General features: G+C 31.4%; 2 protein-coding genes across 3 annotated transcripts; one reads left to right on the forward strand and one right to left on the reverse strand.

Annotated features, from left to right (window-relative positions):
- Nucleotides 1-50,487: 50,487 nt before the first annotated feature.
- On the reverse strand, nucleotides 50,488-55,128 carry LOC112286022 (12-oxophytodienoate reductase 2). 2 transcript variants are annotated; one of them, XM_073535926.2, is made up of 7 exons: nucleotides 54,991-55,128; nucleotides 53,160-53,745; nucleotides 52,408-52,548; nucleotides 52,022-52,152; nucleotides 51,735-51,797; nucleotides 51,468-51,579; nucleotides 50,488-51,310 (listed from the first exon to the last, which is right to left on the reverse strand). In XM_073535926.2, the coding sequence occupies exons 2-7, from the start codon at nucleotides 53,288-53,290 to the stop codon at nucleotides 50,830-50,832; spliced, it is 1,059 nt and encodes a 352-aa protein (XP_073392027.1). In that variant the 5' UTR covers nucleotides 53,291-53,745; nucleotides 54,991-55,128; the 3' UTR covers nucleotides 50,488-50,829. The 2 variants fall into 2 exon arrangements, with proteins under 2 accessions (XP_073392027.1, XP_024383289.1); XM_024527521.3 differs by lacking the exon at nucleotides 54,991-55,128 and adding an exon at nucleotides 54,051-54,190.
- Nucleotides 55,116-57,192, forward strand: LOC112286016 (uncharacterized). Its single transcript, XM_024527508.3, has 4 exons — nucleotides 55,116-55,784; nucleotides 55,891-56,082; nucleotides 56,196-56,416; nucleotides 56,566-57,192. Exons 1-4 carry the CDS (start codon nucleotides 55,116-55,118, stop codon nucleotides 56,810-56,812), a joined length of 1,329 nt encoding a protein of 442 aa, XP_024383276.1. The 3' UTR covers nucleotides 56,813-57,192.
- Nucleotides 57,193-72,089: the final 14,897 nt, after the last annotated feature.

Consider the following 72,089-nt stretch of genomic DNA (forward strand, 5'->3'; position numbering starts at 1 on the left):
TAGTTGCATATCATTTACATCTACCAGAGTCAATGAAAATCCATCTTGTATTCCACATATCTCTTCTTGAACCATACAAGATAGTGGACATATGAAGAAGACGATAAGTTCTACCTCCTCTTATAGAAGTGGATAATAATAAAGAATTTGAAGTAGAAGAAGTCTTAGATTCAAGGCGGCACCAAAATAAATTATAATATCTTGTCCATTGGCACGGATATGATATTAGTGAACGCACATGGGAGCCAATAAAGAATCTTGCAATTACAGCAAAGGTGGTGGAGGCTTTTCATCGACGACATCCATCAAAATTAAGATGAAAATCTTCTTTATAAAAGAAACAACATCTAGGCCAGATAACATTCTACTTTCAATTCTTGTTTGTAGCTTCTTTGTAGTTTTGACGCTTAAGAGATGGAGAACCAACAATCAGCAGATTCGACTCAATACCCTTCATTTGCTGAGCTGTTGGACGATACATTATGATTGTCATAACCTTCAAGATGACGCAAACGAGATGAAGATCTTTAAGAACGACATGTTCTTCCTCGAATAGATGGCAAGATACAACGCGTTTGGTATCAGGATTTGGGAAGGGACTCCCGATGTTTGGTGATTTTACTAGAGGTAGGAACAACTCCTGATGGTGTTCCAAATGTTCTATTCAAAGGAAGTTACGAAGGCCTCAACAATGATAAAATAAGTAGGTGGTCTTCCTGCCTTAGTATGGGACACTATCGATGGTTGAGAGGTCCTATCAATCATCTTCGAAGAGAACAAAGATCACCTTATGTGGCTAATAAAATTCATCGCATCATAGATTTTTTCAACATATGATGACTGCTTCTCATGGAACTCGTCCTTAGAAGGAGGGATAATATCATGGACATATTCATATAAGCTAGTAATTACATATACAAATAGGTGGAAGTAAATAAAAGTAGGTAAAAGTAAATTAATTCTATAGTATTTAATATGGAAGCTTTTTAGAAGCTTCATAGACGTTGCTTTGACTTCATAGGTGTCTTTAATTGACTTTTTGGATTAGAAACGTGGTCAACAAGTTGGCCATGTGCCACACATGTTGTTAGCTTGAAGATCAAGCTAACTATGTAGCCCACACATAGAAAAACTTGCCTTGTAAGTCAAGGCATGTGTCCTACAAAGTCAACACATATTGGAGGTCCTATAGAACATTGCCATATAGCCCTTAGTTAGATAGTATATATAGAGACAAGAGTGAAGCCTTCTTCACTCTTGTCAACTCCTTCTTTGCTTCCAGTCTAGTTTCAAGGGTCTCTAGTTTTCTTTTCTTTTGGCAATAGCCATTCTAGTTTCTCTTTAAATATACATATTTATTTATTTATATTTTGTTACCTTTCTTTGAGTGAAGGCTCACTTGTTTGAATAGCTTTTTCATCGAGTTCTTGTCCTTGACATAAGGTCTCAAAAAGATTACTATCAAGAATATATATCCTCTATTTTTGATTTCAAAACTTCTTGACTAACTCAATCAAGCAAAGATTTATACTATAATAGATCTACTAGGAGCATATAATTTGATACTCATTAAAAAAATAAATAAATAAAAAATTACATTTCAAATCAAGTATGGATATTTTAAATATAATGTTGTGCAGTTTGGACTCATGAATGTACCAATTACTTTTCAATATCTTATGAATGATATCTTTTTTGAGTTTCTTGATGGCTTTATTGTATATTATTTAGACAATAACTTAATTTAGTCTAAGAACATTAAAAAAATAAACTTTATGTTTCTTGTATGTTACAAAAATTAAAAGATGTAGGATTATATGCCAAGATAGAAAAGTGTATATTTTATACTATTCAAATTGACTTCTTAAGATATATTATTTTAAATAATGGCCTTATAATAGATCCTAAGAAAATTCAAACTATCATGAATTGAAAGATCTCAAAAATAGTTAAAAATATGAAATATTTTTTAGAAATTACCAACTATTACTAGATGTCAAAGACATGAATTTCAAAGAACTAAAATATCAATACATTCTTATATCACTTAAAAACACTAGAAAGTGAGTCAAAGATGATATAGTATTAAACTAAAATAGCTATTGCCAAAGTCAAGAAGACTAGAAAGACTTGAAATAAGGCTAGGGACTAGAAAGACGTTGATGTGCACCTTAAATTCACCATTCATTAAATTGATGCCACACAACAGGTTTATGGAATAGAATGGAAGAACTCACAATTGTAAAATTATTGAATAAATTTAAATGTGGATGTTTGTAATTTAACTCAAATTAATACATTTCAAATTTATTATGGAAATATAATAAAAATAATTAATTAAGTTTTTAATAAATTTTTATTCTTACAATCAATTTATTAATAAAAATTTAAGTTTGAATTAAAAATTAAAATTGAAATTTAACTTAAAAATTAAAGTTGAAGGTTAAGTTAAAAAGTTAAAGTTAAAAGTTAAATTTAAAAAGTTAGATTAAAAGTTAAAATTAAAATATTAAGTGAAAATTTAAAATTAAAAGGTTAAGTTAAAATTTAAAATTAAAGATTAAGTTTAAGAATTAAAATTAAAAGTTAAGTTTAAAAGTTAAAGTTGAAACTTAAGTTAAAAGTTAAAGTGAGAATATTAAAGGTTAAAAGTTAAAACTTAAAATTTATTAGCCAAAAGGTGAAATGTGGAGATTACAGGTCATTGTGAAGATAATAGTAAAAATAAAATAAGAGAGGTGAAAGCGAAGGTACCTTGACAACTTGCAAGGATTAAAAACAGCAACCTCCTTCTACTCCAAAATTTGCCAAATTTTTTAATTAGCTTTAATTTGAATGATTCTTAGCTTATTGTAAGGCTAACTAAAAGATACTCCTGATCCAAAAAATCTCGTTGCAATCTAATGATCCAATTATGAGAATTGCTCTTTTGAAGTTGAATAATTCAAACTGCCATGGCGACCAATCTTCTTCACTTAGACATTCACTAAAAATTCAGATTGTCTTCAAATCCAACAAAACTTATTCCTTCTAGAGCTTAACTTATAAAGCTTGATGCCTCCAAAATTTCAAATGAAGCCAATCATCAAGCACTAAGAAATGCCTTTCCAAACTCGATTGATCCAAACTGCAAAGGCAGTCAACTCCCTCATACTCAAAAATTCACCAAAAATTCCTTCTTATTCCAAATCAAGCCAATCTTATCTTGTCTAAAAGCTAACAACAAAATCTATAATTTTTTGGAGTTTTATAATAAAACAAAAGAAACTAAGTAATTGATTGAGAAAAATCCGAGGCCCTTGAAACCCTTGGGATATTTGGGAGGCCGAGGGAGCTATCTATCTCAATGAAGCATATTTCAAAAATTAATGACCATCCTTCACAATTCAAAATCCCTACACATACAATCACAAGGTTCACAATGAGATTTAAAATCTAAATAAAATTAAGATTAGGATTTTGGCCAAATTTTGGCATGACTTTGCCTTTCACCCTATGATTGCTCGTTTTACTCATTCCATATTAATCTAATGGGATTAAATCCATATAGGGGGATTCAAACATGGAAAATGATTAGTTGCTTAAGCGTTCATATTAGAGTTACACAATCAATTACTTCCTGAATGTATCGTCTCTATTTCCAATATCTGAAAACATAAGAAAACTATAATCTCCTCCTTCATCTTATTAGTCTCTTCCTTACAATAATTCAGTCATACCAATAACTACTATTTCCACCAATATATTCACCCTCATAATCTCCAACTGTAATATTACGCCCTCAGAGCTTTCACCACACAATTATCCTCATTCCAATCACTGGAATTCTTCACATAGAACTGCCATTCACATTACGGTGTTTCACACAAATAAAGACTCGTTCTCTCTACTGAACTACAATCAGATTTTAGCATTCAATCTTTCTTCTTCTCAAATAATACCAATCACATTTCCATTCCATAATTCACTTCACAATATTCAGAAACTCTCAATCATCTTATTCAAAGAAAATAACAAACAAAAGAAAAGAAGTAGCATCAAGCTTATCCCGGCTCACAACTATCACAGTGATGGCATTTTCTTCCCCTCTTCCATCCTCCTTATACTACCTTGAGATACCAACTCCTATACTACAGATGATAACTACTTTTCTTGACTATTCATCTATTCTACCTATTGAACCACCTTTTCAGTAGTTATCTATTCCTGTTTACACTATATACTAGGTATCTTCATTATGTAAAATAACTACTTATTCTACATAGCCCCACTCCTAACTATGCAGCGTCTTGGCAAACACTGTATTGATAAACAGAAACCTTTTTTTTTTTTTTTTTTTTTTTTAACTAGATTGTTCAATCTCTTCGATTCTTGGCGCTGGCTCCATTTGGTCTTGTTCCAATACTATATCTTCTTCCTTCGACTTGTCTTGAATCTTTGTCCTTAATTGAGCTGTTAAATCTTCATTATACGCTCCCAATTTTTGAACTTGAGCTTTCAATTGGAGGATTCTCACATCTTTAGCTTCCAATTGTTCTTGCTGTTGTTGCAATTTTTCCTCCAATTTTCCAATTCTTACTCCCGTTGATGTAGATGTCTGTGACTGACCAATACTGACTAAATCACTCTCCAATTTTGTTACTGTTTCCTTCAAAACTATAATTTCTACTTGTAGCTCATCCGTTTTGATTCAATATTGGTCACCCAATTGTTTCTTTTTAAGCTCCAATGCCTCCTTCTTCTCTTGTTCCATCTTCAACTCCGCGTTCATCTTCTCCTGTTCCAATCTACACAATTTGTGAGTTTGTAGTAATTCTTGACTTTGATTTTCCAAGATATGCTGAATCCTCTGTTTCTCCTTTTGACCAGTTTTTCACTCTCTCATCTAATTCACGCTTCACTTGCATCTTGGATTTCGATTCTACCTTGATGTCTTATTTCTGTTCCTTGATTTTGTAATTTTGCTCCAATATTGTTTTCTTGCTCGCTTCCACTTACCTTTTTAAGCCACCCTCATCTTCAAGCTTACTCATCGTAAGTTGCAGCTGGAAAATTTGACCCAATATAACTTTCTTAAGATTCCATCCTTCCGTTACACCCCGTTGAAATCCTAATTAGTTGCTTTCCCTTGGAACTGGTATTGGTATCATCATCTCTATTGTCGGTCAAACTAGAACTCGCTTTGGTGTAGATATTGATCTTGCTTCCCGTTGTCGTACTGTAAATGCTTACAGTATGTAAAAATTACCTAAAACATATTATATGTTGATAAATCTAGATGTATGTTATAGTGGCTAGTAGATTAAATTAAAAGGAGTTGATATAAGAAACTTTACTTTGTTTCTTTATTTCTTTTGATTTTGACAATAATATATATATATATATATATATATATAGGACCTAAATGTTTAGTATGAAACCTTGGGAAAAGGTGGAAACCTAAGGATGAAAATCTAAACTAGTAGGAAGCTAATTGGGAGGGATGAAAGCAAGGCATGGTCGGATGAAGGCAAGGAATGGGGAACTTCATCCCTATTGGTCGAATACCATGCCTAATGGGCTTTGAGGAGGCTGTCCGCGACCTTAAGAAGGGTTTCGGCGACTTCAAAGGAGGCATTCCGAGATTAGAATCTGGGGTTGTAAAGTTTAGGGTTTGGAGAATAATTTGTGTACAAAAATTAGAGGATTTGGAGTTAGGGTGAAAAAGTTATAACCGTTTGAAGTTAAGGTATTTATTTAAGACATACTGTTACTCTTTTGAAAGTACGAAGAGTATTATAGCAGCTTTTGAAGATCGGAAGGTGCCACTGGAAGAGCGATTTCAAGGCCTACATCTTTCACGAAAGAATTATTGCTTTTGGAGTTCATATGAAGGAGTTGTAAGGAGTTGAAGGCGACGCTTCCAAATCAAAAGCAGTAAGTAAGCGGGTTTGTTTGTAGTAATGGTTGAAGCCATAACTTGAGTTTTCGGACGAATTTTTGGCTCAAACTTTTTGGAGAATGTAACATTTTGTGTTAAGAAGCTATACATACAAATTTCGTGGCATTTGAGCTTATATTTTGTGAGATATCAAGAAAATTGCACTCCAATGTATAAAGACAAGGGTTTGAAGTGGTTATTAGGAATTTCAAGATATCTCAAGTTTTGCAACGAATTTTCGGTTGAAATTTGTTACAAAAGTTAATAAGAATACATCAATACTTCATGTAAAATTTGAGTTTTTTTGAATGGTCGGATTAAGAGATATGAAGTATTGAAGTTCGGAAAAATCTTCACATAAGAATAAATAAGGATTTAGAAGATTTTATCATATTTTGGAAGTTGAGGGTTACTTGAAGATTGTGTATTTGGTGTAATTACTCAAAAAGAGAAAAATTATATATAAACTTAGGGCTTCCCTTATTTTCAAGCTTGATTGAATAATTAGTGACAGCCAAAAGCCCAGCGTTTTCTTGAGGCAAATTCTTTCTACCCCGACATCATTCTGCTACTCTGTTAGATTCTCCCACTTCATACACCATTACCCCTGGACTAACTATTCTTGTTTGTAAATTTGGAACTATTGGTTGAAATTCATGTTTCAATGTATACTCAATCACTGAGTTTACATAATTGGAACATAATAGTGAAGCAAACTTCCCCGTCTTTCGCTTAGCTCCCATTTCTGCATGTATCCTTGTGGCCACATAAGTTGTCCAATTGAATACCATGCCTTCCAGTATTCCTATCGTGGAAAATAGTAATCGCTTCGCTATGTAGGTGATATGCCGATTCAATGCTAACTACTTCTGAATGAATCGCATCCATTCCATAAGTTTGGACGTAAGTGCCTCTTGTACCTTCCATCCTTGATTTTGCTCAAGAGACGACATCCTTCCTTTGAAGTAGCTTCTTGACCTGAAATCATTTGACGCATCTCCTCCCACCTCAAGCTTTCCGATTGGTAGATACAAGACCTTGTGTAAGATATTCTCATCTATCTCAATTAAGACTCCTCTTACCACACTCAAACCATCCTTTGGATCATAATTTTTTATATATTCTGCCACTCGTTTTATATCAATTGGTGGTAGTTTATCCGATCCTCGTAAAAACGTAAATAATTGTGCATTTCTAAAATCTTTTTGCCTTTTCAATGACCAACAGATATCTAACTTCATCGGTTTCATGTTGGTGATAACTACAAGAGACGGCGATCCCAGATCGTACTTAGGTCTTACATTGCGGTGCCTTTCTGATCGTTTCGGTGCTCTCTTCGCTCTTTCCATTGACATTGTGAAAATCAAACTCTCAATACTTCCTCGTGCTAATACTATTACTGATTACTATCGTAAAGCTTATAGTTCAAAGCACAATGTCTGAAATTTGTAACAATGAAACCTTCTATGAGTGCCCCACTCCTAATTGCTTACTCGGGGTCTAAATCAAGAACATCTATTCCAGTGTACCTTATTCTCACGTCTAATCAAGAATGTCTAATTTCTTGACTAGTCAATTTTAGTATCCAAAACTAACCATCAATTATTTTCTAACTATCACCTTTCTGATCCTATCGGTAATCATTATTACGAAGACTCCCTCCCTCTATTGAATAAACCCGTCCCGGATTTACGTATAATACAGACATAACCGATTCCTATTAACGTACGTTGTGAATTGGATTCCCAAAAAATCTTCCAATTGAACGGAACCATTAGGAAAACCTTCTACCACTCGATATGGCCCATGCCATTGTACTTAAAATTTACTGAAAAAGTTGTTAAAGTGGCTATCATAAAGTAGCACTAGATCATTGGATATAAAATATTTCAGCCATAACTTACTGTCATCATAACTCTTTCTATGGTGCTAAATAGCTTCCATGATTAAGAGAGTCGTAGCCCTAGCTTCATCCAATTTCTCCAATTGGTTTAATCTATATTGAAGAGATTCTCTGACTCCCAAACATTCATCCAACACAATGCGCAAACTTTGAACTTCCAATTCAATTGATAATATTGTTTCTTGCCCGTACACCAATTGAAATGGTGTGGAATTAGTAGTCACTTTATATGTAGTACGATATGCCCACAATGTTGCAAACAATTTAGTATCCCAATCCATTCCCGCACCCAAAATTATTTTGGTTATAATCTTACATAGAATACCATTGGTCTTTTCTATCTGCCCATTGGCTCGTGGATAATAAGGTGTAGTTTTGTGGTGCTTGATCTCATACTTTGCTATTAATTCTTCAATTGTGGCATTAAGAAAATGTGTACTGCGATCACTAACCAATTCTTTCAGACAACCAAAACGAGTGATAATGTTCTCATATAAAAATATTGCTACGGTATCGGCATTATTAGTTTTTGTTGCCATGGCCTCCGCCCATTTGGTGACATAATCAGTGGCTACTAGAATATAATGTTTATGTCTATTTTGAGAGGTAGGTGCAATTGGTCCAACAAAGTCAATACCTCATTTTTTGAATAGTGCCTGTGCCAAAATTGGTACCAATGGCATTGCTGAAGTTCCAGTAAGGCGACCAATTTGTTGACAAGGATCACAATGACGAACATATTGGTGTGCATCTGAAAACATTGTTGGCTACCAATATCCAGCCATTAAAGCCTTACATGCAGTGCTATTACCTGCAAAATGTCTTCCACAACTGTCCAAATGACATCCTTCCAAAATTATACAAACTTCACTTTGAAAGATGCAACGGCATAAAATTCCATTCCGCCCTTGTTTGTACAAGGTATTTCCAATCATGATATATGACATATTTTTTAAAATTAGACGCTTCTTTAATTGTTCATTATAAGAAATGGAAAAAATCTGAAACGTTAGATATTGGATCAATTCACCATATTCGGGTGTAATGACATCCACAACGAATAATTGTACATCCAAAAGAGCATCGTTTATCGGCTCATTATCCAGTATATTAGATAAATGGGATAAGTGATCTGCATTGGCATGTTTCGTGCCAAGTCGAACATTAACTGTAAAGTTGAATTCCTGGAGAAGTAACACCAATGGAGCAATTCGTCCACTGAATTGAGGTTTATTTATCATGTACTTAAGCGCATCATGATCAACGTAGAACACAAATGGATATCTAAGTAAATAGTGGCAAAAATTTTGTACAGAGTAGATCATGTCGAGGACTTCTCGCTCGGTAGTATTATAATTTTATTTTGCAGCAACGAATTATCGGCTCACATAATATATGGGATGATCTAATCTTTTTTCATCCTTTTGATTGAAAATGGATCCAATAGCAATATTGGACGCGTCTACATAGACATGAAACGATTTTGTCCAACAAGGTGATACAAAAATTAGGGCAGATACCAATTTCCGTTTCAATTTGTCGAATGAATAAATATAGTCTTCAGTCCATATTGGACTAGATCCATCTGACGGGGGTTTCTTTAACAAGTGAGTTAACAGTTGACAGATAATTACAAAGAATTCAATAAAATGCCAATAGTAGCTGATATGGCCGATGAAACTGTGTACGCCCGACACCGTATCTGGCTTTGATAAACCCAATATACGAGTAACTTTATCGGGGTTTATAGCAATACCTTCAACAGAGACAATGTATCCCAATAGCTTTCCCAATGGTACACCAAATTGATACTTCTCTGAATTTAGAGATATCCCATACTTGTCGCATTGATTCAAACAGTTATCCAGGCATGCTAGATATTCAGCCATTGTGCTAAAGGTGCAAAAATCGTCCAAAAATATCTCTATTGATAAACGTAGGTAATCTTCAAACGCTTGTGTCATTACCTGTTGAAAAATAGCCGGGGCATTACATAACCCAAATGGCATTACTTTATAGGCAAATGTGCCCCAATCTATCGTAAACGTAGTCTTCAACTGGTCTTCTTTGATAATTTTAATTTGATTATATTCCAAAAATCCGTCCAAAAATGAGTAACATTCATGTCCGGCCACTGGGTCGAAAATACTATCTATAAATGGTAACGAAAAATAGTCCTTCTTAGTAGCCACATTTAACTTTTAGAAATCTTGACATATCTTGATTTTCTCATTCTTCTTCGGTACCATCACGATTGGCGACACCCATGTACTATGTGGAACAGGATAAATAAAATCCACGTCGAGAAGTTTATCCAATTCCTCTTTCTCTAAAAGGAAATATTTTGGGTTAAGTCGATGTTGTCTTTGACAAACTAGCATAACACCTTCTTCTAAAATAATCTGGTGTTTATACACGTCAATTGGAATCCCTTTTCATATCCACATACAACCACGCAAAGGTAGATTTGTGATGGACAAAAAATTATTTTCAAGCATCCAATTCTGTATCGATAATTTTGGCATATATTTTAATTAGCTGTGGCATTTCGTTGGTGCCCAGGTTAATAGATTGACATACATGGTCTTCAACAACCTTTGATTTAATTGTCTTCTCATGATCTGAATATCTTATATTATTCGACAGATGGAAACCATCCAAATTTGGTTCGAATGTGTTGATTATATTGACTGCGGGATTATTCATCTATTCGGCAATAGCATGATCCGAGTTAGTCGCATCCTCTTGATGCAGTAAATATTCATCGAGACTTCCACATTAGTAGACTCCTGTCTTTGCTATTGAAGTGTTTTATCCTACCCCAACATGTGGTAGACCTATAGCATCGTCATCTGCCGCAATCGATTGACTTTCATTGTCTGATGTAAATTCTGATTCTGGCAATTGAGATTCTCCATGATATTGTATCGGATACATCTGTAAAATAATTTGATCACGGCCTTTTTCAATTGTCAATGTGCCTCGGCCCTAATCGTTCTTAGCTTTGGCTTGATAAAACCAAGGTCTGCCCAATAAAATGGGATACGATAATATAGAACTCTATAATCAAAATATAATATAATCGATTTTGTATGTCAATCCCACGATTACAGTAGTAATATTTTGTAAGATTTCCATTGGCTTTATCCGACTATGATCTGTCATTTGCAAGACCAATGTCGTAGGTAGCAATTGCTTTAGATCTAAGTCCTCCATTGTATCTGCGATCGTTAAATTTACACTGGAGTCACTATCGACTTGTACCCCTGGAATTAAAATGCCATCGATTGATACATCAATTGTTGGTGCTCCCGGATTTGGATTTAAGCTAACTTCATGAATTTCTTTAGTGCAAGATCTTTGTCATATTAGCGCTGAATTCAATGTAGATCGACATTTCGGTGCTACAGCCAAAAGTTGCTTCATTATAATTGAAGGCTGAATAACATCCAAATCCTTCAGAATGTCATAGGATTCCATATTGAGAATAATTTTCAATGCTCTTTTACGTTTCATTGGTTTCAATTTTATTCCATTCGATAGCAATTCTTTCCTGGCGATTGGGATTGTCGCTGGTAATTTTGTGAACTTTTCTACCACTAAAGGTTCTTTTAATGCGTAACATCTTTTATTGGGCTATACAGATATTGGTAGTTGGTCAGTTGCGATCATTCTTGATGGTATGTGGAATCGAATTGGGTTCCTCAGTCTGTTGCGGTCTCAATATTCGGATACATCCCAATACTGATATTGGTTCATTTAGCCCCATGAACTGCGCTACTTGCTTTCCTGCGATTGGTTCATTCAGGTCCTGAATTGGATTCTTGTCTTTTTGTTGGCCTTTGGTAAGTACTGTATTCACGACCTTGACATGATATACTAGTGAGTCTCGTTGAACAAAACCTTTGTCCTCCGCCGGTTGGCTTATTTGTATTTACTGGTCCTGATTATTATAATTAAAGGGCATATTGTACTGCTAATAAGTGTGACCAGACTGCTTATAATTTCTACATATTGGAGCATAGTCATCACTGGTCCTTGAATTTGGACATTCACTCGCATAATGTCTGATTTTTCTGCAATGATAGCAATGAAGTGGTCTCGTGCCAGCTCCTTCAGGGATATTGGGTGTCTCTACTAGTATATAACAGCTAGGTCTGTTCCATGTCGGATGAGTAAAGGATCTTGATTGACCCATTGTTACTGTAGACTCTGGCATTGGCTTCATCATGGATAGATATTGATGGTATCCTGGTTGGTTCATCGCCAATCCGTGAGTATTGGATACACCTTCTTGGTGAAATTCAGAGTTTAAGAAATTGGAATAATTCTTGTTTTGTTTATTCGCTCAATTTTTATTCCAACCAAACCTATTATTCGTTTGTACTTGATTGACATCCCACAAAGTTGGTTGAGTCATTATCTGGTTACTGAATTATTGTTGCTTTCGTAAATTCCAACAGTTGATAGTAATATGCTTGCTCCCGCAAATGGTATATTTGTCACGGACACAAAATACAGACTTGAAATCTAACAAGAAGTTCAAGAAGAAGTGGCAGAACTAGATTAAACAGATGAGTACAAGAACAACACCAGAAAGGTGAGCTAGAACTCCAAGAGATGTGTTGTCGAGACTGAAGAACCCTTCAGCCTCGACTCCTATATATACTACTGAATAGGAAGCTTCTCGAGCTACTTCCGCTAACTAGGACGCTTCTCCAACAACTTCTACTAATTAGGAAACTTCTCGAGCAACTTCCTAGAATCTATCAGAATATTTTAGAATCTTCTAAGAATATTCTAGAACCTTCTAAGAGAATCTTTAGGGAATATTCTAAGAATCTTCTAGAACCTTCTAAAGGAATCTTTAGAGAATCTTTAGAGAATATTCTAGAAGAATATTTGAAGAATCTTCCAATGTATGTCCATGACATCACCTCCTCTTCTAACTTCGAGGTCTCCGAGAAGCAATGTTGTTATCAGTCAATACCAACGCAAGAAAATGAAAATCTGTCGCATCACATCCGCTATGAATTCCAATTGTTGTTCGCGAGGCAAATGATTCATCGGCCCTTGGAGCCAACGGTAGTGACCAACACCTTCAACCTCTGACCAAGCGTGGACTTCTGTGTCTTCATTGTGAAACTGTCCTCCAAACACACCTTCTGGCTGACCGTCGTAGGCAGGCTCGACCTCAAATACAATTACTAGCGATCTGTTGCTCGGTATCCTCCGACGTCGTCGTGGTGCAGGCGGTTCTTCATCTCGCGGTCATCTTCGTGAGCTAGTTGCTTGAGATGACATAACAAGTGTAGTATCTTGACTATCCATGTCCAAAGGCTAAAATGATGAGAGCAAACTATAGTTGCTAACAAAGTTCTACACTATCAAACTATAAGTTTTGGAGGTGCCCTCCCTCCTTTTTATGCTACTTGATGAGCAAGCTTCAGCAAGAAGCTATCGTTGAATCGGCTTAGGTTTATGAGGATATCGTTGATGAAATTCTTGTACCTTTTTTGGTGCATTGGCAAGATTTTTGGCACGCTCCCACGTTCGTTCATTGATGTCGTATCCACTCCAATGCACTAAATACTCCAATTTTCTCCTATTACGCCGTGAATCTAGTACCTCTTCCACCTCGTATTCCTCATGGTTTTCAATTTCGATACTTGGTGGCGGACTTTGTACTCTTTGGGGAAAAGCTGACTCTCGATAAGGTTCCAACAAAGACACGTGAAAGACTGGATGTACCTTCATAGTAGCTGGTAACTCCAGACGATATGCCACCGGATTGATCTGCTTCTCGATAACAAATGGCCCTAATCTCCAATAGTCCAATTTGTCACATGGCCGCTTGGTCTTGATATTCCGTCGAAGAAGCCATACTTTACTTCCAACTTTAAAAGTAGGCGCCTCATTTCGATATTTATCTGCAGATGCCTTGTAACTCTCTTGGGCAGATTGCAATTGAAGCTTCAACGTCGCTTGAAGCTCCGATAGTTGCTTCACAAATCCTTCAGCTGCTGGGTTGTTATTTGTTGAAGAACTCAATAAATCGAGCTTGGGGTGGTATCCGTAGTTGGAGAAGAATGGTGTTTGTTGAGTTGACGCATGAAGAGTGTTGTTGTATGCGAACTCAACAAGCGGTAGATATGCAGTCCAATCATCTTGTTGATAGTTGATGCTGCATCGTAAATATTGCTCCAAAACTTGATTCACCCGCTCCGTTTGACCGTCAGTTTGAGGATGAAAAGCCGAAGAGAGCTTAATATCCACCTTCAATATCTCAAAGAGGGACCTCCAAAACTTGGATACAAACTGAGTACCTCGATCCGACACGATATCATCTGGTAGGCCATGATAACGATATATGTTATCAAGAAAGAGTCTTGCGGTGTCTTCACTTGACGATGTTTTCTTGCAAGGCACGAAATGCGCCATCTTTGTAAATCGATCCACCACAACAAAGATGCTGTCAAATGAATTCGATGGCGGTAGGTCCGTAATGAAGTCCATAGAAACTGAAGACCATGGTCGGTGCGGAATAGGCAATGGCTGGAGAAGTCCATACGGACGATGTCGAGGGATCTTGGATCTTGAACAAACATCACAAGAAAGGACAAATTCCTTCACATCCTTCCACATTTGGGGCCACCAAAAATCTCGTGAAATGAGCTCCAAAGTCTTGTTGAATCCAAAATGTCCCGCAGCTAGAAAGTCATGGCGAGATTGAAGTACTCGGAGTCGAGTTGGTCCTTTCGGGATATACAACCGCTCCTCAAAATATAGAAGATCTCCCTCCACCTTAAACTTGTCATTATCGACACGTTGTTTGATGTCAAGAGCTATAGAATCCTCAATGGTCGCAGTACGTACCTCGCTGAGGAAGCCGTCATCGATAGTTGCAACAGTATCAAAAATCCTGAATTTTTCTGGTTTCAACAATGTTGTACATTGTTGATCAAACGCTGCTTCTCTAGCCTTTGGCGCAAGATACGATCTCCTCGATAATGCGTCAGATAATCCTTGCTGTTTTCCAGGGCGGTAGGTGATAATAAAGTCAAATCGTGATAGAGACATATTCCATCGAGCTTGACAACGATTCAAAATTCGAGCTGTCATGAAGTACTCCAAATTCTTGTGGTCCGTATAAACAGTCACTGGATGTGCAGCTCCTTCGAGGAAGTGACGCCACTCTTGGAAGGCATCCACTATAGCAAGCAGCTCTTTGTCGTGGATCTCGTAGTTGATCTCAGCAGCAGAGAACTTTCGTGAATAGAACGCAACTGGGTGAAGCTTCTTGTCTATGCCCATCTATGAAAGCACAGCTCCCAAAGCAAAATCTGAAGCATCGGTCTCTAAATAGAAAGCCTTTGCAAAGTCAGGGTGTACCAAGATTGGAGCCGTAGTGAATGCCGTCTTGAGATCTTGAAATGCTTTTGCTGCTTGTGATCCCCATTCGAGCTTATCTTTGCTTGTTAGACGCGTGAGTGGTGCAGCAACTTGAGAATAATTCTTGATGAAGATCCGATAGAAGTTAGCAAATCCAAGAAAACACTGAACATCTCTAACCGTCTTCGGAACTTCCCAAGATATAATTGCTTCTACCTTTTTTGGATCCATCTTCAAGCCCTCTGTAGTCGCAATGAAGCCCAAAAATTCCATCTCATTCTGGTGAAATTGACACTTCTCCAACTTGGCGTAGAGTCCTCGTTCGCGTAGTTTTTCAAGAACCAAACAAACGTGCTTCTCATGTTCTTCTTCATTCTTGGAAAATATCAAAATATCATCCAGATAGATGACAACAAAGTCATCAAGGTACTTCCGAAAGATGTCGTTCATCATATGCTGAAAGACCGCTGGAGCATTGGTAAGACCAAAAGGCATGACATTGTACTCAAAATGGCCATACCTTGTACGAAAGGCTGTCTTCCATTCATCTCCTTCTTTGATTCGCACAAGGTTGTAGGCTCCTCTTAAATCAATCTTTGTAAAAATCCTTGCACGTCCAAGTTGATCTAAGAGGCCGGAGATCAAAGGTAAGGGATAGCGATTTTTCTTGGTCACCTTGTTGAGTCCTCGGTAGTCCACGCACATCCGCAGTGAGCCATCCTTTTTCTTCACGAATAGGATTGGTGCTCCAGCTGGCGACTTTGAATGTCGAATAAAATTCTTGGCTAGATTCTCATCGATGTACTTCCGCAATTCTGCCAACTCCGTCTGCGATAGGTTGAATATTGGACCAAAAGGTGGTTGCGCTCCTTCCTCTAAGTCTATGGCGCAATCATATGGTCGATGTTCCGGCAGTATATCGGCGTTCTTCTTCTGAAACACGTCTTCAAAATTCCTATATTGCTCTGGTATATTCGATGTTGAGATATTCTCGCCGCTAGTTCGAGCTGCATAAATGACAAATGGTGCGCCTTCTTTGGACGATCTTAGGAACGCTCTCGCTCCAATAAACATGGATTTCTTCATGTAGGTTCTACCAATAGGTTAATTATTATTTTTTTCAGGAAATGTTATCCTTCGTAGCCTCCAATCAATGGACGGATTATGATCTTCTAACCAAGAAAGACCAAGGATAACAGGGCTTGATGGAGTTCTAATAATATTAAAAATAACGTGACTACTATGGTCCTTAAACACCACTTCTATAGGTTCTGATTCGTGGGTAACGTTGCCTGACAATAAGGGTCGTCCATCTATCACCTCTACGTGAACAGGTTTGGACTTCTGTACTAAACGGATCTTGTGGCGTTTAGCAAACTCTTCATCTAAAAAACAAGTAGATGCCCCCGAATCCAATAAAGCTAAAGTTTTTTGTTTTTGAGGGCCTAAAAACAAAGGAATTATAAAAAAACGGGCAGGTTGGACACAGAAGGAGGAACTTGATTGTTGTCGTGATATTAGATTGTCCAGCCGCACGGTTCCTACTGTGGCTGGGCGTCGTCGTTTTTCCAGAATCATCGCACTTCTAGTCTTGACAGGGTGCCAATTTTGCTTCTTTGGGCAATTTCCAACCTTGTCACCTTCTTCTCCACAGTACAAACATAACCCTTCCTCCATACGCCGTTTCTTCTCTGTTGGAGTAAGAGATCGGACACGCGCCGTGTCGATTTACATGTCTATTGCCTCCGAATGTGAGTTTAAGCTATTTGCAGACATAGTCACGTCGTAACGAGTCATTTGGTGTCTTGGACGTTGGTCTTGGCAACGCTGGAATAGGCGATTGTCACACTTTACAGCTTGGCTAATAGCTTCGTTGAGCGTTTGAGGATCAGGAAGAGATAACAGCAAGTCCTTCACATCATCTTTCAAGCCCCAATAAAACTGACTCACCAACGCCTCTTCACCCCAATTAATGTCACTTGCCAATTGTCTGAAATCCGAGGCATAGACTGATGCAGAGCATGTTCCTTGTCGTAGCGATCGGATCTTTGTTGTAGCCCATCGAACTTTATCATGCTCGCCAAATGCTTCTGCAAATGCCTCCAAGAACGTTTCAAAGTTGCTCAGGATTGGCGATCGCTTCTCGAATAAGGGAGTAAACCAAGACAGAGCTTGTGTTGTAAGCAAGGTTCCAACAAGCCCAACGCGCGCTTCCTCCGTCGGATAACGTTCGGGCTGTAAAATTGTTATCAACCTGATTTGGTTGACAAAACCTCGAAACTTGGAACGAGTTCCATCAAACTTATCCGGAAGACTAACTCGAGGCTCCTTTCGTTGTAGGACTACTCGATCTTGTTGAAATGGAGGTAGAACTGCTTCTTCTGGCGCAAAAATTTGAGGCTGATATGCTTTAGATGGCGCTATCCCAGATGCTCCATTGTTATGGAGTCCTACCATGACTCCTTCGATCTCTGTTGTCCTATGTGACAACGAGGCAAGAGCATTTATGATGGCGTCTAGTTTGGATTCCAAACTTTCAGCCATTTTAACGTCTTAACCTTCGGCTAACCTTCAGAAAGAAGAAAAAAGAGTTTTGACAAGAGGACAATATTGGTTCAGAGGAGAGTACTCCGCAACCTCTAAAACGCCTTAAGACTCCAAGATGAGGGGTAATCCACTCTCTCCAAGAAGAATAAGGCTCCAATATTGAGAAAGAAGAGATATCAGTTTAGAGGAGGGTAATCCGCAACCTCTAAAACACTAGCACACCTTCAAGAAGAGGGGTAATCCACTCTCTAACAAGAAAGAATTAGCTCTGATACCAGTGAAAATGCAGTCTCGACAAACTGTCACGGACACAAAATACAGACTTGAAATCTAACAAGAAGTTCAAGAAGAAGTGGCAGAACTAGATTAAACAGATGAGTACAAGAACAACACCAGAAAGGTGAGCTAGAAATCCAAGAGATGTGTTGTCGAGACTGAAGAACCCTTCAGCTTCGACTCCTATATATACTACTGAATAGGAAGCTTCTCGAGCTACTTCCGCTAACTAGGACGCTTCTCCAACAACTTCTACTAATTAGAAAACTTCTCGAGCAACTTCCTAGAATCTATCAGAATATTTTAGAATCTTCTAAGAATATTCTAGAACCTTCTAAGAGAATCTTTAGAGAATATTCTAAGAATCTTCTAGAACCTTCTAAAGGAATCTTTAGAGAATCTTTAGAGAATATTCTAGAAGAATATTCGAAGAATCTTCCAATGTATGTCCATGACAATATTGTATAGTCATTTGAGGAGGTGAAGGACATTTTGTTACTAAATGACCTTGTCCCTTACAATTGCTGCACCAGACATTGGGACGCATATTGGTTGGTTTATATCTTTTTTCTTTATCCTTGGCCACATTCACAGCCAATTCATCCATTTTTTTTGTCAATATTAACAGTAATGACTCATTGGGATCCTTTGATACCAATGTATTTGGTAATTCCTTCATAGGTATTGGTTTTTGATATGTAGAATAAGGTGCATACGGTTGTGATGATGATGGTGGTACAGCCTGCAATGGAACGACATCTACGATTCCCTGTGGAATTGTACCATAATTATTCCTTCTCGGATAACTTTCTGATTCATCATTCCAATTTGTCATTTGATAACCTCCTTGAGATGGAATCATCGTGGCTCCAACTGTTAAGTTCTGGTCATAGTGACATTCCTCCCATACTTTTGTTCGCTCAAGAGATGATGCAATAGTGGTTGATTAGGCCTCCTTTACAAACATCTTCAATTCTGGTGGGTGTAGTCTATTAACCAATATGGACAACACAAACGATTTTGGTATTTGGTTATTTGGCCATTTTTGAAATATATTTGCTACGCGACCATAATATGATTGTATCGCTTCCCTTGGTACCATTTTGCTATTCATTAATTTTTCTCTCAAATGTTCTTCAAAACCAATTGATTGAAAATGGGCTAAAAATATATTTTTCAATGCCTCCCAATTGATAAATTGTTTCACAAGTTGGCAGTTATACCACTCAAACGTTGTGTCTTTCAATGTCGTTGGCAGCCATCTTAACTAAATATCTTCAATTTTGCCATTATTAGCAATACACATCATCAAAAATTAAAATAAATGTTGATCTAGATCCGCACCTGGCAAATCCTGAAAAGTAAATAATAGCACGACGCTAGTCGTTCGATCACCCACTGCACCCATTTGAACTGCAATCGGAACTGCTGGTCTTCCAAACACCATTGAATTTCTTGTTCTACTAAACTCCGTTTTAAAATAATCTCTGCTTTTCCTTATTCTAATTTTTGATCTGTTAGTGCTCCTCGATTTACTGTTATTTTCTGCAAATAGTTTTATTGGTTGAATTAAAGGTGAAAACGTCGAATTTTGAAATACAATATAGTTATCTTTATTGGCGACCAATTTGTGCCAATTTGAAGAGTCCCTATTGCTCGTTTCAGCGGTACCCCCTATTGGAAAAATATCCAATGGAGTACCAAATTCTTCTACGCCTCCTTCTCTTTTAGTTAATGGCCTCAAGATTTCCACTAGAATGTTAACAAAATTTTCCGCGAGTGTTCTTGGCAATTTTTCTAATGGTGTATACGATTGCAGAATTAATAGTCTATCTGGTTCTTAAAATTGGTTTAATCCAATTTTGTTGATGCTTCTTTTTAAGATTACGTTCTTGCTCCTCTCTAACTAAGTTCTTTCTTTGCGCTCTTCCTTGTCTTTCTCTCAACTGATTTATTTTCCTCGATGCAATACTCTCGTTCTTATTAACAATAATCTTGCTTCAAATACTACTGAAATCGTCTTCCATTGCCAATTTTTTCACACGTTTGGTAATTAATTTCTAACACTCAAAGCTATTATCACTCCCCGGCAGTGGCGCCAAAATGTGATTGCTTGTTTTACTTATTCCAAATTAATCTAATGGGAATAAACCCATATAGGGGGATTCAAACACGGAGAATGACTAGTTGCTTAAGCGTTTACGTTAGAGTCACATAATCAATTACCTCCTGAATGTATCGTCTTTATTTCCAATATCTGAATACACAAGGAAACTATAATCTCCTCCTTCACCTTATCGGTCTCTTCTTTACATTAATTCACTCATACCAATAATTATTATTTCCACCAATATATTCACCCTCATAATCTCCAACTGTAATATTGTGCCCTCATAGCTTTCAGCACACAATTACCCTCATTCCAATCACTGAAATTCTTCACATAGAACTGCCATTCACATTACGGTGTTTCACACAAATATAGACTTGTTCTCTCTACTGAACTACAATCAGATTTTAGCATTCAATCTTTCTTCTTCTCAAATAATACCAATCACATTTCCATTCCATAATTCACTTCACAATATTCAGAAACTCTCAATCATCTTATTCAAAGAAAATAACAAACAAAAGAAAAAAAGTAGCATCAAGCTTATTCCAGCTCACAACTATCACAGTGATGGCATTTTCTTCCCCTCTCCCATCCTCCTTATACTACCCCAAGATACCAACTCCTATACTATAGATGATAACTACTTTTCATGACTATTCATCCATTCTACCTGTTGAACCACTTTTTCAATAGTTATCTATCCCTGTTTACACTATACACTAGGTATCTTCATTATAAAAAATAACTACTTATTTTACATACCCAAAGAAAGAGAGGGAGAGGGCTTGGAAAACTAAGCCTCTCTTATATAATTGAGTGAAGGCTTGTAGAAGGGTGGCTACATCTCCATCCTTGATTTTTAAGATCTCTAATCTAGATCTACGACCTTCATTCATCCAAGAGCCAATCTCGTTACCAAGGTCGATGGCTCTTGTAAGTGGTCAAGAAAGCATTTTTTGGTAAATCTAACTACACCATTGTATTCAAAACATCTTTCTAAGCTAAGATCGACTACTCACATGCCTCAATCCATGCTCAATTATAATTTTTATAGAAGTTTTTACTTACAAGGATCTTGGCAATTTTTTGTAAAATTCTTCAAAATTAGAATTTCATTGCTTCACTAGTATTTTGAAGGAGAGAGTACTGATCTTATTTTCTTCACTCCACAAGGTTAATTTGGTGCCACCATTGCATTAAAAAGACTCCTATTAATTAGAAGAATCACCATGCTGCTTGAATTTGTCAAATTTGGATGAAAACTTAAAATTATCATTGTGAACTTTCACAAATCTTTTAGAGAATTATAATTCCAACTCCTAAATCATGTGAATGATTATAGGTGTATTCATAGGCTTTTAGTCAACTCTCATGGTAATGACTAACAATATTTAAATTATTAAACTAACTAAGTTGCTATTCTAATTTTTTAACTCTTATCACTTTAATCCTAACTAACCTAATTCAAGGAATTAAACTATAATTTATACTATCAAGGGTTGTAATCCTAAAAATTCTATAAAACTAAATTCTACTTATATAAATCCTAATCTAACATGGCCAATTATCATAAAATAGAAAAATAATAAAAATTTAGATTTTAGAGTATAATTGAGAGCTCATAGTTGACAAGATTGAAGAAGGCTTCACTTTTGCTTCCATACACACTCTTAATTAAGAGCCATGTGATGATATCCTACAAAAATTCTAAAATGTGTTGAATTTATAAGATATATATCTTAATTTGTAAGATAAGTTTTTTATATGTGTGCCACATATCTTAATTTGTAAAGAAAGTTTTTTATATGCATACCACATAGTTAGTTTATTTCATAAGCTATCAATATTTGATTAATTTTTTGACCTAGTTTCTAACCTATAAATCAATTACAAATACATATAAAGTCAAAATAGTATCTATAAAGCTTTTAAAAAGCTTCTTTAAAAAATATTAGGAGAAAATTTTATTTTTATTTACTTCTATTTAATCATATAGTGATTCAAAAAATTATTTCATTGTTGACATATTTTGAAAAAAATGGTATATTATAGATGAATTGTAGTGAATAATGACAAGTGATTTTTATAAAAAATAAAGTACTCCTTTACAGCTACCTAATGAGCTCAAGTTGAAAAAAATCCATTTGGTAATTGTGGAGCTATGACCAATCTAATATGGAATAGTATTGAAAGAATGTTTTTGAATGTGGTGTCTAATTTTTGGATTCTATTAATTACTCAATACTATAACATTTTATCATCATCAAATTTATTATAAAACTATTATTAGCAATCTAATGACATTATTAATGCTTACTAGAAGCTAGAAAAGCACCATTCTTAATCACAATTTTTGGCATGGACATATTTTAAATTACTACACTTTAGGATCTTGTAGAATCTTCTACAAATTTTTAAAATCTTTTAGATACTTGTAGAATCTTTCACAATCTTTTAGAAAGTTCTATAGGCTTCTATAAGCTTGTTTAGACTTCTAAAAACTCCTATAGAAAGTACCATAGACTTTTGTAACCTATATTATAGTATAAATAGAAATCTTTAGAACCACATTTACTATCAATCTCATCCTTTTTCTTTAATATTGACATATTTTTTTGTCAAATTCTTGCATCTTTGACAATTCCTTGATCAACTATAAGACCCATTCTTTGCTCTCTCCAACACAACATTATATCTGTTCTTTTTTATTTTCAAAAATCTTATGGCCAAATTGCTTCTAAACTTGGGTGCAGTAAAGCCACTATCTCTAGGCTAGCAAAAAAGATCACTTTTAATAGGAAGAACCTTAAGTTAGGTAGACCAAAGAAGCTCACTCTAGCAAATCAAAAGACAATTATTTGCCAAATCAATACTGGGAAGACTAAAAATATTGTTGAGGTTGCTTATAACCTTAACAATATTATCAATAATCTTATGTCAATCCAAAAAATTTGAAATATTTTCAAGAAATGGAATATGAAAGCCATGGTGAAGAAAAAAAGCCATTATTATCTACCCTCTATTAGAAACAATACTTGGATTTTTCTTTGAAATATAAAGAATAAAATATAGAGGATTGAAAGAAAGTTATTTAATCATATGAGACAAAAATCAATAGATTTTGATCAAATGGTAGAAAGTAGATATATAAACAAAAAGGTCAGTCCTCATTTGTCAAGAAGATCTAAAAAACAGTTAAGTATGGAGGTAAAAATATAATGGTATGGAATTGTATGGGATAGAATAGAGTTGAAAAGATGGCAAAGGTTGAAGGAAGAATAGATGCTAAGAAATTTGTGGAAAATCTTTAAAAAAAACCTGCTTCCTAGCATTAAAGAATCTAGCATTTTTAAGTAAGAGGTGATTTTTTAAAAAGATAAAGACTCCAAGCATAATTCAAAATTAGCATAGAAGTGGTTTGATCATCATGGGATTAAAATAATGGATTGACATACTCAATCTCTTGATCTTAATCCCATTAAATATCTTTGAGAGGACTTCAAAGGCTAGCTTAACACTTAGAAGCTAAAAGCAAAGGGAGTTTGAGAATTATGGGAAAAAATAGCTATAGAATAGAATAATATTGAAGCAATTTTGTACCAATAGTTAATAGAAAGTATGCATAGGAGATTGAAAGTAGTTATCAAGATCAAAAGAGGTTCTACAAAATATTGATATGTAATTGGATACCACACTCAAAAAAATATTTCAATACTATTTCAAATTAAATTGATCATAGCTCCACAATTACATAATGGATTCTTTTCAATTTAGGTTCATTTTATAGCTATAAAAGAATACTTTATTTGCTATATAAACCATGTATTATTATTCATTATGATTTATTTATAATACACCATTCTTTCCAAAATATATCAACTTTGAAATAATTTTTTAAATCACTATATAAATAAATATTAGAATAAATATATATGTCTATGACATTATTTTCTCTTCTAGAGATGAGTTCTATAAAGAGCAGTTATTAAATATTAAAAAAATTTAAGATGTAGTGAATTATATTTGCCACATACTTTGATCTTTATTTTCTTCAAAGATAGTTGATAGGTCCTCTCAGCCATTGATAGTATCCCATATTAAGGAAAGAATATCACTTTATTATTTTATCATTGTTGAGGCCTTTATAACTTCGTTCAAATAAAATATTTAGAATACCATCAAGAGTTGTTTTTATTTCTAATAAAATCACTAAATATTAGGAGTCTCTTCTAAAGTTGTGATATCAAATACGTTGTATCTTGTCATCTATTTAAGGAAGGACCTATTGTTCTTGAGGATCTTCATTTCAATTACATTATCTTGAAGGTTATAATAATTACAATATCTTGTCCAATAAGTTAGTAAGACAAAGTTCTTGAGTTAAATCTGCTCGTTGTTGATTTTCTATTTTCTTAATGTCACAAAAGTTACAAACAAGAATAAAAAGTAGAATGCTATATTTTTAAAATCTTTTTTTATTTATAGTAAAGATTTATTATTCTTTATCTTAATTTTAATGGATGTTGTTAATAAAAAGCCTCTATTTACTTTTTTTTTATTTACAAGATTCTTTATTGACTTCCATATGCTTTCATTAATATCATATCTATGCCAATGAACAAGATATTTTAATTTATTTTGATACTATGTTAAATCTAAAACTTCTTCTATCTTAAACTCTTGATTATTATACATTTCTATGAGAAGAAGTGGCATTTGTCTTATTTTCAAGATATTCATTATTTTATATGTGTCAAAAAGAAACAAATAGAATACAAGATGAATCTTCATAGATTTTGATAAATATAATCAATAAGCATCAGGATTAACTTATTCACTAATAGAAAAAGATCCAAGCCTATGATAGTCCAACTTGTCATAAGAAAAAATAATCTTAATATTATAATAAAGTAGCTATATCTTATCATTCACATTAAATTATAGTTGTTTCTTGCAATAAGCATCTAGATTGACATTTTATTGTCCTTGAGCTTTTTTTAACTATGCATTCATTGTTGCATGTAGCTTTGATAAATGATTTGTCAAATATTCTACTAGAAGATTATCAACTTTTAAAAAGTCAAAAATATCAAATTATAGATAATAACCATAATTGACAAAAAAATGTATTTGTTGAGTAGAAAAATATATCAAATTATTGTACAAAAATTTTGTTAATAGCAAAAGAGTTGTCTATTCATCTTGATGATAATTGATGGTATATTTTGAATACTACTCAAGGACTTAATTCACCCATTCTATTTACCCATTAATTTGAGAATATAAAGTCAAAGAGAGCTTTGTATCTACTTTTAAAATCTTGAAAAGGATTTTCCAAAATCTTGATATAAATTCAATTTTTATGTCGGATATAATATCTTTGAGAAATCTATGATAATAATAGATATTGTTAAAAAAAAGCTTAGCAATTTCTTCACTTATGATAGATTTTATACATGGTACAAAATGAGCCATCTTAGTAAAATGATCTACTATCAAAAATATGAAATTAAAATTTCCATAATAAAATCCATAGAAATAAAAGACCATGGTTGTTTTGAAATAAATAAGGATTGAAAAAGTCCATAAAATTTGTGGTGAGGGATTTTGGATTTTGAATAAATATCACATAATTATACAAAGTCTTTGATGGCCTTACACATTTGAAGCCACCAAAAAATCTCTTGATATTAGTTCCAAAGTCTTGTTATATTCAAAATATTTAGATGCTGAAAAGTTGTGACAAGCTTAAAGAATATTTATTTGTACTTCATCTTTTAGAATATATAATCTTTCTTCAAAATAGAGTAGGTTGTTCTTGAATTCAAACTTGAAAGTATCATAAGCCTTAGAAGAGATATTTTTGATATTATGAATAAGATGATTAGAAGACATACTTAATTTAATTTGCTTAACAAAGATTGAATCAATAATCAATGTTGATTTTATTGCTCAAAGGTGAAAATACTTTGATTTCAAGAAAATCATTCTTTATTAATCAAAGGATACATCTCCTTCTATTGATACAAGACAAGTATGTCTAATAAAAACATCCAACAAAACTTGTTGTTTTTTTAGTTGATAAGTGGTTTTGAAATCAAATCTTGATAAAAACTTGCTTCAATAAGCTTGGCGATGATTCAAAACATGTATTGACATGAAATACTCAAAGTTCTTGTGATCTATATATACAATGATTGGATTCAAGACACCTTTTAGGTAATGATCCTATTTTTGAAATGAAACTATATTTCCAAAGAGGTCTTTTTTATAGATCTTATAATTATTTTTACTTACAAAAAAATTCTTGGAATAGAAAGCTATTTGATGGAATTTTTTATCAACTCCTATTTGTGATAATACTATATTTAAAGCAAAATTTGATGCATTTTTTTCTATAAAAAATACCTTAAAGAAGTCAACATAATATATGATTTGTACAGAAATAAACTCCTTCTTCAAAACATCAAACAATACTTTGGCTTCTTTCTTCCGCTCAAATTTGTCTTTATAAGTGAAACATATAAGTGAGGCTATAATTTGAAAAAAATTCTTAATAAAAATTAGATAATAATTAAAAAAGTTTAAAAAGCATTATATATCTCTTATTATTTTTAGAATCTTCCAATCTATGATAGTTTGGACTTTTTTAGTCTTTTTTAGAAATTATGTATCTTAGGAAGTCAACTTGAATAGTATATAATATACACTTTTGTAACTTGGCATATAATCTTGCATCTTTAAGTTTTTACAACACACAATAAATATAAATTTTATATTCATCTGTATTCTTAGAATAAATTAAGATATCATCCAAATAATATACAAAACAATTATCAAGAAACTCACAAAAGACATCATTCATTAGATATTAAAAAGTAGCTAATGCATTTGTAAGTCTAAAAAGTATGACATTATATTTGAAATGTCCATACTTAATTCAAAATATAATTTTTCATTCATATCTTTGTTTAATTAATTAATGTATACCAAATTATAAACTCCTCATAGATCTATGTTTATATAGATCTTTGCTTGATTCAATTGATCAAGAAGTCTTGAAATCAAAGGTAGAGAATACTTATTCTTAATGGTGATCTTGTTATATCGTTGATAATCTATGCACATCCATAGAAATCGATTATTTTTCCTCAGAAATAAGATATGAGCTTTTGCTAGATATTTTGAATGGTGCATGAAGTATTTAGCTAAGTTTTTATCAATATATTCTTTTAATACAGCCAATTCATTTTGTGATAAGTTGTAAATTGGTCCAAATGATAGTTGAGCCCTTTCTTGCCAATTAATTAGACAATCATAAGATCAATACTTTAAAAAAGTATTTGGATTTTTCTTTTTAAAAACCTCCTAGAAATCTTATTACTGGCTAGAAATACCACTTGACATCTTCTCACCACCAAAAATGAGCATGGCATATATAGCAAAAGATGATTCTTTTTTTGCAACATACATAAAAGTTCTCGCTCCTATCAATAAGGATTTGGATATACTATGCTTATGTATTTTTAATTGACTAATGAAATTTTGGATCAAACTACAAAAAAAGTTAAGGTTATAAGAAATCTAATTTATTTCAAAATTATACATTTTTAACCACGGTAATTTTAAAATAAATAGATTGAACAAAGATCTTATTATATTAAATATTTTTATATTATTATGATCTTTAATTGCTATATCTAAAAGATTAGTCTCATGGATAATATCTCTATAAGACAAAAAAAAAATCATCTATGATTTCTAAATATATAGGTTTAGTTTTCTTGATTAAAAATATCTCATATTTTTTGACAAATTCTTTATCTATAAAAATAAGTTGAGGCTCCTAAATCAAACAAGGCTAAGACTTTGTGATTTTTTGGTCCTAAATATACTTCTATTATAAAATAAGGTGAGGGATTTGAAAAGAAAATAAGATTTTTATTAAGAGTTATATTAGATTCTAGCCACATGGTTCCCATTGTAGTTAGAGAAATGCATTTCTTAACACATTGCCTTCTTTAGCTACTATACTCATCATTTTGTAATTACATTGTTTCTTTGGACAATGTTGAATAGTGTGTTTAGCTTCTCTACAACATAAGTATAAGCCTTTTTGTTGTTGTCGTGATGTAAAACAGTTAATAGGTGAAAAGATGAAAAAAATATTATATTTTTGAAGATCTTATTTCAAATATATTGTAATAAATTATCTTGGAAAAATAGATAATAGTAAAGGGATAGAAAAATTAAAAGTGCTAATATTATCTTTTACAAAATAGGCTTCTATTCACTTTGTAGGACTACAAATAGAGCAAAATAAAGTAGATTAGAAAAATAAATAATATAGGTGCCTTTGAAAAGAAGTTAAGAGGAATTTGTAGCAAAAATTACCATAGAAATCCAAGAGTTGATACCCAAAGAGGACGGGTTATCAATCAAGATCAAAATCAGACCTCAAGGCACAAAACCAAGCCTCAATGATGATTCTAGGATTTTTTTTGGAGATCAGAGAATAGAATCTAAGAGTTGACTTGATGAGATTATTTTTAGCATTGATTTGAAGTGATTTGAGTGTGTATTGACTTTGTAAGGGCTTTGCAAAGTTGAAGTTTGTTTTGGAGTGACTCTGGATTTGTGAAATAAAATGGGTAATACTTTTTGGAGAATTTTGTAAGTTTGGCAGTAGATCTATAGGAGAAATTTTTTGGATTTGTAAATTCAGTTACGCTGTGAATTTGGATTTGATTGAACAATTAGATTGAAAGGCATGAAGATTTTTATGAGTTATGGTTTCGAAATTTAGGATTTTGAGGACTAATGAGGTTTTCTTAGATATCTGTCAATCCGCCAGTTAGATTGAGGCAAATTTTTTTATAGAAGTATTCAACTTGATTTTTAATAAGTTTATAAAGTTTGAAAGTAAAATAATAATTTAATCTAGAGTAATTGGCTCTTGGAGATTGGCATCAAGATTAGAGGAGGCTGATCAATACCCGAGCACATTTTTGAGGTTATCATCTATTTGGTAATTTTGATCATTTTTAATTTTTTTATGCTTGTTGAAAACTTAATTGTTAAGAAGTGTGAAAATTTTGAGTTAAAATCAATAGTTCATTCATTAGTTATTGAGGTCTAAATCTATTATAGTAATTACTTAGAATTGATTAGGATTGATCTAGGATTTGTCTAAGATTTGTCTAGAATTTGATTAGGACTTATTTAGGATTTATCTAAGATTTGATTAGAATTTATTTAAGATTTGATTAGGATTTATTTAGGATTTGATTAGGATTTTTTTAGGATTTTTTTAGGATTTGGTTAGAATTTATTTAGGATTTGATTATGATTTGGTTAGGATTTGTTTAAAATTTGATTAGGATTCGATTAGGATTTGAATAGGATTTGGTTAAAGCTTGTTTAGGATTTTCTTAGGATTTGATTAAGCTTATTTAGGATTTATTTAGGATTTGATTAGGATTTGGTTAGAATTTGGTTAGGATTTGTTTGAAATTTGATTAGGATTTGTTTAGGATTTAATTAGGACCATTTAAGATTTGATTAAGGCTTGGCTAAGATTTGACTAGGATTTGACTAAGATTTGATTAGATTTTTATTAAGATTTAATTAAGACTTTTATTTTAATTTTTTATTAAGATTTCTATTTTAGTACATATATATTTTTGAATTTCTATATTATTTCTTTATGATTTCTTAAAAAGGTCTCTAAAAATTCTTTATATTTTTTGTATAATTATTTTAAAATTTTAATTGAATTTTATTGATATTTGATTATATTTGTTAATCTTTAATTATAATTTAATTAAGAATCCATTAGAATTTTTAGGACTTGTTGTTGCAATTTTCCTTCTATCTTCTACAACTAGGTGCCTGGTACATTCTCAAGCCAAATTCCATGTAATACGACAACATTTTCGAGTCTTTTTTTGCTTTGTAAGAAATTTAAAATGTATAATATCAATTTTTATTGGTTCTAGCCTTGATGAATAAATTTCTAAAAATTTAAGAGTGGCCATCATTACTTGACTTGTTCTTTTCTAATCAAGTCTTTATTCTTAATACTTTTTCAAATAATCAATTGTTGCATGCAATGGCTTGAGCAATAAATTATTTTAAAGATTTTGCTTTTGGCATTGTTAATAATCAGTCTTTAATATTATCATTTGATCCATATTAAAATTGATTGATAAGGGCTTTGTTACTCGAATCTACATCGCAAGCAAGGTTTTAGAATTTAATAGTATATATAGTGATTGATCATGATCCTTGTTATAATGATAAGAGCTTGATTTCAACTACTCTTTCTTGATTGTTATTTTTTTAAATCTGGCTGTAAATACTTCTAAGAATGAATTCAAATCATAAAAGAATTGTGAATCTTTTTTCATCAAAGATGCAAACCAAGAAAAAACACTTTTAGATAGAAATGTCCCTATGAATCCAACTTGAGTAAATTCATTAGGATATTGGAAGAAATGAAATCTTAAATAAAGCTTGATTTATTGTAGAAATCCTTGAAAATTTGATCTTGTTCCATCAAACTTCTCAAGCAAACTAATCCTTATCCTTGTTGTACTTATAGAAGTAAAACTTCTTAGATTTAGTTTAGACGTTGATTTGCTTGCTTCTTTCAACAGCATAACTTCTTGATATAGACTTTGAACTTCTTTCATAGGCATTATTGAATGGCATGATTTTCTATCTGAAAATACATTAGATATCTAGCTGTAGAGAGTTGAGCTTTAACTTATATGCTTAATTTTAATAAGTGGTTTTTTTTATTATAAAAGATAAATGAATACAATAATATCAAAAGATATTCTACTAATAAAAACTTTTTATATTTAAGAAGCTTTGCACACAAGACTTTCTAAATCATCTAAAAATGTCCTAACATCTTTTGCTATACCAAGTCATAACTAATCATTTACCAATAAGCTAGATTTTCAATGAGCTCAAAGAAAATCCATAATCTCTTTTTTAAAATCTATCTTTATATTATAATTTTTTCATAGCTCCATATCTCTATTTTTCACATATATATAAAATCTTGACTTTCAAAAATCTCTTTATTTTGTATAAAATTTCCAAATTAAAGCAAAATCCTTTCAAAACATTTTTCTTCTGCAAAAGATTTTTTTTTCTAAATTTTAAAAATTCATATCTCTTGATCCAACTATTCATTTTCTTTTAAATTTCTAGATAATATAAAATATATTATTAATCTTTACTATAAAAAGAATGAACCATAAATCTACTTCCAATTGTTTGGTATCTTAGAAATTCTACTATGTACTTTAAATCCTAATTTACAAGCATCTGAGTATTATTTTCTCTATATCTCAAAAATCCAAAATCTAAATACTATAAAATTTATATATAAAGTTTTGTAATATGATAATACATATTTTTTGAAATTTTGAGCCAAAATCTTTTCAAATTGCTCAAGATATAGTTCAAAATACAACCACCAATGAATTGGATCACTTATTATCCTTAGATTGCAAAAACTAACTTCAACTTCCTATATTTCTTTTATTAAAATATAGAATTTATCAAAAAATATGTAAAAAATATAGCCAAAAAAATATTCTTTCTACCTCTAGTTACCAATCTTTTATTGATTTTTTTATGCATGCATTATATCCAAAGGAGTGCCAATAGATACAAAATCAACATGTTAACTTTGAGTGCCTATATTTTTTCATACAAATTCATATTCACTCAAAATTCACACCAAAATCTTAGCCAAAAATCTAAATTTTTTGATCCTAGTCTTTTAAGTTCAAATGGCCTTGAAAGAATAATCCTAATTCCTAATAAGATCTTAGGCAACTTCCTTGAAGTCCACTAGGCATGAATTTTGGCCAATAAGAATGGCAATTTTCATCATCCATCTCCATTCATCTATATGGTTGGTCCTAACTATTTTTTTAATATAAAATCTTTTTCTTGTCTTTTTTCTAATAATTTTTGCATAATATGTGCTCTAAAAACCAAATAAAAAATAAATAAATAAAAAGATTTCAAGAATCACCAATGTCTAATAAAGATGGATATAAATATGTAAAATTATTTTTAATATAAAATCAACTTCAATAATAGTCCTTTTAAACTAATTATTTTAAAATAATAATCTAAGCATATTTTTTAACTAACTAATATCTAATAACATGGCTCTTGTTACATTACATAGTAAATTATATATTAAATATATATATATATATATATATATATATATATATATATTATTTTTACATGGTAGCCAAATTATAATATGACAGTGTAGGATTAGTATTTTCTTAGTTGATACTTGTGATGTGTAAAACTTCTATCTTAAGAGTATTGACATGTTCATCAAGATTAGCAATAGTTGCAAAAAAAAATTTACTTTTATCAAATATAACATCTATGATTTTTCCTTCCATTTTAAACAACTTAATAAATCTAAAAGTCAAATTAAAGGAAGATAATTCATAACCTCTAATATCAAATAGAAATTTCTACAAAAAAGTATAATATTTTCTTTTTAAGAAAGATATCAGTGTTAGAAAATTAAATAATTTATTTAAAGGTGGACAATCTATAATCTTCAAAATACAAAAATAGAAGTAGAGTAATCCACTCACTTCTAAACCAAGACAAGAATAATGAATCAACACTCTTATCAAACTATCAAGGACATGGATCTCAAAAAACTAAAATGTCAATATATTCTTGTGTCACTTGAAAAGGCTAAAAATTACTCTTAGATGATATAGTATTAAACTAGAATGGCTATTGCTAAAGATAAACAGACTAGAAAGGTATTGACAATAGTGAAGAAGACCTTACTCTTATCTCCATATATATTCTTAACTAAAAACTACATCACAGAGTCCTATAAGACCTTCAAATCATGTTTACTTTATAAAACATGTATTTTAACTTTCAAAGCAAGTATTCTATATATGTGCCATATAATTAGCTTCTTTTACAAGCTATCAACATGTGGTTAATTTATTGACCAAGTTTCTAATCTATCAATCAACTACAAATATATGTAAAGTCAAATCAACATCTATGAAGCTTCTAAGAAGCTTTTTTAAAAAATATTATGAAATAAATTTACTTTTATTTACTTCTATTTAATCATATGGATAAATATTAGAATAAGTGTGTATATCCATAATAGCAATGGAGTACTTACAAACCTTTTATCAACATTGGTGCTCAAATTATATCTTGGCATTTTGGTAGAAAGGTAAATCAGAATAGAAACTAATCAGTCCTAGAAGTAGCTATATATCTAAGAACAACCTCTAATATAATCCACTTAGCGAAGGATATATACATTAATCATTTGCAATAAAGATGAACTTTATTTGTGTCAAATTTATTTATTTATTTTATTTATTTTTTAATCTTAAATGATTATTTTACAATTATAGATGGTAGTAAATCTGATTTTGGAATTGCACATCTTATTAATTAATGCATTTAAAAACAAAAGAATAGTGAAGCACATGCCACTATAATGTTGCAATGTCATGAAAAATAATTTAATATCATTAAAATCCTTAAAACATCAAAGGCTATTTGAATCAAGTTAAAAACTTTTTATCAACAAATTAATATTGTTTTATAAGTTAAAAATTTGAAAAAAATACAATAATTAGTAATAATAGAAGATACTTCTATTCTTAATTTTATAGAAGAATTTTAAGAAATTGTTGATATAATGTGAGTTTTAAGCCTCACTATTTTTGAAAACTGATAGTAAATATACTTATTAGGAGCTCTTCTTCCTTCATAGAGTCCATTAGCATTATTATAAGGTACACTTGCTAATAAAATTATTTCTAAATTTATTTTATAGATACTATAAGAAACTATTATATAAATTTATGAAGATTTTAAATAAAATTTAAATAATAATATTAAAATTAGATATTTTTTAGTAATATATAAGAAATAAATCAATAATTAAAAATCAAAGAACTATCAAAATTATTATCTATTCTTATTACTATATATAAATACACCATCTAATTTTAAGAAATTTGAATATTATTAATGTTTAAAAATAGAAAAAATATTAAATAAAGAAAATAATTCATTAATAAAAATTTATACATAGATATGAGCAAACTTATTTCTAGAGTAATTAGTAATTACTTGTAAATAGATATTAAAGAAATTTCATAATTCATAGGATATAACTATTTGATAAAAAGTTAAATTAGAGGCTCATGGTTTTTTCTAAGAAGAAATATTTTTAATAAAATCTTTTTAGCAATAGTTAAAATAATTTTTTTAAAAAACCTATAAATATTAGCTGAAATTTATGATCTTTATGTCCATTACATGGATCTAAAGGTTAAATTACTTTAAGGTTGTATTCTTAAATACATACATATGGCACAATTTAAGAAGTATGTTAATTTTAAATTTTAACATATGATTTTTAAATTAATCACACTTAATTATAGGCTAAAAAATTTTATTCATAAAAAATAAAAAAATTGGTAAATAATTTATTATAAATATATTTATTTAAATTATTTTAGATACCATTAGTTATATGAATATATATATAATAAAAATTTTATTTTAGATTTATATATAAAAAATTATATATTAATAAATAATAATTCATTATTTTTAATAAAAAAAAAGAATCTAACTATAGATTTTGAAATTATAAATGAAGATCAAAAAAAAATGGAGATGGATATTTAGTTCTGGTCATAGAAAGTAATATAAAAAATAATTTTTTTTATATATTTAATAAATAACTTATAAAGATCCTTAAAAGATTTAATAATTTTAATTATAAATTGGCATCTATACCTTAATAAATAAGAACAAAATTCTAAGACAAATTTGTATAATAAAAGATTAATATGTTTACTATATGGCCAACTTTTAAATTAAGCAGTCAATATATATGACATAAAACCAACTTATAGAATAAGTGATTAATATGTGGAATATGTGGCCAACTTTTAAAGTAAGAAATTAATATATAAATATGATATGAGGCAAAGTTTTGGACCAATCAATCACCTACAAATACTTAAAAAATCAAATCTGCATCTATAAATCTTTTCTATAAGATATTATTAACTTCACTTATTTTAGTTTTATCTATGTAACTACTCTTATCTTTATTATTTTTAATTTGTTAATAAAAAAAAGATAAATCATATCCAATTTTTTTGTTGATTGCCTTATAAATGCTATAACAATATTAATAATTAACTTAATATATTCTAATGGTTAAATTAATAATTTTATGGAAAATCCTAGCTTAGTGCATTGATATGCTGATAAGAAATTTATGAGATTTATTTTTAAAATTTTATTTTATTAAATAAATATTTGAATATTAAATTAAAATTTTAGAATATCCACATTAAGTTTAATATTGGTATAACTTAGATTAAATTTGTAACAAAGATTTTAAAAAGTTAGTATCAAGTTATGTTTTTATTTTGAATTATGGCTCTATTTCTTGGTAATATTGTTGTCAATCAATTATTACTTTATCATTAATTAAATTTAAATAAATTATATATATATATATATATATATATATTAATAATAAAAGAAGCAATTTAAATCAAAAAAATAGTAAAATAAATTAAATTTACTCAAATATGACCATTATATATGTATCATAATAACCAATTTTGTGCTACAGTAAAAAAAATACTTATCATTATAATAAGTCTAAACATAGATATAAAAAACCATTATTTTATAGAATAAAAGAAATGATTGTATAAATATTAAATATGATTTTATCCAACTTAAATATTTTAACTATTTAGGCTTAATGGATATTAAGTGTATTTAGTTTTAATTTAGATATGGATTTAGATAATTATTAACTACTAATTAAGAGGTGTAAAGGTTCATTTTACCAAAAAATATATAAATTATATATATATATATGTATAATCTTTCATAAGATATGTAACAAATATGTTTTTTTTAATAATCATTGCTCACTTCATAATAATACAATTACTAGAGCTGAACTTGTACAAATTAGAGAAAAGTTGATGGTGGAGTTAGCTTTGTGGTGCAATATAGCCATACCAAACTACTGCAAGTTCAAAATTTATCAACATATCCATTAAGATGTCTCATTTTTCTATAGCAAAGAAGCTTATTACAATTACTATCTCTCAAAACAAAACCCAATTCTTGCATATAGTTTAGATTTTGCATCAAGGATAATAATCTCTATCCATGAATAAACTAAAATTGTTGTGATATAATCAAGGTACATCACCAAAAAAATTATTTACAACCAATTGAAGAATATCACCTCTATTATATATTCATCAACTTCATGGATCATTTCTAAATCCTAAATGTAACAATTAAAGTACAAAAGAATAACAAGAGTTATGAAAGTTGTTTATCAATTAAACAACCTTACAAAATAGATATTGATCACCTATTCTTGTAATTGGTATACTTTTATTAAGCATTATGGATGCTCATTTGTTCCAAATCCTTCAATTAACTTAAGATAATGTTGATATCTATTATAAAAGTATAAAAAAAAAAAAAAAAAAAAAAAAAAAAAAAAAAACTTTGATGAGAGTTCAATAGTGGTTTAAAAAGAGTCCTCAATTAAATCAATAGGTATGCTAAAGACATTGAAGTAGGCCATTGCAACTTTGCTAATAGGAATCCACCATATTAAATTCACCATACAATAGTTTTATAGATCCTATTACCTATGATTTTTGCAAATTCATTGCAATAAATTGATACTTATAAAAAACTCTTTTGTATTAAAAAAAAATTAAAAAATTAAACCAAAATGAAACAAACATCTTTTATAAAATGTGGACCAGATTAATGAATTCATTGTCAATATTCTTGTATTACTAACATAATATATTCACATCTATTCATTCACTAACACAACCTTGTTGATTAACTAGTCATATTATATTAGTTATAACTAGATTCCAAAATATGTATAAGACATTCTTTTTCTTCATGTATTCTTCTTCTAATTTATAATTCAACCATAAAAAATCTTCAAATTGTAATTTGGTATTAGAGTAGCCACAAATCTTTGTCTCTTCTTTTTCTCTCTTTTTCATCTTTTCCTTTTTTATTCACTTTTTATTTCTTTTGAATTATTTATTATAGATTTTTTCATGGAAAAAACAAAAATCTTTGATAATTCTAAATTCTAAGGCATTACAAATTACTCTATTTGGCCATACAAACTTAAAATGTCACTTCAAAAAAAAAAAAAAAAAAAAAAAAAAAAAAACTTTAGAGTATAGTTGATCCCTCTATTGCTTTTACTCTTGAATCTTATTTTTTTTTAGCTTATTTCAATCAAGGTAGATGAATACCAAATCCAAAACTCAAGTGCCATTATCCTTAGCTGCATCTATACAAAGTTCATTACTCAAAGACTAACAATATAAGGCTATATGCATTATTATATTTATAATTAAAAAAATCTATTTTTTTTCATATTATGAACGTTTTAGATCTTAAAAAAAATTGGATTAAATTGAGAGGCTTGTATCAATCTAGTTCTATAAATCATAGATTCTATTTTTAATTTTAATTCTATAGTAATAAAATGATAGATAAAGATAATATTGAGCAATATTTCATGGTCATCAACAATAAAATCAGACAACTTATAAACATTAAAGTACTAATATCAAATAAAAAGCTAATTGACAGAGTATTGACTAGCTTATCTTTGGACTGGGACATCTTCAAAAAAATGATTTTAGGAAGGAATTACACTCCTACATTCAATGAGCTAGAAAAACTCTTCTTATAAGAAGATAATTTTAAAACTAAGAATCTCGAAAAAAAATGAAGAAGAAGAGGCCTCAATAGCTCATTACAAAGTATTATATATCTCTGGATCTAATTTTTGTGGTAATTCCAACCACTCATATAAGTGATGCTTTTGCTTTTTTTGTGATTGTTCTCTCAACTCCAATCATGCAAATTTTTTAAATAAATATCCTTAATCCAACTCTCATCAAACAAGATACTATAATAAAAGATTAAAATCAAGGTTTGAAAAAAAACCTATAATAAGTATAGAAGTCCATTCCATTTAGTAGAAAATTGTAAGCTAAAAAATTTTTATATCAAAGTATGAGACTTAGAAGGTTGAACATAATCTAGCTCATTACAATGACATTCAAATTAATTTGCAAATGTTGTTAAGGTATCTCCATTTTATACAATTCATACATCTTTTGAAGAATCTAACTTTAACAAAAGTATTTGAAATTTGTGCTATAGAAACTTGATAGAAATCTCAATATTAGCTAATAGATTTTGAAGCTAATATTCATATTAAAAATAACTTAGAATTCTTAATTGATGTCAAAATTGTACCTTGTTCCATTGTGTGTCAAGGACAAGAACTCGATGAAAGCTAAAGAGTAAGTGAGACTTTTCTCAAAAAGAAATAGGACAAAATAGAAATATGTATATTAAGAAAGAAACTGGAATGGCTATTGCCAAAATACAAGAAAACTAGAGACCCTTGAAACTAGACTAGAAGCAAGAAAGGAGTTGACAAGAGTGAAGAGGGCTTCACTCTTGCCTCTATGTATACTATCTAACTAGAAGCCACGTGGCGATGTTCTATAAGACCTCCAATATATGTTGACTTTCTAGGCCACATGCCTTTGCTTGCAAGGCAAGTTTTCTATGGATGGACCACGTAGTTAGCTTGTTCTTTAAGCTTCCAACATGCGTGGCACATGGCTAACTTGTTGACCAAGTTTCTAACCTAAAAGTCAACTATAGACTCCTATAAAGTCAAAGCAGCGTCTATGAAGCTTCTAAGAAGCTTCTCTAGAAGATATTATACAATTAATCTACTTTTATCTACTTTTACATACTTTTATCTATTCATATAGGTAATTATATGTATGTCCGTGACATTACCCCCCCTTCTAGGGACGAGTTCCACGAGGAGCGGTGATTATATATTGAAAAAATCTAATATGCGGCAAATTGTATTTGCTACATACTCTGATCTTTGTTCTCTTCGAAGATAGTTGATGGGTCCTCTTAGCCATCGATAGTGTCCCATTCCAGGGCGAGAAGACCACCCTGTTATTTGATCACTGTTGAGGCCTTCATAACTTCCTTCAAATAATACATTTGAAACACCATCAGGAGTCGTTCCTATCTCCAATAATATCACCAAACATCGAGAATCTCTTCCAAGGTCGTGATACCAAACGCGTTGTATCTCACCATCTATTCGAGGAAGAACATGTTGTTCTTGAGGGTCTTCATTTCGGTTGCGTCGTCTTGAAGGTTGTGACAATCGCAATGTCTCATTCGGTAAGTCAGCAAACGAAGGTTCTTGAGTTGAATCCGCTGGTTGTTGGCTCTCCATCTAATTAGCGTCACAAAATGCAAAGAAGTTACAAACAAGGATAGGAAATTGAATGTTATCTTGCCTCAATCTTGTCTCTTTTATAAGAGAGGTTTTCATCTTGGTTTTGATGGATGTCGTTGATGAAAAACTTTGACTTTAGCTGATGCATTTGCTAGATTCCTGGATGGCTCCCATGTGCGCTCACTAATATCATATCCGTGCCAATGAACAAGATATTCCAGCTTATTTCGGCGCCGCCTTGAGTCTAATATCTCTTCCACCTCAAATTCTTCATTATTATCTACTTCTATAGGAGGCGGTGGCATTTGTCTTCTTCCTTGTATATCCACTGTCTTATATGGTTCAAGAAGAGACACGTGGAATACAGGATGGATCTTCATTGACTCCGGTAGATGTAACCGATATGCAACTGGGTTGATCTGTTCAGAAACAGAAAAGGAGCCAAGCCTACGATAGTCCAATTTGTCACAAGGTCGAGTGGTCTTGATATTGCGACGAAGTAGCCATACCTTATCACCCACGTTGAGTTGTGGTTGCTCTTTACGATATACATCTGCATTTATCTTTTGTCGTTCTTGAGCTTTCTTCAACTGCGCCTTCATTATTGCATGTAACTCTGACAACCGATTTGCCATATCTTTTGCTGCAGGATTATCAACTTTTGAAAAATCAAAAGTATCAAGTCGTGGATGATAGCCATAATTGGCAAAGAAAGGTGTTTGTTGCGTGGAGGAATGTACCGTATTATTATAAGCAAACTCTGCCAATGGCAGAAGGTTTGTCCAATCATCTTGTTGGTAGTTGATGGTACACCTTAAATACTGTTCGAAGACTTGGTTTACGCGCTCTGTTTGTCCATCAGTTTGAGGATGGAAAGCTGAAGATAGCTTTATGTCCACTTTTAAAATCTTGAAAAGAGTCCTCCAGAATCTCGACACAAATTGAGTTCCCCTATCCGATATGATATCTTTAGGTAATCCATGATAGCGATAGATATTATCAATGAAAAGCTTAGCTGTTTCTTCACCTGTGATAGATTTTGTATATGGCATAAAATGTGCCATCTTGGTGAAACGATCTACTATCACAAATATAGAATCATAAGATCTTGAGTTTGGAAGATCTGTGATGAAATCCATAGAAACAGAAGACCATGGTTGTTCTGGTATAGGTAATGGCTGAAGAAGTCCATAAGGTCGATGTCGAGGAATTTTTGATCTTGAACAAATATCACATGATTATACAAAGTCTTTGACTGACTTCCACATTTGTGGCCACCAAAAATCTCTTGATATGAGTTCCAGAGTCTTATTATATCCAAAGTGCCCTACTGCTGGAAAGTCATGACGTGCTTGAAGAACACGCAAACGTGCTTTTCCTTCTGGAACATATAGGCGTCCTTCAAAATATAATAGATTATTCTTGAACTCGAACTTAGAAGAATCATGAGACTTGGAAGAATTATTCTCGATATCATGAACAAGAGGATCTGAGGACATACTGGACTGGATTTGCTTGAGAAAAGTTGAATCAACAGTCAATGTTGATTTCACTGCTCGGAGATGAAATTGCTCCGGTTTCAAGAGGACCGTTCTTTGTTGCTCAAAAGCTGCATCTCCTTCTTTTGGTGCAAAATAAGAACGTCTAGATAGGGCATCGGACAAACCTTGTTGTTTTCCTGGCCGATAAGTGATAATGAAGTCGAATCTTGACAAAGACATACTCCAACGAGCTTGACGACGATTCAACACGCGTGCTGACATGAAATACTCGAGGTTCTTGTGATTTGTATACACAGTGACTGGACTAGAAGCACCTTCTAGATAATGACGCCATTCTTGAAAGGAATCCACGATTGCAAGAAATTCTTTATCGTGGATCTCATAATTGATCTCGGTTGCTGAGAATTTTTTTGAATGAAAAGCTATCGGATGAAGTTTGTCATCTGTTCCCATTTGTGATAAAACTGCACCCAAGGCAAAATCCGATGCGTCTGTTTCCATAAAAAATGCCTTGGAAAAATCAACACGATATAAGACTGATGCAGAGACAAACGATGTCTTCAAGGCTTCAAATGCTGCTTCCGCTTCTTGATTCCATTGGAATTTATCTTTACTAATCAAGCGTGTAAGTGGAGCTGCAACTCCTGAGAAGTCTTTGATGAAGATCCGATAGTAATTGGCAAATCCCAAGAAACATTGGACATCTCTCACAGTCTTTGGAATCTTCCAATCCATGATTATTTGGACTTTCTTAGAATCCATCATAAGACCATCATTTGAAATGATGTATCCTAAAAAGTCAACTTGAGTAGTGTGAAATACACACTTTTCCATCTTGGCGTACAATCCTGCATCTCTGAGTTTTTGTAATACTTGACGAACATGTATTTCATGTTCTTCAACATTCTTAGAATAAATCAGGATATCGTCTAGGTAGCAGACGACAAAATTGTCTAAGAATTCACGAAATACATCATTCATGAGATGTTGAAAAGCAGCTGGTGCATTCGTGAGTCCAAAAGGCATGACATTATATTCAAAATGCCCGTACCTGGTTCAAAACGCAGTCTTCCATTCATCTCCTTCTTTGATCCGTACTAGATTATATGCTCCTCTTAGATCTATTTTTGTATAGATCTTAGCTTGATTTAACTGGTCAAGGAGTCCTGATATCAAAGGTAATGGATACCTGTTCTTGATTGTGATCTTGTTGAGTCCTCGATAGTCAACACACATTCGTAAAGATCCATCTTTTTTCTTTACGAATAAAATTGGAGCTCCTGCTGGAGATTTTGAATGGCGTATGAAATTCTTCGCTAAATTCTCGTCAATATATGTCTTGAGTTCAGCCAACTCATCTTGCGATAAACTGTAAATTGGTCCAAATGGTGGCTGAGTTCCTTCCTTGAGATCGATTGAACAATCGTATGGGCGATGCTCAGGAAGAATATCTGCATTCTTTTTCTCAAAAACGTCTTGATAATCCTGATATTGACTTGGAATGCCACTTGAAGTCTTTACGCTTTCAGAAATAGGTGCAGCATAAATAGCAAAAGTTGATCCTTCTTTTGCTGCGTGTATAAATGCTTTTGCACCTATAGGTGTGAGTTTTACTATACTAGACTCATGGTTTTTTACTTGGTTAATAGAACTGTTACTAATGCTCTGAGGAAAATCAAGTTTACGAGAAATCCAATCTATTCGAGGATTATACTTTTCTAACCATGATAAGCCTAAAATTACTGGATTAGAGGGAGATCTAATTATATTAAAAATTACGCAACTACTATGACCATTTATTATTACATCTACAGGAAGTATTTCGTGAGTTACATCTTCAGAAGACAACGGACGACCATCTATGACTTCTACGTGTACAGGTTTAGTTTTTTGTATTAATGATATTCTATGACATCTAGCAAATACTTCATCTAAAAAACAAGATGAGGCTCCTGAATCTACCAAGGCAGAGGCTTTGTAATTATTAGGTCCTAAACGCACATCTATTATAAAACAAGGAGATGGTTTTGAGGAGAGGATAGGACCTTTATTAGAAGTTGTACAAGATTCCAGCCGCACGGTCCCTATTGTAGCTGGACGTATTCGTTTTCTGACATACTGTCTTCTTTGACAGCCGTACTCCTCATTTTGTAGTTACGTCGCTTCTTTGGACAATGTTGAGCAGTGTGCTTAGGTTCTCCACAATATAAGCACAATCCTTCTTGTCGACGACGAGACTTTTCTTGCTCAGTAAGAGGTTTGAAACGTACCGCATCAATTTGCATATCCTCTACTTCCGAAGGTATGTGTTGAGGAGACGTCGGTGTTGCCATTGAATTGTAGTAACGTTGAGGCCCACTTGTGCGACTCTCGGATCGAAATTCAAAAAGTCGATTGTCGCACTTCACAGCAAAGTCAATTGCTTGACTCAATTTTTGAGGATCAGGTAAATTAAGCATCAATTTCTTTACCTCATATTGTAATCCGTAGAGAAATTGACTCACAAGTGCGGCATCATCCCACTTGATATCAGTTGCAAGTTGTCGAAATTGCGAAGCATATAATGTTACTGATCGATTGCCTTATCGCAAAATACGGATCTTGTTGGTTGCAATACGAATTGCATCATGTTCTCCAAACATGGATCGAAACTCCGCCAAAAAAGCCTCCAGATTATCCAATATTGGATCTCGTCGTTCAAGAAAAGATGAAAACCATGACAATGCTGAACCTGAAAGAAGTGTACCAATGAATCTTACTTGTGACCCTGGAGTTGGATAGCTCTGGGGTTGAAGTTCAATCACTAGTTGGACCTGATTGATGAATCCTCGAAACTTGGATCTGGTACCATCAAACTTCTCGGACAAGGCAACTCTCGGTTCTCTAACACTCGAAGGGTGTTCCATTCTGGGAGAAGGGACATGGTTTGGTGCAGATGTTGAAGCAGCCCCAATCATCTCTATATCTTCACTTCCTACCATTCTTGTTGCTCCTTGTGGTGGTAAATTGAGTTGATGCATCGCAAGCATTAACTCCCTCAATTGTTCTTGCATCTGTGCCATTGCACTCTTCATTTCAACAAGCTCTGCCATAGTAGCACTTAGAAAAGAGAAGATGTCTAACAACGCTCAAAACAAATAGAAGAGAGGAATTGATAACAAAGAAAATACTAAGAACAATATCAGTTTAAAAGAGGCTAATCCGCAACTTCTAATGCGCTTATGTCTTATCAAGAAAAAGGGGTAATCCACTCTTAATCAAGAAAAGACAAAGCTCTGATATTGTAAGTGTACTCTTGTCAATCTGTCAGGGACAAGAACTCGATGAAAGCTAAAGAGTAAGTGAGACTTTTCTCAAAAAGAAATAGGACAAAATAGAAATATGTATATTAAGAAAGAAACTGGAATGGCTATTGCCAAAATACAAGAAAACTAGAGACCCTTGAAACTAGACTAGAAGCAAGAAAGGAGTTGACAAGAGTGAAGAGGGCTTCACTCTTGCCTCTATGTATACTATCTAACTAGAAGCCACGTGGCGATGTTCTATAAGACCTCCAATATATGTTGACTTTCTAGGCCACATGCCTTTGCTTGCAAGGCAAGTTTTCTATGGATGGACCACGTAGTTAGCTTGTTCTTTAAGCTTCCAACATGCGTGGCACATGGCTAACTTGTTGACCAAGTTTCTAACCTAAAAGTCAACTATAGACTCCTATAAAGTCAAAGCAGCGTCTATGAAGCTTCTAAGAAGCTTCTCTAGAAGATATTACATAATTAACCTACTTTTATCTACTTTTACATACTTTTATCTATTCATATAGGTAATTATATGTATGTCCGTGACATTGTGACCACTTTTGGAGGAAAATCTCCATCAATAACATGATAGGGAATTATAAATCCTAGTAATAATAAAATCTTAAACCATGTTTTTTTTTTTTTTTTTTTTTTTGATATGATCAAGAACTTATTATTAGTTAGCAAATTAGCTTGCTTAGGTTATTACACAATCTTTATCCTTACAAATTATTGGATGCTCTACAAATCTCATCCTTGTAAAATATTATTTATAAGAAGTAAAAAATTAAGAAATCATCTCTATAATTTAAATAATTTTATATCAAGAAATCAAATCTCCTACAAGACAGCTTTTCTATTAATGCTATCACTATATTTTAATTAGAAACAACAAAAATTTGGCATAAGTGCATTGCTTATCTCAACTTTTAATCTTTATACAACCTATTACATTAAAAAGTGGTCACAGGGGTGTTGACTTTACTTCTTGTTAAAATTTCTTGTAAAGCTTGTATATTTGATAAGTACCACCAACATCCAATCTTGAAATCAAGTTTATTTCCAACTATCAAATTATTTAAATTACTTCAATTTGATTTTTATGGACCTATATCTATCATATCTATCACAAGCTCTTAATACTTTTTAACTTTTATTGACAACTTCTTAAGACAATTATGACTCTATTTTAAACTATATAAAAATAATGCATTTGAAACATTCAAAAACTTCAAAAATATGGTTGAAAAGAGACAAATCAAACATTATTTTGCCTATGCATTGATTAAAGTAGAGAATACTTATCAAGTAAATTTACATCTTCTTACTTTAAAAATGACATATAAAGCCAATTCATGGCAGCATGCACTCCTCATCAAAACAACATCACAAAAAAAAAAAACATGTATCTTTGTGAGACAATGCATGGTTTATTATTTGGAATATATCTTACTTATAGAAGGAAGTAGCTCACATATTTAATTAAATTTCCAATCATGCCTCATATTAAGATCTATATAGGATTACTTTCCTATATCTTTTTTCAAGTCAAAATCTAATCTATCTCATATATGTGTATTTAGCTATTTAGCTTATTATCATCTATAAAATAGAATTAAATTAGAAACCAAAGCTCAAAGATCCATACTTATAGGATATAATGACAAATCTAAAGTATATATGTGCTTCGATTTTAAAACACATAAATTTTTTATATCAAGAGATGTCTACTTTAATAAAGTAGTAGTAGAGATCCTACCTACTATACATTCAATCTCTTCAAAAGATGACTTACTTTACACCTTCTTAGATTTGAATTCTACTACACCACTTCACGAAGATACTACAATAATTCCAACATCCAATTTGATCCATTGCATCAATGACTTTTTAAATTCTCTAACATTATAAATAGCTTCAAAAGACCGTCAACTTATGAACTCTTTTCTTAATATTCAAATCAAATTAGAAAAAAAAATATAAAATTATATGATTATATCTTTTCTATGACATCCAAAGACTTAAACATCTATATTATTCAAGCTTTATTAGATTTCTACAATGACAAAGTATCTCTAATAAAGGCACTAAAAAATAAAGACTAAAATATTAATATGTAAGAAGAACTATTATATATTGTAAAAGATAATAGTTAGGTATTTATGCCACTACCACTTGATAAATACAATATCAATGTTCAATAATTTTTTTCAAAAAATCTTAGTCTTCACAATCAACTTTCATGAAAAAAAGCCGCCTTGTAGTGCATGGCTTTAAATATGAGCATAGTTTTGACTTTGATGAGGTTTTTGCTCTTATAATAAAATGGTCTACTATTAGATCATTGGCAGCAAGAGTTGCCATTATACAATATTCTATACATCACTTAAATATTAAAACAACCTTTTCACAAGACGACCTATCAAACAAAGTATATATAGAACAGCTCTTAAGATTCATTGAAAAAAGAAATGAACATATAGTATGAAAATTCAAAAAATCCTTATATGACTTATGCCAAAGTTCAATGATGTGGTACAAGACATTAGATACTTATTTGAAAACATCAAGTATGATGAAAAGTCTAAGTGATCATAATCTATACTATATTTATAAAATGAATAATAAAACCATACTTGTAGCCTATATAGATATTTTTTCATAATAAGTAGGAACAATAACAATTTTTTAAAATTAATACAATAACTAAAATCCAAATTTGATATGAGTGATTTAGACTTCATCAATAAATACATAGGGATAGAATTCAAAGTTCTTTTTATTAATTTATTCCTATCACAATCACAATATGCAAAAGAGAATTTAGAATGACCAATTCTTGAAAAAAAAACATGTATCCCTATTCTCAAGCTTATTGTTTTTTACTAATATGAGAGCTTTATCAATAGACTTCTATGAATATTATTATATAGTTGAAAAATTAATCTTCTTTACAACCATAAAACCTAACTTAACATTTGTTATTAGTTCAATCTTAGATATATAGAAAAATCATAGATTCTACATTTAAAAGCTATTAAATATATACTTTGATATCTTAAGGATACTACAGACTTTAGATTATACTAATAATAAATTATATATATAAGGCTATACATAAATTGATTATGCATCTTATCCAAAAATCCATAGATCTATAAGATGTTATTATTTTATAATCATAGGAGAAGCAATCACATGGCAAAGCATAAGTTAACAAACTGTAGCAAAATTGTCAAAAAAATCTGTACATATGAGCCTCTCTATAGAAATCTTAGAAGCAATCTTGTTGAGAAGACTACTCATTAAACTATAAACTATTCAGTATATGTCATCTTTGTTCTTTCTTAGCAATAGGAATAAAAATCTTATATTAGAGATGCCCAATAATTTTTTTTATATTGTAATAACCAATCAAGAATCAAATTAGTTAAAAACCTTATGTTCCATGCAAGAATAAAATAAATAGAGATATATCATCATTTTATAAGAAAAAATAGTGAATTTAGGAAAAATTAGCTTGAATCACAAATCCATAGGCTCATAGCTTGCAAACTTATTTACGAAAGCATTGCCTCAAATAAAATTTGAACAAAAATGCACAATACTAGGATTAACTAGCATCTTTGACACTAATCAAACTCTCAACACAATCTCTATACTCCATAGTCTCTTCATAGATCTTAAAACTTTTAAACTTAGCCTTATGATATCCTTTTAGAATGTGCTCACACTTACTCCAATTGGTGTATATTCTATATACCAAGTCCTTCCTAGCTACATGATACTTTCTAAACCTAATATCCAAAGCTATAGATTATTCATGACAAAAAATTATGGACTTATAACTTTTGCGCATGTCTACATTACACAACATCTTTTTTCTATTAACTATTGCTACCAAATAAGCTTTATTTTTTGATAATCAATAATAAACAAGAATACATATTAAAAAATTGTTAATAAAACAAAGAAACAATGATGAACTAAATAGGTGATTTCATGATTATCCTTACATTGCCAAAATGGTTTACGCACCTCCATCTGATATGAAACAAATATAATTTTGAGATTGTTAATGAGAGCTATGTACAACTTCTTTAGAACTAAGATTGCTAACTATAAACAAAGACATTTTGCATCAATCTACAAAAGTTATGAACCTGATTATTCTATAGTCAAAGACATAAGTGACAAGCATCAAGCAAGCAACAAACAACAAGCAACATAAATAAACAAAAAGCATCAAGCAACATGCATATAAAGGGTGCAAACTACAAAACGCACAATAACATCACAAATTGCAAACTCACCACAGAAACTTTTATGATTATCACTCAGAAGTAGCATTTTTCAAGTAAACAAGTAAAAACAAAATAATGAAATCATAGGACTATTTCTTAGGGTTTTTACCCCAAGTAGTCCTCAAGGAGAAGTGTTGATATTCTTATCCTACTGACACAATACATCCACCTCTATCCATTCACCAACAGAGCCTCAACAATTGGTTGGTCAGATTACGTTAGTTATACTTAGATTCTAAAGTACATATAAGAAACTCTTTCTCTTCATGTTTTCTCTCTCTAATCCATGATTTAATCATAAGCAATCTTCAGATTGCAATATCTACGTCACACATCAATAGGTTCAAAAACTACCACCGCTATCACAGGGTCCATTGGTGCAGAGATCGATGACCAGAAGCTTTTGCAACAACTAATAACAACACGGTGGTGCAAGCAAACAAGTATGTTGACATTGCCGGAACAAGCCTCCATCTGATCAGACTCCTTGGATTTGGTGATGATTCCCCTAACTTTCAAGTCGCAACTTCTCAAAGGTTTTTAACTTTCGTCACTGTTGCTCCAGACGCTGCACACCCACAGATCATAACCACGTCTTCGATGTGATACAGAAGACGGAGTTAAATGGATGCAACAGTTTCATAGCATCGATTCAACGGTGAAATCATTACATTAGTCGTTGCTTTTGCAAGAACGTTTTGAACCTGTGTAAACAATCACTGCATGACCTAGAAGAAACATGTGCAAATGTAGCAATTTATGCCTTTTGCTGGAGCAGGTTTTGAAATCTCATAAGTTGTTTTAGGTGGTTTTATTAGTGGAGGCATTCTATGCACCACGATGAATAGTATTGAACCGGTTGTTTGAATTGATAAAAGTAGAAAAAGTAAAAAGTAAAAGAATAAATAAATAAATAAACACTGTTAAGATTTAAGTATTGTCAAAATGATACCTTGTTATTGATGGATAAGAACACTTGGACAGAGTTGATGTCATCCATGATTGATACGTGTGCACGGAGCTGATGGTTGTGTGTAATAACAAATGGTTGTTGGATTTTATGGTGATACAAGGAAGTAGGCCATAGAATCCACTATTAAGATATAAGTTGATAAAACGAAAACAAAAATGAAATGACATAAAATGTGGCATCTTCATAGCCATACAAGACAAAGAACAGTCGATTTTTTTATTTTGATCATTGTTGATCATTTTTTTTGGAAAATGATAAAAACAAAGATGAAGCTCAGATCACGTGAAAAAAACGGCGTGATTATGTGAAAAATGTGTAACAACAGTTATAGCAATAGTTATAGCATTAATAGATACAGCATTAAAAAATAAATAAATAAATGAATAAATAAATAGTTATAGCATTAAGAAAAATCGAATTAAATAACAAATCTAGGATACCAATAAAATTCAATATAAAAAATGATAATAATACTTTTTTTACATGAATGGAGCTTGATTTGATGTAATCTTGATTGATACAATATACATGTATAAAAAATTGTTAATTTGAACCACCCTTTTACTAAATGGACCCATCACGTGCTTACGAATCTATGTGCTCCGAGTGGGGGGCATTTAATGGAACGGATCAAAGAAATGTGTGCCCAATTTGACTCAACAATTCAACAAAAGTGGGTTCATTTAACAATTCCCTACATATACCTACATGTATTTATGCTTAATTTGAAGAGAAAACGTGTTTAATATTCGAGGGATTGAAGACATTTAAATGTAACTACATCGCAGTAACTGAATCGCAGTAACATACTTATATCTTGTTCAATTGCTTGTATAGATTCAAAATCAACAATGATATTGGGAGGAAATGGGCATGTAAGCATGCACACTGTACATTCAATTCAGCAATATTTTTACCTTGCAGGTATTACTAATGCGAAGTCAATGAAGGAATGTGTACCGAAGGAAAAATGTCTTAAGCCAAACTAGTTGTGATTTCCACGTCAGTTCTGCCCCATTGTTCTGCCAAAGCATAGCTCTGACATTTCCAAGGACTCTACACAGAAGTGCAGATGATATCTGCTTAACAGAGTGCAATCACTAATTGCTGCGCCCTCTAGCAGATGTAAGGTGAAGCTGGTTCGGAGAAGAACAATGTATTTAAAGTCTCTTCAAATCTTCAAGTTTAACTCCTCAAGAGTAGGATAGTCTGTGTATCCTTTTACCTTGCTGTTATTGTAAAAAGTGCCACGGTCATAACTATTGAGAGGCGCCTTCAATTCAAAACGCTTGGGCAAATCAGGATTCGATAAGAATAGTCTGCCATATGCAATCAGGTCTGCTCTCCCACATGCGATTGCTGCATTGCCTTCTTCTCTTGTATACCCTCCGGCAGTGACAAGACTTCCCTTAAAATTGTTACGAAAAGGTTCCATGGTCGCATTCTTATCATGAGCTACAGTTGTGCTTCTACTTTCCAGAACATGGATGTAAAGGATGTTGTACTTGTTCAACGCTTTCGCCAGAAAAACTCCGAGCTCTATTTGATCAGAAGTTTTAGCTTCTTCATACTCAGTATAAGGAGAAAACCTGAAACCAACACGAGAAGCTCCAATCTCTTCAACAACGGCCCCAACAATCTCCAATGCGTCCCTGCCAGAACCACCAATATTTAGTTTGAATGTTAAACAACTTATCATAGACCAGTAAAATGTGGTCTACGCAATTTTCAAACATGTACTGGCAAGAGGAATGAATGATATGTTTAGAAACTTGGTCTTTTACAATGGATGTGAATGTGTGTACAAACCTGCATGCATTTTGCTGTACACTACTCTCAAGTCCTGACTCTCCATGTTCTCTGACTAGCTCATGACCCACCAAATAACCATGAGCACCATGAATTTCTACCCCATCAAAACCTGCCCCACCAAGAGCCATACGTGAGCAAGTGTATGAACCAAGACACTGCTTGCCCTTGTTTATATACACCAAGGATTATTAAAACTCTTATACAATACGCCCACACAGAATATAGAAGACAAGATCAAAAGTTGCGGAACAGGAATTCATTTACCTGCCATGATTGAATTGCGTGCAGCACAACGGAATTTCTGCACCAAAATCCGCTGTTCACAGCCTGTAACAGGGAACTCAAAAGTCAGGAACTAAATAAACCAGTCTAACTATCAAATCCAAAAAGCTTGGTGAAAAGTATTTAGTGCTTCTACATACTACTCAAGGCTAACTTTTTCAACAATACTCACACAACGAAGAGTTGTATAAGAAATCTACATTGCATCTACAGAATGTCAGAGCGAGCCCCTATAAAACTGACAATACGACTGGTTCAAAATCACGTGCCAGAGAGCTTGCTTCGTCCTGAGTGCCAAAGTTGCGAAAAGAAGATGGCGTTCTTATCATGGACAGCTTTAACAACAGGTCTCCAGGCATCAACTTGCTCTTGCGTATAAATTCCAGGAACATCTGGATACCTACGAGCAAGGAAATTTTCCTTTAATAACTTGGATCTTGAACCTTCAGTGTCAATGAGTAATCGGAATGATAACTTGAAATGATACAAGAAAACAAGTCAGTTGTCGAAACCAGACGGAGAAGGACAAATGTGCATGTGTGAAATGTTATCTAATTTTATGTGGCATAAATACCAAGGTTGTTGAGAGATAGCCTTCACTTAAAATTTCGACGACAATCAGAACCATGGTGAGGTTAAGAGATGAAAGGCCTACTCTGATTCTGAAGCCATGACCTGCGTGGCTTCACCAATAAGAAGTCCGCCGGAAGAGGCACGTTGAGCATAGTACAGAAGGGTTGCAGGATGAGGAACGCCACCATCACACCTACACCTTGTCATTGGAGCATGAACTATCCTGCAATTCCTCAATACAGGGGCATAAGTAAGACATTGATAAAATTATTTAAAGATACAAACACAAAGTTGTCAATAGATGGACAAGAAAGGAAATTTCACATAATCGTAGAACCTACGGATCATAATTCTCCAGCGTGTTCTAAAATGTTTGGCTTCAGAACTTAAGCTAGTGCATGAATACTACTTGCATTCACATTTCTCTCGCTTGTCTGTGGCAGACATGTTCTGTGCTGCTGAACGCAACTTTTCATACTCTATCAACACAATAGAAAGAAAAAAAAAAAAAAAAAAAAAAAAAATAGGAACTATACTCTGTATTTAATGCAACTGTACACTTGCCCAAACTAGATGTACGACATCAGTGTCCAGCACTACAGAATCGGCCGCGCTTACATTAAAGCGAAGGAAACTATAGTGATATTCTGAAGTAAGAAAGAAAGAAGGCTCACACACTTGGGACGCCATTTGGAAACGACAGGAAATGAAAGAAAACGAGAAAAAGCGTAAGCAACTGGACTTCTCAAGTATCTCCAAAATAATTGAGAAGTCCAAAGAGACAGCGGCACTAGTTTCTACAGCACCATGCCGAAGAAGCTTCATTGGGAATACCTGTGGGAGAGCGCAAAGGGTCCTAGCTGATACGGCGTGAGGAGAGCTTGCTCCTGGTTCAATTTAATGTCGGAATCCGGACTCAGCTTCGCTCCTTGGTCCTCAACCAACATCCACGATTCAAGCCCCATGTCGACTCAAAGAACTGAACTCAATGTCTCAGCAACTAAGTTCTGTGCAAGAAAAAATCCAACCCGCCCTCACGGCACACGCTGCCTTCCAAACTAAAAACTCTGAAATGAACAACTCATAAACTCCGAAAAACACGGCCTGTCCTCTATTGACCCTGTCCCTGCCAAACACGGTCGTCCGAAAATGTGTAACTCTGAGCGGCGGAAACAATCTACAACCTATTCACCTAAACAGTGCTCCCTGCTAAATCCTTGTATTCCTCCCGATCCGACACGGCGCTGGTGACTTTCCCTTCCTCGAGGCAGAACAAGACGCATTACGCCATGTTTTCAGGTGGGTCCCAAAATTCAGGGGGTTGCCACCTCTTGCACAGATAGAATGGCCCGTTGTGCACACGCCACGCACAACCCCCTTCCTCCACATCACGCTGAGTACGAGCGTCGCGTTCGAACCCCTGCCGACACCCAGCACATCCTGTCAACCTTCATCATCAATATTCACCCCCACCAACGCACCAGGCAAAGTAGCCCACATTTCGTCGCATCCACAGGAAACTGCGGCGCATCAGCACCACCACGCCACTAGTGGTCTCCAGTGTGACACCATTGCAGCTGCACCATTCCAGCGCAAGTTTGCTTACGACTGTTCCGTTCGGAATCCGTTGTTCCACCGCTCCCTGAGACCCACTGGATGAATGAGACTTTTTCGTTGAATTCTTTAATCTTCTTTAGCAAGATTGGAAGTGTAACCGCTACGTACCAATCCTCACTCGAAGGCTGTGCCATTGGCTGATGATAGTCTTCGAAAGTGTGTAATTCGGTAGATTGCTATAATTTTAAGTGTGAAGTTGATGCGGTGAAGGTGTTATAAAGAGGTCTCGATTAGCCCCATAGTCTGTTGTCTCTTCGTCTGTTGGGTATCCGATGGACTTACTAGTCTGAGGAATCAGCACGCAAATGCCGTCCACACACATCTATAACATGCACTGACAACACTGGCATCCAAGTAGATTTCTAACAGCGATTTCAAGAGCGTGCCCGACCGCAATTCTTCTGGAATGTGGGTCGTCAAGTGGAATTGGCATCTACCAGTGATACAGAAAACCTAATTCTACGTCCTCTGACGCATACCGCATTCACACATGACCGATGACCGACGAAGTAGTCAAATGAATCTCCGCAGAACTGTTCCCGAGGTTTACTTAGTGCGCATCATGGATTGTGAGGGAGTCCTGCATGGCTATGGTCTTTAGAGATGTTCCGCTGAACATTCAGCTGACATTGAGGAGGTTGTAACTGCTGAAAACAGCGGTTGCGGTCGACTTCTCTCACTATCTCCTCCGACCCTAGAAATCATGTCAGCCTCAGGAAAGGCCTGCTGCAATGGTCATTGCCTTTCGACCCTCGTAATGGCTTTATCATTGAAAAGTTGGACCCTTCCGATTAGGTTTTCTGGGCTAACTTTTGCGTGTCATGAGCTTCCTAACGATAACTATCATGCGATTTGCTGACTGTGGTTCAGCAATGCGGTTGGCCTGATCTTAGGTTATTTGATTATTCGTTGAATGATCAGATAACCTAGGAACAAGTGTGAGTGTCGGCGATGTTTCCATTGCATTTTACAGAAATTTTCACAGAATGCTTGAAGGACGACAATGCTACCCTAGAGTCGGATTCTAAAGCCCTTCAGATGCTGGTACCTTCATCCACTATGATCTCATTTCGTTCGAAATCAGCATGCATCTACAGAGATGGCGCCGATTACATCCCGTTCAGCTTCCCTTGGGAAGACCGTATTAGATCCTATTAGTGAGGTTACAGGTTGATGGAGGGCCTTGCAAAGCACAGTGAGGGGTCTTCATTTAGAGTCTCCAATCGAGGCACCCCACTTCCACCACTTCCGAAAATCCAAGTGAAATCGCAAAATCCAATATCAAAACCTCCTGCAGAACAATCTCGTCCACATTCGCCACCGGGAGGAGGGGATTCGTTGTCACAGGATCGACGACACACCGGCGGCGGCCCTCCAAAGCTGCAGAACCGCTCGCCGAAACCAACTGAACGACCCCGCCGTGATGGTCCTTCAAGGGCACCTTCTCAAGCTGACACTCCCAAATCACCTCATCAATTTCGCGGCCCTGCATTTTCTGCAGCTGGAAAAGCCAAATCACCTGATAGACTTCGCGGCGGCGGCGGCCCCAGCCTTGTTCCAGATGCTACTCCAAAATCACCGAATTCACCTGCTGGAGCTAGGCCCCGAACTCCGAAGTCTCCGAAATCCCCTGTCCGCTCTCCGAAGACGCCCTCGTTTGTTCCGCCAGACGTCATCACCCCAGTTTTCCCAGCCTCGAAGGATGACATGATCGGGGCTCAAACCAGCGTGACAACCGGCCTCACGTATCCTTACAACGCGTGGGGTCCTGTTACCAAATACGGCTACCTGGACAACATACCCCCGACATGGGCTCAAAAACATCACTTCGAAGGAAAGCATGTTAGTCCTCAACAACTGGAGACATTATCAACTAAATAAACCTACACTTGAGCACTTGCAACATTCGCTACTGATGAGAGCTCGGCTTTCTCTGATTCAATCACAGGACAAACTCGCGAAAAAGAGGCTACAAAGACGAAATTTCAGTTTCGTCCGTCACCCGGCGTACAAGGAGCTGATTGAGCCGGAGCACAAGGCGTGCACCTCGTACCTAGATCCCAAGCGGAAGGAGTTTTGGAGGACGGACGTTTCAAACGTTCTCAAACGAGAAATGCAAGTAGAAAAAGACAGATACAAAGTGAGTTTCCAGAGCCCACCTAACACAACCCCCCTCCCGATGCTACCCGATTTTCTCCAAGATCCCATGTACGGCATGTTGTCGACGTCTGACGCTGCACGCCTGAGTGGCAGAGGCTTCTAGAATTCATGGGGAACGAGGAGGAGTTCCGCAAGGGCGAGCTCCAAAGGGACAGGGACGACCGATGGCAGGCGTTCCTCGACTACGACAAAAACGTGAAGCTGTACCCGGGCTTCCGCAACAATCAATCCGGGGTGAAGTACGACATCTTCACGCACGCGCCCACCGATGAGTACGAAGAAAAGCGAGTGAACGCCGAGAAGATGAAAGCCCAGTAAGCATCCTTCAACTCATAGCTATAGAAGAATCACACAACACGCAGCTACACATGCACACACACACACGGTGAGAGTGCGAGCAAGGGCAATGGGGACTGATACCGTGCGTAGAACGGGGCTTGATACCGAGCGTGCAATTGCGCAGGTACATGCTAGCGAAGCGGGGACTGTACATCCAGGAACGAATGAGCGGGGCCCGCCCCTACGACATCCTCAGCTGGCGCAAGCTGCCGCCATGCCGCGATTTGCCGCCATGGCCGCAAGACATCGGCCCCCCGCCCGACGCCCGGGGGGGCGAAGGGGTCATCCCCCTCAACGCCTCCAAGGGCGCCCTTTCTCTGGCGCACCCGTTCGGCCCCTTCGCCACGCTCTCCGCCCCATACCCGTGCTAGCTCACGCTCTCTCGCTTTTGCACTCGCTGTTATTAGATTTAAAAAAAAAATTAAAATGAATTGAGAGAGTGTTCGGTTTAATGACCTTTCCCTTTCCCCTATAGACAATTTTTACTTGGGAATTTTTCTCCACTGACGTGACTTTCCTTATTATAGGATCTTCTAAGTCCACTATTAAATGTGCTTTTAAGTTTTACATTGCTTCTTAGTTTGGATTTGATATGCTTCAATTTGGCCACATTGTTGACTTGGGTATAGTTGCTTTGAAAACAAGCTTGTCAACTGATGGAAGATTTTTTATGCAGTTGATGCCTTATACATTACATATCCTTTTGACAAAAAAAATAAAAATAAATAATAAAGGTCCTTTCTCAAGAAAAGAGTAAACAATGGCCTGAAAAACTTATAAATTTTTATTTTGATTTTAGGTATTGATTTTCATAAATATATGTCTATTTACTCTTATGTGTTGGTATCTTAATTTGAGTTTTTTAAAACAATGTAAAGATTGTATGTATGCATATGTATATATATATGATCTCCAAGTATGAGTTATCAAAAAAATATAATAATTTTGATATTAATATTTCAAAATAGTTGAACTGCATTTACTATTGAATTAAATTAATATTTCTTTCGGAAAAAATTGTAAATATGATAGATCAAAATACATTGTTACTATACAAAAATTATAAATTCATAGAGATCCAACAGACATCATTATAAAAAATTCAGCTCAAATTAATGTAAAATAATTATTTAGATACTATATGATTTAATTTAACTTAATATCAGATATGCTGATATTTATATATTTAATTTAAAATAATAATAATTCCAACTTGAGATAGAATTTAAAATATCTATTCTATTTTTTAATTTATTACAAAAAATATTAAAAAATAATATTTTGGATTTTTCTTTCACAAAAAGATACTATAAAATGATAGACATTCGAAATCAAAAGTGATAGTTTCTGTTTTAGTTCAAGTTTTTTTTTATTTTCAATTATATATATATATATATTATCAAAAATACATGTATAACAATAAAAACATGTAAGTTAATGCAAGTTTTTGTTTTTTTTGTTTTTTCTTATAAGAATGCACTTTTCAAAAATATATATACATCTTCATATTTTTTTTAGAATGTGATACAAAATAAAATCTACTGCTAATATTTTGAAGGCTAGATTAAGTGTTAAATTCCACTTTAATTAAATTGTGTTTTTAAAAACTTTAAAGTACATAAAACTTGATTAATTTTAATGGTTACTATTTTATGTTGATTTTTCTCTATTTAAAGAATATTGTTTTTTTTTTCTTTTCATATAAGTAATTTCTAGCTCTATTTTACATGTATGTTTTTCACATTAAAGAATATTCAGTGATTTTAAAATTATTCCTGTAATAGTAGCATTGAGATTGATCTAAAGTATTATTTGTTTGAAATGCGTAGATTAAAGGTTATAATAGAATAATTTTAGTATCAATCTTAGACCTATCATCTTTATAAAATATTAATTTAAAAATAAATTTATTATATTAATTTTTTTTATACAATATGATAAATTATTAATATTTTATTTTAAATTATTCTTTGTATTTTAAAGATGTTCAATAAATATAAATATAATATAGTAATTGAAGATCTTTTATATATCATATTTTAAAATAAAGCTAGAAATTAGTTCTTGATTTTTTTTGTACTTATTCAAAATAAAAACATTGTAATCTCATCAACTATTATTTTTTATTTTTTTGGTCTTAGAATATTTTTTCAAGTATTTTTCAAATTATACTAACTTGTATAAATCTATTATTTTAATTTGAATAAGTAATATTATACCAAAACTTTCTATTGATTAACTTGTTAATAACAATATATATTATTTTTAGTCTTAATTCTATTACATATTTTATATGATTCAATAGTAATTTTTGGATTACTTGATATTAAAATTTCTTAATTTAATTAGTAAAATAATATATTTAATAAAAACTCTAAGCAATTATTGAAGTAAATATGTATGTTTGTGACATTATCTATATTTTTAGGAATGAATTCCACAAAGAGTGGTGATTACATGTTGAAGATGTCCAAGATGTGACATTATTTATCTCATATTTTGATATTTATTCTCTTTGAAGATAGTTGATAGATCCTCTTAGCCATCAATATTGTCTTGAAGAAGGGCCGAAAGATCATCTTGATATTTGATCATTTTTGAGGCCTTCATAACTTTCATAAAATAAAATATTTAGAATACCTTTAGGAGTGGTTCTTAATTCTAATAATATCACCAATTATCAAAAATATCTTCTAAGGTTGTGAGATAAAAATTATTGTAACTTACCATCTATTTGAAAAAAAACATGTTATTCTTGATAATCTTCATTTTTGTTATAATCCTTGAAGACCATCACAATTGCAATATCTTGCTTAATAAGTGAATTAATAATAATTCTTGAATTGAATGTGTTAGTTGTTGATTCTTTATTTTTTTAATGCCACAAATATAAAAAAAATACAAATAAGAATAGAAGATAGAATTTAATCTTAATTGAACTTGTTTATCTTTATAACAAAGATTTTTTTGACTCTTTACCTTAGTTTTGGTGGATGTTAATAATAAAAAAAATATTGACCTTCTTTGTTGCATTTACAAGATTCTTAGTAGCTTCCATCTATATTCACTAACATCATATCCATACTAATATACAAAATATTTGAATCTATTTTGGCTCTACCTTGAATGTAAAATCTCTTCAACCTCAAGTTCTTGATTATTATCTATTTTTATAGGAAGAGGTGGCATTTTCTTCTTCTTAGAATATTCACTATCTTGTATAACTCAAGAAGAGACACATATAATAGAGGATGAATCTTCATAGATTTTAATAAGTCTAATCAATATACAATTAGATTGATGTCTTCACTAATAAGAAATGCTTTACGTCTACAATAGTCCAACTTATTAGAAGATCAACTAATCTTTATATTATAATAAAGCAACCATATCTTATTGCTAATATAGAATTGAAGTTTTTTCTTATGATAAACAATTGTTTAGATCTTTTGTTGTTCTTAAGCTTCTTTTAATTGATAAATTCTTTCTTCAAGTTTTCTTTGACTTAATATTAAAATCACACCTTTCAATGTCTTTTCTTTTTGTCAAGAGCCTCTTTGTATACCAAAATGTAATTATGTATAAACTTCAATTAAACTTGATTTTTGTGTGGCTATTACAAAGTTCAATTGATCCAAATATATTTTTGATCTTCAAAATTTCAATTATAGCTCAGTACATAAATAATACCTAACTAAAAAAAATTCTTTTATTTAATTAATTTTAATCAAATATACTTGAAATCCGTGCATTAATAAGTCTAGATTGCATATATAAGCATTAAATCAATTTAAGTGCTTCTTTTATAGCCACCTAAAAAGATGCAAACCGGATCAAGCTCTTAAAGAATCCTTCTTTAATAAGATAAATGAGATATCTATTATGATTAAAGTGAACTATTCAAGAGGTAGTTTATGTGTGAAGAACATATATGCAAATTCTATCAAAAAGTATCAACTGCGGAATACTTCAACAGCTTCTCTTACAACCTTAAAAATCCAAAATAAGTCTTGTGGAATTAATCCTAATATAAGATTCCTTCCAAATAATTTTTCAAATTGACTTCAACATTGGTAGTGTCCTCACCACATAGTAATATCAACTTTGAGTCATCTTCTTTCCATTAAATGCTTCTTTACATGTATTGATACAAGACTACATCTAATAAGTCAAAATGACAATAGCTTACATCAATGCCTTCACAAAATTGCCTTTAAAATATCAAAACACCATTGGAAAAATAGAGCATTCTGTAGAAGATCCCTACAAAATAGAAAAACTAATACAGAACCAAAAACAAGTCCATTGGCCACCAACCAAAAGAAAAAAAATAAGATAGGAATACTACCAATACTAATACCTAGTTGCACTCCACCTTCAAATAATAAAGAGTAGTCAAAACTATCTAAATCCACCATAAGAGAGAACCAAGAAAGAAACAACACCGTGGCTAGTCCACAACATGAACAATATATAGCTATAAAAAAATATCTACCACAACACTGCTAAAAAAGACAATAAAAAAAACAACAGCAACACAAAGACAAACCACAATGATGACATAGTACCACTCCATATTATCGCAGAGTAGTATAACAAACAAAACAACATTGAACTTCAAATTTAGGAGTTGTAAACTACTAGCATCTCAACACTTCTACTATAATTCTACCTATTGGAACATCAATAAAAAATTATAATGAAGCTTATGATTTTCACAACACCGCCACTGCACTTTAGAGTCTAAAATAAGAGGTAAAAAGAAAAATGCACTGAAATGTACTAAAAATGCACTAAAAATCTTATAATTTTTTATTTTTATTTTAGGTATTGATTTGCTTAAATTTATTTTTACTTAATCTTGTATGTTAGTATCTTAATTTGAAATATAAAACAATTTAAAGATTTTATGTTTATATATATATATATATATATATATATGTATATTTAATCTCTAAATTTGAGTTACCAAAAAAATATGATACTTTTAATATTGGCATTTTAAAATAGTTGAACACCATTTACTATTAAATTAAATTATTATTTCATTCAAAAAAATTATAAATATAATAGAACTTGATTAATTTTAATTATTACTTTTTTATGTTAATTTCGTTCTATTTAAAGAATGTTATTTCTTATTTTATCATGCAACTGATTTCTAGCTTTACTTTCCATGTGTATTTTTATATTGAAGAATGTTTGGTGATTTTAAATTATTTTTGTACTAGTAGCATTCAGATTGATATTATTTATTTGAAATGCATAGATCAAAGATTATAATGGAATAATTTTAGTGTCAATCTTAGACCTATTATCTATATATAATTTTATAAATTAAAAATATATTTTTTAATTTTCACTTACTCTTTGCATTTGAAAGCTGTTCAATAAATGTGAATGCAATATAATAATTTAAGGTCTTTAAATAGAATATTTTAAAATAAAGTTAAAAATTATTTATTGATAATCTTTTTTTTGTGATTATTCAAATTAAAAACATTATAGTATCATTAAGTATTGTTTTTGATTGTGGAAATTTTAGAGTATTTTTTCTAAGACTTTTGCAAAATATTTAATAATTTATTTAATAGCAGAGGTAACTTCAATAACATCAGAAATTAATAAATTAAGATTTTTTAAGATTATTATATTTTAATAAATATTCTATTTTTAAAGTTAGAATAGATGTGAATGTCAATTAATATAAATAATATTTTTTTAATCAAAAAATATATAAAATTAATTTTTAAATTAAAATATTGATTTAAAAAATTATATTAATATTATATATTAGAATTTGAACAATTTAATAGATAAATATTAATTTAGCATCTTTTTTATCTTAAAGCTTAATTATTTTTTATTATTATTATTATTATTATTATGATTACTATTATTTTTAATCTTCAAAATTCTACCAACTTATATAAATCTATTATTTTAAATTAGATAAATAATGTTACACCAAATCGATTAAGTTATTAATGAGGATGTAAATTTGTTTTAGTTTTGATTCTATTATATATTTTATATGGTTCAATGTTAATTTTTGGATTACTTGAAATTAAAATTTCTTAATCTATTTAATGAATAATCTATTGAATAAAGAATTAAGTATGATTTAAAAAAATAATATATTTTATAAATATTATTATATTAAAAAAAGAAAAGGATTATTATTTTTAATAAATAATTTCTTTTGATATTTATTATATATATTATAATTTAATCTTAAAAAATATTTATTTTTAGTTTTTTGTAATTATTTTAAAAACTTATTGTTAAAGATATGAAGTCTAAAAATGAAAATAAATAAGTCAAATATTTTTCAAAGATAGAAGATATAATAATAATAATAATAAATATTTATTTTGTGATCTTTCTACCTTGATATGAGATACTATTAATGGCTCATAGGACCTATCAACTACCTTCAAAGGGAACAAAAATCAAAGTATATAGCAAGTACAATTTGTTATATCTTGGAGTTTTTTAATACATGATTACCGCTCTTTGTAGAATTTGTCCCTAGAAAGGAGGAAGGGAAGATACTATCACAAACATACATAATTATCTAGATAAGAAGTATTAGATAGAGAGTAAATATTGGTAGATTTGATAGTATCTTGTAGAAAAGCTTTTTAGAAGCTTTATAGACATGGATTTGATTTTAGACATATTTGTAGTTAATTGGTAGGTTAGAAACTTGGCCAATAAGTAAGCCACATGTTAAACATGTTGGTAGCTTATAGTACAAGCTAATTATATGGCACACATATAGAAAACTTTTCTTGCAAGTTGAATGTGTTTCAAAGGTCTTATAGAACATAGCTACATAATTCTTAATTTGATAATATATATGAAGGCAAGAACAAAGCATTATTCACTCTTATTAATCTCTTTCTTTTTCTTAGTCTTATTACAAAAGATTCTAATTTTTTTTGTATTTGGCAATAACTATTCTAGTTTAATATTATACTAACTTTGAATGATTATTTAATCTTTTTAAGTGATATAAGATTGTATTGATTCTTTGATTTTTTGAGATTTATATTCTTGATACTATGATATTTAATCATTATTGATGTGTTTATAACTTCTTTAAAATAAAATATTTATAAGACTATTAGGAATAGTTCTTACTTCTAATGATATTATCATATATTGGAAGTCTCTTCTAAAATTGTCACATCAAATACATTATATCTTATCATTTATTTGATAAAGAACATATTATCTTTAAGGATCTTCATCTCTATTATATTATTTTAAAGTTTATTATAATCAAAATTTGATAATTAAACTAACAATAACTCTTGAGCTGAACTTATTGGTTGTTGATTCTTCATTTTTTTAGTATTACAAATATAAAAAAACTACAAATAAAGATAGAAGATAGAATATAATCATAATTAAACTTTTTTTACTTTTTAGAAAAGATTTTCTTCACTCTTTATGTTGGTTTTGATGGATGTTGATAAAAAAAATTAAAAAAAAATTAAAATTAAAAATATATTGAACTTTTTTATTGCATTTTTAAGATTTTTAGATGGTTTCTATGCATATTTAGTAATATCATATTTCTAACAATGTACAAGATATTCCAACCTATTTTGGCATTGCCTTAAATATAAAACTTCCTCCATTTCAAAATTCTTTATTTTTGTCTATTTGTATAGAATGAAGTAGTATCTATTTTCTTTTAAAGATATTCACTATCTTGTATGACTCAAGAAGAGACGTATGAGCTTGGGATAGATCTTTATAGATTTTGATAGGTATAATTAATATGCAACTAGATTAATTTTTTTACAAATAAGAATATTTTAAGTCTATAATAGTCTAACTTATCACAAGAGCAACTAATCTTCATATTACAATAGAGCAACCATATCTTATTGCTAATTTAGAATTGAAGTTTTTCCTTGCAATAAACATTTGTATTGATCTTTTGTTGTTTTTGAACTTCTTTTGATTGTGCCTTTATTATCACATGTAGTTCCAATAAATAATTTTTTAATTTTTTTACTATAAGACTATTAATTTTTGTGAAGTCAAAAATATCAAATTATGGATTATAATCATAATTAATTCAAAGTATTTTTATTGAATAAAAGAATATATTTTACTATTGTAAGCTTGTTTTGCTAATGACAAAAAAAATATTCAATTATTATAATGGTAGTTAATGGTGCATCTTAAATAATGTTAAAATACTTGATTTATCCATTTTTTATCCATCAATTTGACAATAGAAAATTAGAGATAATTTTATATTTACCTTCAATTTTTTTTAAGGAGTTTTCCAAAATATTGATATAAATTGGATGCCTCTATTGAATATAATGTCTTTTGATAATCCATGATAGCAATAAATATTTTTAAAGAAAATTTTAATTATTTTTTTACTTATAATAGATTTTTTATATAATATTAAATAATCCATCTTAATAAAAAAATCTATTATCACAAATATAGATTCATAAGAACTTGAGATTAAAAGATTTGTAATATTATCCATAAAAATAAAATACTTTGGTTGTTTTGATATAGGTAGTAGCTTAAAAAGTTTATAAAGTTGATGATAAGGAGTTTTTATCTTTAATAAATATTATATGATTTTACAAAGTCTTTAATTGTATTTTACATTTGAAACCATGTAAACTAAAATAAATCTCTAATAATTGATTGTTTATTCTAATTCACATTGAATTCTTTAAATTTTAAGTATTTAATAATTTATTTACTTTTACAACTAAAAAATCTAAATAAATTTTTATTATTAATTTTCTTAATTTAATTCAATCTAAAAAAAATAAAATAGAATCTATTTATATTTAATTATTTATCATTTAGAAGTTTTCATTTTTAAAATAAGTTTTATTTTTTAATAATTATTCATCCTTAAAAAATAACTTATCCTTCAATTAAAATTTACTCAATTTTAATTTATCCAAATCTTCACTTAACTACATCGAAGCTTTAATTTTATTCAATCAAATTTTATTCAATTCTAAATATTTATTTTTATAAAATTTGCCACCTTAAAAATTCTTATATTAGAGGTGGAGTAATTTAAAAATAAGTCTAAATGAAATTCCAATTATTGACTTTTGAATAGATATGTACAAAAAATTAATGAAAATAAAGAAGATTCAAATGTTTAGGATTTAGGATTTAGAATTTATTGCCTTGCTTAAGAAAAAGATTTTCAATCAAAAGAAGTTGCTAGAAGATTGATTCAAATTTTATTGTCTTAGGATGTATAGAACTAGTTGAATTGTTGCTATTGAAGGGTGAATTGGTCAATTTTTTTCATGAATTTTCTTTTATTAAATATTGAAAGCACACCCTTTGATGTTTCTAATTTTTTTAAAAGCCTCTTTGTAAATTAGTGTGCAATTGTATGTAATTATCAATCAAATTTGATTTATATGTGGCTAATAGAAAGTTCAATGAATCCAAATATATTTTTGACCTTCAAAATTCCAATTGCAACTATGTATATAGATAATATCTTGATATGGAATATGTATTATTCCATATGATATAGATATGGAATACGTATTATTCTAACAATCTAGGCCTTTCAGTGTACAAATTTTGAGCGTGTTTGATTGAAATTAACCAAGCAAGACAAAGATTGTTAGAATAATACATATTCCAATCTTTGTCTTGCTTGGTTAATTTCAATCAAACACGTTCAAAATTTGTACACTGAAAGGCCTAGATTGTACATGTAAGTATTATATTAATTTAAATGCTTCTTTTGTAGCCACTCAAAAGGAAGTAGACCGAATTCCTAATTTTTTTATTTTTTTTATTATTATTATTTTTTTAATAAGATAAATGAGATGTCCATCATGGTTAAAGTAAATTATTTAAGAGGTAGTTGATGTATAAAGAATGTATATCCAAATTCTATTAATGAATCAACATTAGAATGCTTTGATAATTTTTCTTGCAATCTCAAAAATCCACAATAAATCTTCTGAAATTAATTTTAATACAAGATTTTTTCAAAAAAAAATCCTCCAAAAAAAATGTATGTAATAATTTACAAATTTTGACTTAAGAAAGATTCATAATCAATTGAGATCAATTTTGTCATTCTTTGACGATGATTTTTTGCAATCATATCATGGTTGCAAGGACCAAATACTTTGGCCAACCAATACTCAAATCTCCTGAACCTTGCATATACTATTATCTAAAAATGATCAACTACTTTACAAAGATTGTTTGGTTATTACAAACCTATTAATTAATGAGACTAAGTGGTGATAAAACTATAAAGTTGATTTAATATTCTAGTAGTAATTAAATAGTGCTATAAAAAAATAAATTCTTTCATTATTTTTAAATTAATAATCATAACACTAAACTGTAATCTTTGGCTTGGTGAAATAACTTAGACCACACATTCTCTTCTAAATTGGCATTATCCTCATTGCAGAGTAATACTAATTTTAGATCATCTTCTTTTGATGAAATGCTCTTTCATGAGTGTTGATTAAAGATCACATCTTGTAACTCCAAATGACAATGGCTTACATTAATGCCTGCACAAAACTGCCACAAAAATATCAGAACAATGTTGGAACAATAAAGTATATTACAAAAGATTCCCACAAAATACAAAAACAAATACAAAACAAAAAACAAGTCCATTAGTTAATAGAAAAAATAAGGTAGGAATACTACCAACATCAACACCTAGTTGCATGCCATCTTTGAACAACAAGAAGTCAAAACTATCTACATTCACCACAAGAGAGAATCAAGAAGGAAGAAATAATATAGCTAGTTTGCAATATGAACAATATAACAAATAATTTCAAAGGATCCTTTACCATTGTACCACTCAAAGAAGACGTAATTAAGAATGACAACAATACAAATAAAAATAACAATGATGATGAGACATTATCCCATTACACAATATGGAAATAGTAGAATTTTTGTGCTTTTCTAGGATTTTTATACTAATTAACCTTAAATTATAATTTTTTTTGGAACTATAAATGCATTTATTTCCTAAAATTATAAATAAGTAATAATTTAGAGGCCACCAAAAATCTCTTAAAATTAACTTCAAGATCTTATTGTATAAAAAATGTCATATATTTAAAAAGTCATGACAAATTTAAAGAGCTTATAATTGTGCTTTATCTTTTGGAATATACAAGCATCCCTTGAAATAGAATAGATTGTTTTTGAATTCAAATTTTGAAGTACCATGAGATTTAAAAGAGTTTTTGTTAATATCATAAAGAAGAAGATTTAATGACATACTTGATTGGACTTGATTAAGAAAGATTAAATCAATAGCCAACATTGATTTTATTGTTTACAAATAAAATTACTTTAACTTCTAAAAAATAATAGGTTTTTAATTAAAAGATGTATCTTCTTTGTTTTGTGCAAGATAAGAATGTCTAAAAAACTTGACAAATTTAATTATTATTTTTTATTAATAAGTGATATTGAATACAACTCTTGATAAAGATATGCTCTAACAAGCTTGTTGATAATTTAAAATATGTGCTGACATAAAGTACTTAAGATTCTTATAATTTATATAAATAATTACTAGACTAGAAGGATCTTTTTGTTAATAGTATTATTTTTGAAATAAATTTATGATTATAATTTTTTTTTGTTTTCAATCTTGTAATTGATCTTAGTTGGTGGAAAGTTTCTTAAATGAAAAGCTATAGGATGAAGTTTGTCATCTACTTCTATTTGTGACAATACTACATTCAATACAAAGACTAATGCATTTGTCTCTATAAAAAATGTCTTTGATAAGGTTGATCCAATATAAGATTGGTACAAAAATAAAATTTATTTTTAGAGATTTAAATATTACTTTAGATTCTTTGTTCCACTTGAGTTTTTCTTTATAAGTCAAATGTATAAGTAGAACTACAACAAAAAAAAAAAAAAAAAAAAAAAAAAAATCTTAAAAATTTGATAATAATTGGCAAACTCTAAAAAATATTAAACGTTTCTTATTGTTCTTAAATTTTTTTGATCCATAATAATTTGAACTTTCTTAGAATCCATTATAAGGCTATCATTTGAGATAATTTATTTTAAGAAATCAATTTGAATTATATAAAATATTTCTTTTTCATCTTGGCATATAGTACTTCATTTCTAATTTTTTGTAATATATAGCAAACATGAAGTTTGTATTCTTTTGTGTTTTTAGTATAAATTAAAATGTTGTTTAGATAGTAAACAACAAAATCATCTAAAAACTCTTAAAAAAATTATTCATAAGATAATGAAATACAAAAAATATATTTGTAAGTCCAAAAGACATGATATTATATTCAAAATTTCAATCTTTGATGGAATCAATTAAATATCTAGTAAATCATAATGCAAGTGGAAGAAGACATAGCATTATCAAGCCCTATATAATGCTTGAAAATATAAATTCCATTCAAGATTCTTATTGTATTCAATGATGGATTGATCTTGGCAATATTGGTATTAAATTACTTCGGCCAATGTTGCATGCATGGTGTAAAAGTAAGCATCAGAAAAGTCCATATACTACAATGGATGTTAAAAAATAATATTCATTTTTTTTATGTAGAATTCATGTAGAAAATTATTACCAATCTTTACATGAATGGTGGTCCTCTCATTAAAAAATTCTATTAGTGCCAAACCTCACATGAATTGTATCTAAATTGCTCAATTTTTTGACAAGAGGAAAAACTTGCTATGTTAAGTCATAAGACCTATATCAAAGATAAAAATTATGAAAAACAATAGCTAAGGCATACAGTTGTATGAAATTTGACCAAACTTGACTCTTGGAAAGTAGTAGCACTTTGCAGCATACAATAATAATAAAAAAACCAATACAATACATTAATATAAATTCAATGTTTTTCTAAATACATGTACATAAAATATCCAAAAAAGAATTAAAATATCTACACAACATGAACATCAAAATAATCCGTAATTCTTCTAAAAGACTCATAGCAATATGATACCCCTTACATTGCTAGTAATATGGAAATAAGTGTTGACAATGCAAGGATTAGGCTAAAGTGTGTGGCAAAGCTGCAGGCCCTATGTTGTGATGAGGTGACATAGTGCTATGGGCATGGCCATGACAGAGGTCTTCATTGCTCCCTGCAATATGAACAAATCTTTGATGGATAATAGAACTAGCACTAAAACAACAACAACAACATATATGGAATGTGAAATAACTTGTATGTAAATATCCACAACATATACACCTCACAAAGAACAACCAAATTAGCACATACTTTAAGAATTTGATATTGGGTGTGCCTTATTGTGAAAATTTTTTAATCTTCTTAAATTTTTTGAAATAAATTAATAATTTTTCCAAAAATATTTTTATTCATCTTCCTGGTGTATGCATACTTCTTCAATGCAGTTTCATTAAGATATATTATGTTCAAGAATTCTATCAGGGATTTCTTTTTCTTTTTCCTTTCTTGTGGTCTTTTTCAATGATTTCATTTTGACTAGGGGTTTGGTAATGCAAGCAAAGCTAATATGGAAAAAGAGGAATTGAATTCTGTTTTCAAGATGGAAGGCATCACTGTAATGGGTGCAATTGACCACTTTCCTAACATGTCTTGCATGTGGGCGTACCTTCTGCATTTATCAATTTGCATTAGGTTTGAACCATGGAAGTTGCAACTCAACTATAAGGTATTTGCTTAACAGTCTAGCCTCACCTTTGGACAGTGCTCATAAGAGTATCTAATATTCTAGTGTGGATTTTGTTTTCTAGTGCAACCAATTTTCTTGTCTACATGTTCATCCACTCTTCTTGCATGTTGTATGTGCTGTGTCATGGATTAGAGGCATCTCAATCAGACTATTGCAGAAGCTGTAGATTTCAATCAGTATGTAGTTGTCACAATGGACACAAAAGGGTACTCTTTTTGTGTGCTTTGCAGCCTGACAGGTAATGGTTATTCTATGATGAGTATTTTGGGTTTGGACATTTTGCAATTGGTACTGCTTGGAAGCATTGTACCTGTTGAATTATAGCATTGTAAGAGATACAACCCATATATCATTTTTTATTCCATGATGAGTATTTTTGGGTTAGGACACTTAGAGATTGGTACTACGTGCAAGCATTATGCCTGTTGAATTATAACATTGTAAGAATCATGACGTATGCATCATTTTTTATTCCATGTATGAACAACAAGAGATTTCTTCTTCATATTCCTGTGCTTTTGCATCATGAAATTAATGAAGACCAGCATATGGCTTCTGTGGTGCAGCCATATTCAAGAAAAAAAAAACACAGAGCAACCACTCTTCTTGGTACACTATGTAGTATCATCATACTGGCCATGAAAAAGGAGTGATGCTAGGTAGGATAGTATAAAAGAATTTGTGAATCACCTTTTGTGTATCTTACCCTTTGAAGTTCCAATGTATAAAGCTCATGGACTGGGAGCAACTTTTGTGGGACATCCTGTATTAGGCTCCTTGAATATACATGTACTGGGCTTCATGAATATTCCTGTACAGGCTTCCTATTACCTAAGCCTTCATGCATGAATTCATACAATTGTTAGTGTTAATATGGCTCCTTAACTTTTTCTTTTTCTTGCACATCATATTTGTGTGTTGTTTTGTTTTAGCTCACAAGCTAATTTTAAGAATGAATATTGTAATGTGAATTTGGAACCAATTTTTGAAAAAACACATGGTTTGTAATTTGGTATGTTTTATCTTTTTAACAAAATTTTCATAACAAACTTTAAATAAATGCTTATCAATTTTGGGAAAAGTTTGAATTTAAGGTAGATAATCTATTTCCGACCAATCTCTATTTTTGTAGTTTAAGGTGGTTTATTTTTAATCAACTTGACATAAATCACTGATCAATTGTGACACACTATGGTCAAAAATAGAACTCTTATTTGTTAAGTTTGACACCTAGTAATGAATAAGATTAAAAATCAATTGTATTCAAAATAAAAATAATTGCTAATTGATTTGCAATAGCTTTTATCTTATTGATACAAACCATGACATCATCACCTTCATCTATCTTTACTATTAAAAGCTTCTTCTTTATCTATAGAATATTAGAAATATTCTTGCTTTCATGAATGATGTAAAGAATCTTCCATGGTTCTATCAATTTGTTGTAAGAAAAGTTGGCTTTATCAATATTAGCTGTAATTAATTCAAAGCCTTTTTTTTACAACTTTTTTTTCTTTACTTTTCTTTTATATTAGTATTGGTTATTGGAGGGTCTTTACTTTCATCTACAATATCTCAAAGATCTAAAGAAGCCAACAAAAGCTCCATTTTTTTTCTTCTAATAGTAGAAATTGTCTCTTCTAAACTTATTAATCATCTTTAAGCCTTTAAAATTATTTAAAGCCATATCTAAAAAAAAAGAAGTATATTAAATAATATTAAAAAAAAAGAAGTCCTAAAGCTCTCAAAATTAACAAAAATATGTTATTGCCTTAGAATCCTAGAATACCTTCTTTATAAATAAATTAGTAATTTTACTCTCAAATCACTCTTATTTTTACTTCTAAGACTTCTTACAAGTCTTCTACACTATAAAAAAAGTTTTCTATTCGATTTTTGATTCTTTAA

Source organism: Physcomitrium patens, chromosome 1, assembly GCF_059467195.1.
Source record: "Physcomitrium patens ecotype Gransden chromosome 1, ASM5946719v1, whole genome shotgun sequence".
In the NCBI taxonomy this organism is placed as follows: Eukaryota; Viridiplantae; Streptophyta; class Bryopsida; order Funariales; family Funariaceae; genus Physcomitrium; species Physcomitrium patens.

Bases quoted from the DNA above. Each gene is read 5' to 3' on its own strand.
- LOC112286016 (XM_024527508.3), top strand. From the start codon at position 55,116: ATGGAGGGCCTTGCAAAGCACAGTGAGGGGTCTTCATTTAGAGTCTCC. The intron at 56,083-56,195 runs GTGAGTTTCCAG...CCTGAGTGGCAG, and splicing joins TAGAAAAAGACAGATACAAA to AGGCTTCTAGAATTCATGGG. The intron at 56,417-56,565 runs GTAAGCATCCTT...GCAATTGCGCAG, and splicing joins GCCGAGAAGATGAAAGCCCA to GTACATGCTAGCGAAGCGGG.
- LOC112286022 (XM_073535926.2), bottom strand. From the start codon at position 53,290: ATGGGGCTTGAATCGTGGATGTTGGTTGAGGACCAAGGAGCGAAGCTG. The intron at 52,153-52,407 runs GTAGGCCTTTCA...CCTTGCTCGTAG, and splicing joins GTCATGGCTTCAGAATCAGA to GTATCCAGATGTTCCTGGAA. The intron at 51,798-52,021 runs GCACGTGATTTT...TCCCTGTTACAG, and splicing joins AGGACGAAGCAAGCTCTCTG to GCTGTGAACAGCGGATTTTG.